Genomic DNA, 72,089 nt, shown 5'->3' on the forward strand with positions numbered 1-72,089 from the left:
GGTATTGTGCTTCACAAAACTCTCAAAATTCATAAGAAAAAGATCTAGGTTTTTCTTTAGGGGAGAGAGTGGCTGCTAGGGTTTATAGATATAATAAAAGAAAAGAATTTTTTTTGAAAAACACAGGTATCTATATAGGCGAACCTGAAACAAACCCGTTTGATCCGAACCAGGAAACCTTGTCTGACTAAGAAAACCACATTTGGTATTTTAGTAGTAACTTTCTCATCCGACCTCATAATGAGGTAATTTAAGATTTGTTGAAAAGATGTTGAAAAGACCTACAACGTTGATCTTTTGAGGTTATTCAAATTCCAACTGAATCATTATGTAAAATATATAAACTCTTAACTGGTTATTTTTTTAGATTTCAGGCTCATGTATATAGGGCATGATTTTACTCCTATATTCATATATATACATTGAATTGATCTTAAATAAATTTCTAGCATACTAAAATATCAATAAATGTTATTTATCATCATATAACATATTTATTATTATTTATCAATATATTTTCAAATTCACGGGGTTTTACATTCTTCCCCCCTTTAAAGATTTTTGTCCCCGAAATTTCACAATCGTATCTTAGAGATTAATAATACTAGAAAAGCATGTTGAAGTGATATTCCATATAAGAAAACCCTTACATACACATCTCTTACCATTAATCTCTAGATATGAAATATAGAAATATCTACACTTAACAATCTAGAATGAAAAATATTCCCACTTAATCCCAAACTAAGCTGAACTAGTATGTCGGGCGAAAAATTTAAAGAAGGAACCTCCTATACATATACCATGTGTTCCGAACAATTAGGAGCTAAGTGTTAATACCCCCGTTCTAGCGCTAAATATAAATATGACCATATAGATAATCATGAACATCAAATAAAATCAATCAATTTACCTATTCAAACAGGTGCGGGTAGTCACGACGCATATTCTCCTCACACTCCCAAGAAGCCTCCTCAGCTCCTTTCCGGCTCCATTGAACTTTATCCAAAGGTATCACTTGTCTCTAAGCTTTTTGTCCACTTTGGCAAAAATACAAATAGGAACCATAATTGTAGTCAAATAATCATGAAGATCAATCTCTGGTGCGTTTAACACTCGCTGGTGCTCCTCATCGTGTAAATGCTTCTCAAGCATTAAAATATAAAAAATATCGTGTATACTCAACATCGATGTTGGAAGATCTAGCCGATACAAAACGGTTAATGCGCTCAACAATTTTGAACGGACCAATATACCTTGGGGCATGCTTTTCCCCATCTACTAAAATGTTAAACTCCCTTCGTTGGTGATACTTTCAATAATACATAGTCTTCGACCTAGAACTCTAACGGTCGTCGCCTCTAATCGACGTAACTCTTCTGTCTACTCTACTTTGTAAGAATGCGCTCCCAAATTTCTACTACCTTCTTCGTAGTCTATCTCACAAGTTTTGATACAAACAATAGGATGTCCTCTTGTTCTGCCTAACAAATAGGCAATCTATAATGCCTCCCATATCATGCCTCATATAGTGCCATGCCAATAGTGCTTGACAATTGTTATTATAATCAAACTAAATCAAAAGAATGTGGTCCTTCTGACTACCCTAAAAGTCAATAACACATGCTCGCAACATGTCCTCTAATACTCAGTTTAATTTTTTTTGTTTGTTCATCTGTCTTCGGTTGGAGAACCCTAGAATACCACAACTGGCTATAGAATGAATCCTAGAAGCTTCTCCAAAAATGGCTCTTTAGATCCTTGTACATTTTCGTTGTGCCTGGATGCATTGTGTATCTGGTACAATGCGCCTTAACTTTCACGAAATATAAGCTAATACTCTCTGGGTCTGCATCAAAACACCTCCTAGACCCGCTAACTATGCATCCGTGTAGAAGATAAATATTTTATCACTGCTCGGAGTAACCAATACTGACGATGTATTTAACTTAGACTGTAGAGTTTCAAAGGCTTACTGGCATTCTGTGCCCTTAACAAACTGTACACCCTTATTTGTAAGGCTTGTAAGTGATATCGTAATCTTCGAGAAGTCTTGAATGAAGTTTCTGTAATAGCCAGTCAAATCTAAGAAACTACAAATCTCTGTAACTATCTTTGGTGGCTCCTAATCAAGTACTACTTTCACTTTAGCTGGATCCACTACAATGCCCTCCTTGCTGATAACATGGCCAAAAATCTGACCTCAGATAGTCAAAAAACTAGCATTTATGAAACTTGACGTATAACTGATACTCCTGCAAAGTTTGTAATGCCAAACGAAGATGCTACTCGTGCTCTACCTCTAATCTCAAACAGATAAGGATTTCATCGATAAAACAACCACAAACTGGTCCAAATATGGACAGAAAACCCGATTTACCAAACCCATGAATATCGCGGGTGCATTGGTCATCTCAAGTGCCATAGCCAAGCAAGATTGTTGATACAAGCTTTCAAACATTTCACATCTCCACCTTGAAGGTTTAGCATGAACATTCGATTCTTCGACATTTGTACTTTTACAATCAATCTATATTTTTGATCTCGATGAAAGAGACTGTGATATTTTGTATGAAAATCATAGTCCTTTTCTAAGAGCTTTGCCAAACTCAATATATTACTTTTCATATTGGGCACATAATAAACATCAGTGATAAATTTTTCTTCTCCATTTTTTAAGTGAATAAGAATTTTACCTCATTCTTTCACTGAAATCTTTGAGAAATCTCCAAAAGTAACCTTGCTATTCATAGACTCATCCATATCGACAAACATACTTCTCTTGCCACGTGTATGGTTGCTGGCTCCAGTATCAAGATACCAAACATCCTCCTTATCACCATCTCCTCCGAATGCTAATAGAAGAATATTATCATCATCTCCTTTTTCAACATAATTCACCTTCTCTTCAACTTGATAACAATAAGAAGAATAATGACCATATTTCTTGTATTTAAAACATTGAACTCGTGTTTTCTATCGGTCTCCATTAGATCTACTACGTCCACGGTCTCTAAAAGATATTTGATTTTGATCTCTTTCTTCACAGTTATTGTGACTTTCTCTGCCATAGAAATCACGTCCTCTGCCTCGAAATCTTCTATGGCCACGACTGTCGTTACTTCCTTCTTTTGAATTTTCTCGATCATCCTTCAAAGAAAGCTTAGTTTGAAGAGCCTTCTCCACTGGCTCATTTCTCCTGCTAAATCTTTTCTCATGGTCATTTAACGAACCCAAGAGTTCATCAATTGTCATCTTCTCCAAGTCTTTTGATTCCTCAATGGCACAAATAATATAGTCAAGTTTCCGAGAAAGTGATCAGAGAATTTTCTACACCACACAAACGCCTTCGATCTTCTCACTATTTTTTCGAAGTTGATTCACTACGGCCATGACTCTAGTGGAATAGTTAGAAACTAGTTCACTTTCCTCCATCTCTAAATCTTCGAACTCCTTTCGAAGTGTTTCGAGTCACACCTTCTTCACCTTTTCTACTCCCTTATAGAAGTTTTGAAGTATCTCCCAAGCTTATTTTGAGGTCGTCGTATCTGAGATCTTCTCAAATGCCGATTCATCAACTCCTTGGTAAATAAAGTAGAGGGCTCTACTATCTTTCTTAATGCACTCTCTAAGTGATTCACTCTGTCCTGCTGATAGCTCACGTTCATCTTCAGGTTTTTCAAAGTTTTTCACCACAATATCCTAACAGTCTATTGATCCTAATAGAGCATTCATTTGAATGCACCAGTTTTCATAATTTTTCTTGGTGAGTTTAGGAGCAACAAACGGGATTATTCCATTGGAACTAATCTTAGCTCCGATACCAATTTGATAACAATATTTTACCCAGGATAAACAATTTAGAGGAGGAAAAAATTATTCTATTTAATTTTTTTTCTTTTCTTAACTCATTTCAAATTACAAACCACATATATATACTACTACTACTATAACTCATAGATTTCCCAACAAAGACTCTTGAATTTCCAAACAACATTTATGCATTTATAATTTCATGCATCTACATATTCATTTATTTGACTCCTCAAACAACTAAATGTTCTTTTGAGTTTTCAAGATATATAGTTTAATCAAGTTTATTTTCAACAAAAAATGAGTCACTGGTTGATGGCCTGCCTGTGAGCATGATAGCAAAGGCGTCCAGGTCTGCAAAACCGGATGATCACAAAGACGCCTAAAAAGTAATAAATGATGAAGATGGTGGTGCACATGAATGAAACGTGAATCATTATTGCGTTAGGGGCCGTTTGGTTGGTTTCCTAAAAAGCAAGAAAAGGAAATCGGTACAAGGAAACCAATAAAATAATATTTTTATCCATTTCCATCCCTAAAACTCACCCACAACATCTAATAAAATAATATTTTTATCATCCAACTCATCTCATTTCATCTCCTTTCTTACCTTTAAAAATAAACCAAACACAAGAAATGTGTCACATCATCCAACTCATCACATCTCATCTTATCTCATTTTTAAAAATCACACACATCATCCAATAATATTGTGACAACTCATCTCATCTCATTAAACATTCCTTTCCATCCATTTCCTAAAAAAAAATAAGAAATTGATTTCCTTAAGTATGTGTCACATCATCCAATAATATACCTCCAACTCATCTCATCTTATCTATTTTCTTATTTTTAAAAACGAACCAAACACAAACAACCTCAAAACATCATCCAATAATATATCTCCAATTCATTTCCTTATTTTTTTAACCAACCAAACAACCTCAAAACAATTTTTTTAAAAAAATCACTCACATCATCCAATAATAAGGTGACAACTCATCTCATATCATTTTCTATTCTTTAGTTTCCTTCTTTTTTAAGCCAACCAAACAACCTCAAAACAATTATTTTAAGAAATAGGTTTCCTATTCTTTGATTTCCCATTCTTTTTTGCGAAACGAACAGCCCCTTAACTGATAATCTGCACTCACATCTCTCTCTCTCTCTCCTGCCTCTCCATTTTATCTTTTCTCTGTCTCCCGCTTTAGTGGCTGTCCCAATACAAAAGATTCTGCATGGCCTTTTGATGGTAATCTTTTCCGCCTGACACTTGTCCACAAAGGTGTCCCCACCTGCTGGAGTCTCATAAACCCACGTTAGGCAAAATAATTTCAGATTCATTGATACCGTCTAGGTGCAATTGCTTATACTTTCAATCAGATTTAGATGGCGATGTGATGACTCTAATGTCGGTCGCCTTCCCATTAATTATTCTCACTCTACAGTTAGTTAGTGAATCTTATTGGTTAATTAATTTATGGTATTGGGACAAAAGATTTGGTGGTGCTAGATCCAAGAGCAGTGAGGCCGCAAGCAGTACGACATGTCTCCCTGTACTTGCGTGCATGAGCCGCGTGCGTGCATGTGAGAGGAGCGTGAGAGCGCGAGGGAGGACTGGACGTAGGTGTAAAACGTGATTGCCATGAGCATGATGTTGAAATCTGTACCTTTCTCCGCTGTACTTTTCGTCAGCCCGTGACTTGACTGAAAAACTTTATAAAATGCTCGACTGGTTAATAGGGTTATATACATATGAGTGGAACTAAGGGCACCCACAACCATAACTCCAACCACCCCCTCTTTCTTTTTTGCTACCAGGCCTCATATGAGATTTTAAAATTTTAAAATCACATGTGGGGTCCGGTGCACTGTAACAAAAAAACGAAAGGGTGTGGTTGGAAAAAGAAACTTTAGGCGGGAGCAGTTAGGCGCAGGATAGAATGCGATTTCTCTTTCTAACTTGCGCCTACTGCTGAGATCTAAATGGCAAAGAAAAAGAAGATTAGCGGGAAAAAATTACTTTCAATCGGTCTTCGAGCTTCGAATCCAAGTTCGTCTGCTCCTCCTGATCATTTTGATGATGATTTTGTTGAGTTTGATGAAGTTTTGGTTCCAATTGAAATGGGATCTACTGGTCCTAAGGGCGAGAAGAAGAAGAAGTCTATGAGTGAAATTCTTGAAGCTTCTACTCCATTGAATGATCCTCCTAGATCTGGTTTCAAACCTCTGCTTCTTTCTCAAAGTGGTTCTGCTAATCTTTCCTGGGCGGAGGAAGTTGATCTGGAGAGCTCTCTAAGTTCTGTTCAGAGAAAATGTTTAGGTGATTTGAATTCTAATCTGATCTCTGATCAAATTAATGCTTCTTTGGTATCTGATGATAAGATTAGCAGCGACAAGAATCCTATTGTTTCTGATCCTGCTACTGAGACAAAGAAGAAGGCCTCTGATATATCTTCAAATAAACTCAATGATTCTTTGATTTCTGTTATTAAGGAGAATTCTGCTAAGACTAATGATGTTCCTGTCCCTAGTAATCTTGATTCTGCATCTGATGAAAAGATTCAGGACAAAAACAAGAAAAGCTGGGTGAATTTGTTTGCTGACAATAGGAAATCTGGAAGTGGATTAAGCTTAGAGTTCTTGCCACCTATCACTAAGGATGCTGTGTGTTTTAATGATGATGAATGGAAGGAAGAATGTTCTATTTGGGAATGTTCTCTTGTTGGCCAAGTTCTAGGGCTGAATGTTAGATTCAAGGCTATGGAGAATTTTATTCAAAAGGTTTGGATAAATAAAGCTATGCTTGAAATCTGTTTACTCAAGGCTGGGCTATTCCTATTCAAATTCAGGAATAAAGATGATATGAATGATATTCTTGCCAGTGGCCCTTGGTTTTTTGGATCTAGACCTTTTTTGCTTAGACCTTGGAACAATGGAGATGAAGTTGATAAGGTTAATTCATGCACCTATCCTATGTGGATACAACTTCCTGCACTTAGGCTTAATCTATGGAATGCTAAATGTATAAGTAAAATCTCCAGTCTTATTGGTAGGCCTATCACTACTGATAAACTTACTGCAAATAGACAAAGACTAGCCTACGCTAGAGTCTTAATTGAAGTTGATTTACCTGCCACTCTTCCTGATCAGATACAAATCCAAGGTCCAAATGGCAAGAATTACCAGCAAAGGGTTATTTACGAAATGAAACCAAGATGGTGTGACCAGTGTAAGCAAGTGGGGCATGATGTATTACATTGTTGGAGAAAACGAAATGAAACCAAGATGGTGTGACCAGTGTAAGCAAGTGGGGCATGATGTATTACATTGTTGGAGAAAAGCTAAAGCACAAAAATGGATCCCTAAGGTGTAAGCAAGTGGGGCATGATGTATTACATTGTTGGAGAAAAGCTAAAGCACAAAAATGGATCCCTAAGTTAAGAAATGATATATCTGGAAATAATACTAACTTGGTTCTGGAGGAAAAATCTGGGCAGGCTAATATTCAAGGAATTGGTGCTAACCTGGATAAAGGTAAATCTATTATGATTTCCCCTGGGGATGTAGTTCAGCAAACTGCACAAGCTGTACATGTTCCTGTTATTGGGGATGTTGATCCTTTATCTGGAAGTTCTGGTGAGACAACTGTTGAACCTGTGCATGTTGTGCACGTTTCAGATTCAGGTAATTCTCAACCATTCTGGGAGGTTAATGCATCACAAGCTGAAAACCCCTGGGTGAGCATATTTGGAAAAGAGCAAATAAATCAGGCTGGTAATTCCAATCATGCACATCTATCTAAGCCTGGTATATTACAAGCTAAAAGCCCCTGGATAGTTCAAAACAAAATTAACTTTGAAAATACTTTCTCCCCTCTGATAAATATCACAAGTGGAATTAATCCCTCTTCAGTGGACAGAGGGGGCTTGCACAAATGAACCTATCATTTTGGAATGTAAGGGGTTTGAATAAACCCCTTAAACAGAAGTTGGTTAAGCAGTTTATATCTCAATATCATCTTTCCTTCCTTGCTCTGCTTGAAACAAAATTAAAGGTGAGTAATTTACCTGATATTTCAAAGAAGCTTGTAAATCATTGGCAGTGGCATGCAAATGGGAGTAATACTGAAAAGACAAGAATCTTTCTCTTATGGGATCCCAATGTTCTTGACATTAATATTGTTCACTATTCCCCTCAACAAATAACTTGTTATGCTAAATTCATTGATGGGAGATTAGATTGTTTTATAACTTCAGTCTATGGTTATAATCAAGCTGAAGCTAGGAAAAGTCTGTGGTTGAGTTTAAGTCAGATATGTAATAATCTTGGCCAAGTTCCTTGGATGCTATGTGGGGACTTCAATGCTCTGATTAGTAATGAGGAAAAGTTGGGTGGAGCTGCTCTATCTGATACTGAATTTCTAGACTTTAAGTCTTTTATTGATAGCTGCCACCTCTCTCATATGAAAACCTTGGGTTCTTTCTATACCTGGAGTAATAAGCAAGACCAAAGCACTAGGATTTGGAGTAGATTGGACAGAGCACTTATCAATGAAGCTTGGTTACTCAGGTACAATTCTTGTCATGCTGAATTTTTAGTCCCTAGTTTCTCTGACCACTCTCCTGCTCTTATCTCATTATATGAGGATAAATCTCATGGAAGGAAGCCTTTTAAGTTTTTTAAGATGTGGACCAAACATCCCAGCTTTCTTCCTATTGTTTCTTCTATCTGGAAATCCTCTATTCAAGGACATGCTATGTACTCAGTCTGTTCTAAGCTCAAGCTGCTGAAGAAGGCATTGAAGGAACTCAACAAGAAACATTACTATAATATTAGTGAACAGGTTTCTAGGGCAAGGAATTCATTAGAGAACATCCAAAGGAATTTACAGAAGGATCCTTTAAATGCTGATCTCATTGATCAAGAAAAGAAATGTTTGATTTCTTTTAACTATCTCTCTGAATGTGAAATATCATACTACAAGCAAAAGGCTAGAATTGCATGGAATATTCAAGGGGATAGATGTACTAAGCTTTTTCACTCAATCATTAAGTCAAACAGGCATCACAACAGAATTTTAGTCTTACATGATGAATCTGATACTAGAATCACTGACACTGAGGCAATTGCAAAGGAACTGATTTCCTATTATAAAAACCTTCTGGGGACTGCAATCAGTACTGACACTCCTGACAGAGATATCATCAAGAATGGTCCCTGTTTAAATAGCCAGCATGCCAGTTCTCTTTCAGCTCTTGTTTCTAGGGATGAAATCAAAAGTGCTGTTTTCTCTATGGCAGATAACAAGGCCCCTGGCCCTGATGGTTTCAGTGCTTCTTTCTATAAATCTGCTTGGCCAATTATTGGAGATGAGGTATCTTTAGCCATTGAGGAATTTTTTAAAACAGGAAAACTTTTGGGTGAAATCAACACTACATCCATTACTCTTGTTCCTAAGGTCCAATGTCCAACTTACTCATCTGATTTCAGGCCTATATCCTGTTGCAACTGCATATACAAGGTTATCTCTAAAATTCTTGCAAACAGAATCTAATCTGTTATGGGTTATATAATAAATGATGCTCAGTGTGCATTTGTGAAAGGTAGACTGATATCAAATAACATCCTTCTGGCTCATGAACTTGTAAAGAACTATGGCAGGAAGCATATATCTCCAAGGATTATGATTAATATGGACATCAGAAAAGCCTTTGACACCATTAGTTGGAAGTTTATAGCTGAAATGCTCTCTGGTCTGGGGTTTCCAAATATGCTGACTAATTGGATTATGTCTTGTATTTCTACTCCCAAATACTCTCTCTCTCTCTAAATGGCTCTCTACATGGCTATTTTAAAGGGGAAAGAGGGCTGCGGCAAGGTGATCCACTATCCCCTTACTTGTTCATCTTGGGTATGGAATACCTATCTAGGAGCCTTGATCTTTTGAAACTTGACAGGAATTTTAAATTCCATCCTAAATGTGGCAAACTAAAAATTACCCATCTCATCTTTGCCGATGACTTACTGCTGTTTAGCAAAGGGGATCTGTACTCAGTGCAAAAGCTCAAGCAGTGTATCTCTCATTTCAGTACAGTAACTGGTCTGGATGTAAATCCCAGCAAAAGTGCTGTATTTTATGGTGGTGTTGATGATTCTATCAAGGATTCTATTCAAAATTGCTTAGGCTATTCTGAAGGCAACCTCCCTATCAGATATTTGGGAGTACCGCTTGTATGCAAGAGGTTATCATTTGATGACTGCAGACCTCTTTTTTACAAAATTTCCAGTCAGTTTCAAAATTGGCTATCTCATAGGCATTTATCCTATGCGGGGAGACTCCAGATTATTAAAAGTGTCATCCTTGGGGTTCAATTATTTTGGACTTCAAGTTATATCCTACCTAAGAAAGTTCTTTATGGAATTGACAAACTGTGTAGAGATTTTCTATGGGGAAAAGCTGATACAAATAAACCTTCTCTTGTCTCTTGGGATGCTATCTGTAGAAGTAAGGATCAAGGAGGGTTAGGAATCTTTTCAGCAGTCACATGGAACACTGCATCTGCCCTTAAGATCATATGGTTTATTCATTCAAACAAGGAGCTCCTTTGGATTAAGTGGATTCATGGCACTTATCTGAAACATAGGAATATTTGGCAGGTTGAGGCTAAAGTTGGTGACTCTTGGATGTGGAAACAAATCCTCAGAATTAGAGATAATGTGCTGAATATGTGTGGTGGAGTTTCAGGTCTTCTTCATCTCTTTAGCTCTTGTATAAAGAGTTATAAGTTGAAAATTTCTGCTCTATATCATGCCCTGCTTCCTATTACAGCTAAGGTAGTGTGGAAGGAAACTGTTTGGGAAGGAATTAGCTTTCCTAAGCACAGTTTTGTGTTGTGGCTAGCTGTCCTTGACAGATTACTTACACAGGATAAGCTTCTGGGCAGGGGGATTATCAACTGCAATTGTTGCATCCTATGTTCTGTAAATGCCACAGAAACTAGAAATCACCTTTTCTTTGCTTGTTGCTTCTCAAGTGAAGTTTGGAATGGTATTATGGACTGGCTAAGGTTTAATTGGAGGTCGTGTGACTGGAACTTACTCCTGGACTGGTATAATATCAGGTTGAGAGGGAGTGTTTTCAAAAATAAAATCAAGAGAATGGCTTTGGCGGCTACTGTTTACAGTATTTGGAGGGAAAGAAATGTTAGAATTTTCACTCAAGTTTGCAAGGGTGCTGATCGGTTGATTAGGGAAATCAAAATTGATATCCTGTCCAGCATCCTTAATAGTGAGCTCTTGAAAGAACACAAGGATCTGATGTTAGCACTATAATCCCCTGTGGAAATTAAGATCCTGTTTTATGTTGAGGCTTTGTTTTGATGCGGAGGCTTCAGTTGAAGTGAGGAGTACAAGTGTGTCTTGACTTCTATCAAATGCAGCTTTTGAGTTTTTTGGGACCTGGATGTGCACGTCTAAACCAGTGCATGTATAATCCCCTGTGGAATAGGATCCTGCCTTTTGCTGAGGTCTTGTTTTGATGTGGAGGCTCCAATTGAAGGTTGAAATGAGGAGTACAAGTGTTTCTTGGCTTCTCTCTACTGCTGCTCCTGAGTTTTTGAGGCCTGGATGTGCACGAAACCTGTGCACGTTTTATCTTCAGTTTTCCTTCTCTTCTTTTGAGGAGGCTTGTATATAGTTTTGCTATATTTTTGTTGTTAACTCACATATGTGAGGTTATTCTTGATGTACAAATTTTACATATTGGTGATGAATAAAAATTTTCATTTACCAAAAAAACAAAAAAACGAAAGGGTGTGGTTGGAGTTGTGCTTGAGGGTGTGCCCCTATCATTTTCCTATACATATATATAGTGTGCAAAACATGACTTTTATTTTTTTATTTCCGCTACAATAATTATGTATTTAAATACAACTTTTTTAAGTATTACAGTAATAATTTTTTAAATGTTGCATTATCACGCCTGAGCTACAGTAATAATGTTACAGTAAATTTTTTTGCGCTACAGTTCCCACCTGTGCTGTAGTAATAATACTACAGTATTTACTGTTGCATGAATAGGAAATCTTGGATCCTTCTGTCTTTACTACAGTAACAATACTATAGTGATTTACTGTAGCAGGAATAGTAAAGCTTGGATCCTCCTATTTTTATAGAGGAATAGATATATATATATAGAAAGAGAGAAAGAAAAAAATGGATATGTTTGATACCAAATACAAATTTTATGCTTGGTACTGAGATGTCCTATTCCTACACTAGTAAAAAGCTTAGCATCCTAGATAGAAATTTTTCCGTCTAGGATGATGACAATATCGACGGAAAACGTCTATCTACGATATTCCTCCTAAGATGATTCATCCTAGACGGAAATTTCAGTCTAGGAAGTCTCCATGACGGAAAAGTTTTAGCTATTTTTTTTTAAAAACATGGGTCCAATCTTTCTAGACGGAAAGTTCCGTTGAGGAAGTATCCTAGACAGAACTTTCCGTCTAGGAAGATTGGACCCACAAAAAGAAAAATAAAACACTCAAAATTTGCCCCAAATTCAAAACTTTCAGGAATCTTTATCCTCCTACTCTTCTCCCTCTCGATCTCAAAGCCTAACCCTGCCAATCCCTTCTCCACCCACTGCGCCTCTTCGCGCCGACCGAACGAACTCCACGACGCCTCCACCCTCTGCCGCTCGCAGAGCGCTCCGCCTTGCGCCGTCGACGCTCCGCCCTCCACCGTCGACGCCTCCGCCTCCACCGTCACCAATTCGTCTACTACATCACGATGCTTCAAAAGCAGTCCACGGCGAGTCCGTCTCTGTGGAGCCCACCTTCTTGTTCCCAAACCCTAACCTCCGTAGAGCCTACATTGCTCGCCAGGCTTGGAAATTAACAAGCTAGTGTCTCCGATACGTCGCCGTCAAACCCTAATGTCACCGCCATTGTCGGAATTGACCTCAACTACGCCGAGCTCTTCCTCCTCTCCTATCTCGCGCTATTCATATCAACTTGAATCGATTCTACGACAAGTCCCCCACAAGTTCGATCGATTGAAGCTCTTCTTCGAGCTCGACGTCAGCAACAATCGATTCGCCAGGAAACTTCTTGATGTAAATGCCTCTCTTGGTTTATTAGAGAAAAAGAAAGCTTTCACTTTTTATGAATTTACTGATGTATATGTAAATTATGTACTTGAAAAAAGTTGTTTTTTCTTTGTTTATTGGAAGTTAACGGATATGAATAATCATTGGTAAACTAGAACTGTACTGAAGGATTAAGAATGAAAAGAAGTGCATGTTCAAATTTTAGTTAAAGGAACTTGGCTATTTCAGGTTTACTGACTTTGTTTTTACCAAGTTTCTTGCAGTGTCTCTGAAACCCGAGTTTTTTGAAGGATTACGTTTTGACTTTACAAAAGGTTTGAACCAAAAGTTTTCACTGAGTCACAGGTAATTTAGTATTTAATTATTGAATGATTATGAATTTTTCAAGTGTTAGTGTATTGAATGATTATGATTTCTTGGAAGATTTGGCTTTAACATTGTAGTGTTTTGTAAGTTTTGACTTTAAAATTGTTTATATAATCATAATCAGTGTCTTTATGGGATGATGGAACTTCCGTCTCAATCTTCTGAAACTGTTAAGGTTCCTACTTCACATTATGAATTCGGAGCGAATTTTCTTGATCCAAAGGTTAGTGCCAATCTGTGTAAATTCTTTCCGGCTACATGATTCTCTGCTTGATTTATCTTGGTATATACGTTCTTCAAAATTCCCCTGTAGCAACTAGGTAAAAAAAACTCATTCATTGTATTTCTAGAGCTGATGCTTAAAAGGAGGATGATGACTGATTTAACTGATAAATTTACCATGAAAGTTAATGCACATGTAAATCTTAACTTTGTAAGCTAATAATGTCTCTATATCATAAGGTAATTGTTCATTCTATATTTCTATTTAGTTGATATTGACGTTTTCCAAGTGATGTTTGTTGCAAAATCCTGCTAGCTTACCAACGAACCCCATTACTCTCAAGGAATGTTCAACTTTGATTATAAGGTGAGTTTGTCTTCCACTATTTTCTTTTTAACTGGTTGTTTCTTATATTTTTATTGTTGGATATTTTGTTGGAGAAAAGGCAATTTTATTTTCATGAATAGTCCCACATAGAATAGTATTATAAATACAATTAAAATGTGCGTAACGACTATACATTATGGAGAACGTTATGAAAATTTATGACGAAGTTTACCGTATTAATTGTAGGAATTATAATGACTTTCTCAACCCTATATATACACCCCTTATTCACTTTCGGAAAAGATATAGAAACAATTCTCTTTTTTTCCTCTTCTCTCCTCTGCATATTATTTTCGTTCATATGTTGGTGTTTTTTTGGGCAACCGTTCTTCATCTGAGCTGAAACTCTGTTCTCTCGCCCTAGTAGATTGTCGGCCGCTTTCGGGGTTTTTCTCGCTAGAGGAGAAAGGATTATATGTGTCAGGGCGATAGGCGAGTTCTCAATCTTCTAGGGTAGTGTTTACACGACTGTTCCCGATCACGCCAGACATGCATTCTTTTTATTTTATTTTGGATTTATTTTATATGCTATAATTTTATTTGAATTTTTTCCAACAATCTAGAAGATTGAGGAGTTTATAGCTATTGTTTTAAATCCAAAATTATTATTAAAAAATTACTGTTCATAGTTTCTATTCACCCATTTTAATTTCTGTTAACAATGTTACTGTTTAAAAAACAGTTTTAGTTACTATTCAGTTTATATTAAAACCGTTACTGCTCATTTTAAAAAATAGTTTTGGTTACTGTTCATTTTATATTAAAACCGTTATTTTTTATTTTAAAAAATAGTTTTGTTTACTATTTATTTTAAAAAAAATTATGATTACTGTTTTATATAGAGCACTGTTTATCAGATAATTATTTTACTTATTCATAAAAATGCAATTACTGTTCATTCTAGGAAAATATGTCTTTTGTAACTGTTTTCTTGCTTTATTTTAATTGCCATAATTAATTATAATTAAATAATGTCACTGTAGCAATTAAGTTTTTATGATAGTTATTGTAGCAAATTATAGTGCCATATATAGATAGTAAAAGTGTAAGTACTGTTCAAAAATGCAAACCACTATTCAGCAGTATTATTCACGCATTTACTGTTCATAGTTACTAATACTGTTTTTATAGTTACTGTTTACGTATTTATTTTTTTCCAACAATCTAGAAGATTGAGGAGTTTATAGCTATTATTTTAAATCCAAAATTATTATTGAAAAAATTACTGTTCATAGTTTCTATTCACCCATTTTAATTTCTGTTAACAATGTTACTATTTAAAAAACAGTTTAGTTACTATTCATTTTATATTAAAACCGTTATCGCTCATTTTAAAAAATACTTTTGGTTACTGTTCATTTTATATTAAAACCGTTATTTTTTATTTTAAAAAATAGTTTTGGTTACTGTTTATTTTAAAAAAAATTATGATTACTATTTTATATAGAGCACTGTTTATCAGACAATTATTTTCCTTATTCATAAAAATGCAATTACTGTTCATTCTAGGAAAATATGGCTTTTGTAATTGTTTTCTTGCTTTATTTTAATTGCCATAATTAATTATAATTAAATAATGTCACTGTAGCAATTAAGTTTTTATGATAGTTATTGTAGCAAATTATAGTGCCATATATAGATAGTAAAAGTGTAAGTACTGTTCAAAACTGCAAACCACTATTCACCAGTATTATTCACGCATTTACTGTTCACAGTTACTAATACTGTTTTTATAGTTACTGTTTACGTATTTATTGTTAATAGTCACTATTCACACATATAGTTAAGGAACTAAAAATCATTATGTGAACTGGTTTAAGTTTTTTAGATTAGTTGGTGTCTAAGGTAAGATTTAGGAGTTGCATAACACGCTCCGTAAGTAACGAGGTACTTAATTGATCTTTGATCTTCTTCTAGTACTATCCTTACCTGGCTAAACTACTCGGGTAAAACTTTGATCCTTTCACTTTAGGAGTTTTTAGTTAGGAGCTGATCTAGTTAAGTTTCTGGTCTAGTGGTATTGACAAAAATATTTTTATTTCTAGCTTTTGTTTTACAATCATATGTAATATTATTAATTTATTACAAATCATTCGATATGAGGTTTTCCATATAAATAGGGCTTATACGTCATATGCATATGTGATTATATTTATTTTATAATTGTTATAATTCTATATGAAACATTTTATATTCAAGTATGAATAAGAGGACCATAATTATGAGAATAATTCATATGCATAAATTTAAATTTGGAAAGTCTCTTTTATAGGCAACCAATTTAAATTTGGAATATCTCTTTTATAGGCAACCAATTTAAATTTAGAATGTCTACTTTATAGGCAACAAATTTGTAACCTCTTATAATACAAGAATTTAAAATTTATGCATATGAAGTATGAAATATACTTTAAAATATAAAATTATATTATAAGGTTCTCTTGAATGTTTTGCATGTAACTATTAGTAATTTCATTCATGTATGTGCATATGCATGTATGTAAAGATATAAGTGCAGTATTTTAGTTTCACATTAGTTTGAAATGTTCAGATATTAAGGGCAAATTCTAACCCTATGCAGTTACATCTTCATACATAGACTACGAATGTTACCGTATTAATTATATGAATTATAATGGTTTTCTCAACCCTATATATATACCCCTAATTCACTTTCGGAAAAGATATAGAAACAATTATCTCTTTTTCCTCTTCTCTCCTTTGCATATTATTTTCGTTCATATGTTGGTGTTATTTTTAGGCAACCGTTCTTCGTCGGAGCTGAAGCTTTATTCTCTCGTCTAAGTACAAAGGCCGGCCGTTTCTGGGGTTTTCCCCGCTAGGGGAGAGAGGATCATATGCGTCAGGGCGATAGGCGGGTCCTTAATCTTCTCGGGTAGTGTTTACATGACTATTTTCGATCAGGCCAGACTTTCTTATTATTTTATTTCGGATTTATTTTACATGCTATAATTTTATTTGAATTTTTTCCTACATTTATTTATGAAAGTCTCTTGCATATTTATTGAACTGAGTCTTTACGCCCTTGCTCTCTATTCAGTTTCAAGTTTTAGTCCAGTTCATGATGCATGTACTTATTGTTTTACTTGCATATTTTATTGGAAGTTGAAAATGATCATTGTAACCCTTGCTATGTAGAACATCCTTATAAACATGCAGTAGAATGCGGGGGTTCAATCTGTTGGAGGAGGAGGATGAGTTCATGTTCTCTTGCACGCATTGTTTCCTTTGATGGCTTTGAATTGGGATCGGCCTAAGCACCTACCGAGATTTGTCACGAAATAAACGACAGAGATAGAGAGTTGGCCGAATTTTTTGAGTAGGGAGTTTTTCCTTCTTCTTCTTTTTTTTTACAAAGTTACATGATTGCTTACATATATATAAGATCATACCACTAACATTGTCCACTAACTTCTAACTTCTTCCACTAACATTATTCACTAACTTCTAACTTCTTCCACTATCCACTAACTTCTAACTTCTCCACTATCCACTAACTTCTAACTTCTTCCACTAACATTTTCCACTAACATGGACTCCTACAAAGTAGGAACACTCCCCTTAATGGGTAGGACAGATTAACTATCTCACATTCTCCCCCTTAATCTGGACGAGAGTCTAAGTTCCTTACTCCTAGCAGCTCACGCATTTTGATGAACTTCACCCTTGCTAGTGCCTTCGTGAGAATGTCCGCCCGCTGCTTGCTCGTGATCACGAACTCCACTTTAATCTGCCCTCGTTCAACACACTCACGAATGAAATGGAAACGTGTGTCAATGTGATTGCTTCTTCCATGGAATACTGGATTCTTCATCAAGGCAATCGCGGACTTGTTGTCAACGAAGAGAGTAACCGGCTTAGACTCACTGTCGGTCACCTCGCTGACTAATCTCCTCAGCCACAGACCTTAGCATGCTGCAGCTGTTGCCGCCATGAACTCAGCCTCACAAGAGGATAATGCCACCGTCTTCTGCTTCTGTGATGTCCAAGTGACCAGACTGTCACCTAGATAGAATGCCATGCCGCCTGTGCTGCGTCTGTCATCTACATCTCCCGTAAGATCACTGTCAGTGAATCCCACCATCTCTTCATTGCATTGACTCCATCTGTACACTAATTCGTAGGACATGGTTCCCTTTACGTACCTCAGAATGTGCTTGATCGCCTAACGATGCACAACTATAGGCTGCTCCATGTACCTACTCATAATTCCTACGTCATAAGAGATATCAGGTCGGGTGTGAGTTATATACCTCAAGCATCCAATGACGCACCTATACTTTGTCACGTCCACCAGTTTTCCTTCAGGATCCTTTCCAAACTTTAGCTTTGCCTCCATGGGATACTGGATCGGGTTGCAATCCATCTTTTCGAACTGAACCAAGACCTTCTTCACATAGGCTGCCTGCCTTAGCGAAATGCAATCACCTCTCTGGTCCACCTCAATACCAAGATAGTAGGAAAGTAGCCTAAGGTCGCTCATCTCGAACTCCTTCATCATCTACAGCTTAAAAAAACTGATCACATCCGCACTCGAGCCCGTGACGATCAAGTCGTCCACGTACACACCAACAATGAGTACATCCCTTCCGTTGCTCCTAGTGTATACCGCCTGCTCCTGAGAGCACCTAATAAACTCGATGCCCTTCAAGCATTTGTCAAGCCGCATGTTCTATGCCGTGGTGCTTGGCGTAGATCGTAGAGCGCCTTGGAAAGCTTGTAGACCTTGTGCTCTTCATTCTTCATAGCGAACCCTTCAGGCTGGTCCACGTACACTTCTTCCTGGAGATCACCATTTAGAAATGCCGACTTGACATCCAGATGGTGTACCTCCCATCCGCGCTATGCTGATATAGCAAGGATCATCCTGATGGTATCAAGTCTCGCCACAGGTGCAAACACCTCATCGAAGTCCACGCTATGCTGTTGAACGTAGCCCTTCGCTACAAGTCTCTCCTTATGCTTGAGGATGTTGCCCTCGCTGTCCTTCTTCAGCTTGTACACCCATTTGAGGCCAATGGGTTTGAAGCCCCACGGTAGCTCCGTGAGTACCCAAGTCTTATTCTTCTCGATTGCCTCCATCTCCTTTTCCATGGCTGTCCGCCATTCATGCTCTGTTGTAGCCTCACGATAGCTCGTGGGTTCTTCAGTGGCTAGAAACAGTTCCTCTGTGGGAAGGTTAACCACCTCTGTCTCTGCATAGATATCTGCTAGGAAACGGTAGCGCACAGGTTAATCTTGAGAGATAGAAGTGCCCGATGTTCCGAACGCCTCCGATGTAGCGGGACTCACTGCCTTAGCATCTGCACCTAGGCCGACGGTTGGTTTGGCCGGCTGGTTGTTCAGTTTGGTCGGCTGTTACTGATTCCTCTTCTGCCATGAACTCCACCCAGTTGGGTGGTCTTTCATCTTCGTCTGCGCTCCACTCCTATTCTTTTCCTTCCTCGAACGCAACATCCCTGCTGACATGAACTTTGCCGTGTTGAGGATCATAGAGGCGATGTGCTTTGCTCCCTTCTTCTATGCCAATATATACCATTGGCGTGCTCCGGTCGTCAAGTTTCTTGTGATGAACTCCTACAACCTTCACATGTGCCACACACCCAAATATTCTCAAGTGTTCTAGACGAGGTTTCTTACCAAACCAAGTTTCGTAAGGTGTGAGATCACACAACGCTTTGGTTGGTAGTCGGTTGAGCAAGTACACCGCATGCCTGACTGCTTCGCCCCACATCATTCCTTGCATATGCATACTCTTGAGTAAGCTCCTTGCCGTGGCCATCACCGTGCGGTTACGCCTCTCCACTACACCATTTTGCCATGGGGTGTACGGTGCAGTGAGATGACGCTTGATGCCGTAGTCTTCACATAGCTGGGTGAACTCCTTTGACAAGAACTCGCCACCTCGATCTATTCTCAGGGTCTTCACCTTGTGGCCACATGCATTCTCCACCTTAGTCATAAACTTCTTGAAGGCTTCACAGGCTTGACTCTTGGCCTTCAACATGGACACCCACATCCACCGGCTAAAATCATCAACATGGACAAAATATTTGTTAACAGCAAGTGTAGATGGGGTGATCGGGCCACATAGATCGGCATGTAATAACTCCAGTGGCTTCTGAGCTCTAAAATTTGCTTGCGAAGGGAACAGAAGTATTGTTTGCTTGGTGATGAGGCACCCCCCGCATATTTGGTTCGGGTGTGATATCTTTGGCAACCCGACAATCATCCTCTTATCGGTCATCATTTTGAGGGTGAAGAAATTGACATGCCCAAGACGACCATGCCACAACCAAGCTGGATCATCGATGTTTGCCGTAAAACACACCGGCCTGCATGTCTTCAACTCTATCATGTACAGTCGGTTAGCTGAACGTGTCACCCTCATCAAGAGTGTACCGTTCCTATCAAACACCCTCAAGAACTCATCAGCAAGAACAACTTTACTCCCATCTTCAGTCATCTGACCAAGGCTAATGATATTAGATTTCAAACTCAAAATATAATATACCTCAGGTAGTACCCTTTGATCGTCATTTTTGCACTGGAAGAGGATAGAGCCTTTCCCCTTGATCTTCACCGCGGATCCATCACCAAACTTAACTGTTTCGGTGATCTTCTCATCGAGTTCCTTGAACTTGCCTCGGTGACCGATCATGTGGTTGCTAGCTCCATTGTCAAGGTACCAAAGGTCGTTATCAACTTGTGCCTCCCCCACTATGAGTATGTCCGGCACTGTAGGCGTCAAAAAATGCTAATAGATATCCAAACATAGAGAAAATTACTCAAAACTGACAGATATAAACTGTCTCGCCAGTGAGACAGTGTTTACTGTCTCGCCAGCGAGACAGAGTTTACCGTCTGACAGATATGAACTGTCTCGCAGGTGAGACAGTCTTTACTGTCTCGCCAGCGAGACAGTCTTTACTGTCTCGCAGCGAGATAGTGTTTACTGTCTCGCAAGCGAGACAATGTTTACTATCTCGCCAGCGAGACAGTGTTGAAACGACCAAAACCACCTTAAATAACTCCCACCCACGTGTCCATTAACTGCCAAGGGACGTGAAAAACATCGTGGGCGAAAATCACGTGAATAACTGCCAAAATAATGGAGTTTGAAACGTGAGAAGGCAGTTAAAACAAAAACTGCCAGGAATATTTTTTTTCCGAGACAGCATTTACTGTCTCGCGGCCCGCCGAGACAGTAAACACTGTCTCGCGGCCTAACGTTGTTGTTTTGTTGAGTTTTTGCAGCTACAGACCCCAGAGGCTATAAATACCCCCCTAGGGTCATTTCTGACGAGGGGAGAGCACATTATTGAGCAATTTAGAGCAGAGAGAGCAGACACTATTGTTCTTGGATTCTCTTGAGATTCGAGCTTTGACTTGATTTCAAGAAGAACGACTATCTTACTTTGATAAGATATTGTTTCAAATTCTCACTTCGATAAACGAAGGAAGAGTTATAAAGCCCCCCTTCACGATCTGTGATTCGACGGTCCACGAACCAAAGCGTTCCCGGCACAGGCAAAGTCCCACAAAAACAAGAATCGATAGACGATTTTAACGAAGGAAGAATCATAAAGCCCCCTTCACGATCTGTGATTCGGCGGTCCACGAGTCAAAGCGCTCACGACACAGGCAAAGTCCCACAAAATAGGATTCGATAAACGACTTCTGTGTTATTTTCTCAAAAGTTGTAATTTTCTCATTTTTTCATTGTAATTCGTTGTAAACGACCGAAGTTTAATAGAATTATCAATGGAAGCAACTTTTGCTGAAAACAAACTGGCGACCACAGTGGGAGCCAGCGGCCTCGCTGCCGAGGTCGCGGTGTCGCAACCGATCAAGATCGTTGTCAATGAAGAGATCGCCTCATCCTCAAAATATTCCTCACCCCGCAAGTGCAGGAAGATTTCATCTTCCAAAAAAAATTTCAAGTCTGCAATGCCTATGAAGGCCGCAGGTGAAAGTTCCTACCCGACTGCTGCTAAGGAATCCGCCTGCGACATCCCTGCTCCAAACGACTCCACATTCATTAAGGAGTCACTGATAAATAGCTCACCGGTGCTGACGAAGAGGGCTCGTCAGAGACAGCGCCAGCGCCGTGCTCGTCAATTGGCTAAAGCCTTACAACAAACCGACAGGGTCCATTACTATGCGGACCTAGAGTCGAGGAAACAGAAAATGACTCAGTTGCCTCAACGGAAAAATAATCATATTTCTGCACAGCTTACGACGGAGGAGTGGACCCTCGTCAAAAGGGCTCGTTCAACCCTTAAGGAACGAATACAAAGGCGTCAGGTGAAGGCCGCCCGCGCCCGCGCTCTTCGTCAACAAAAACAAGGAATCAAGAAGGAACAAAGGCGTCAGGTGAAGGCCGCCCGCGCCCGCGCTCTTCGTCAACAAAAACAAGGAATCAAGAAGGACATGGTGTCTGAAAAGCCACCAAAGAACCGTAAAGTTTGGGTACCGAAGACGCCACAAACATCCGTTCCGGGCCCGTCTACTGCATCACCAGTGAAACCCTGGGTTAGCCCAGACTTATCCAAATTTAAGATCACAATGGCGGATCGCCTCGGTCCTTCGGTTGACGATCGAGGCAAAGCCCCAGTCAAGAAACAACCAGATCCAGCAAATAAACCCTTAGTGGTTTCATATACAGAGGGTCGTAAACATCCTTAGTGGTCCAGAACGAGAGAATACCAGTTCACTCTCGTTTAGGACCTATGAATACTCCACGCCCGCAAAGGGGTGGAATTAAAAATTTAACCTTGGATCGCCCAGAGGCGACGACTAGTTGTCCTGTGCATGTTAACAGGGTTCAAAAACAAAAGATAGGTTGCTCAAATCATAATAATGATGAGCTGTACTATCAAAACAATAACTCAAGAAAAAGAGTTGTCCGAGAAAATGAGTCTCACTGCTCCTGCGAGAGGCTCATTAAAGCAGTACTGACAGAATGCGGATGCTCTAAAAATAATTCAACTAGAGTTTCCGTATTTCAAAGACTTTCCACTGAAGCGTCAAGACCCAAAGTGAGACGCTTCAACAAGAAGAGACCTACAGTTCGACGAGATGAATTCCCTGAGGTCACTATTAATATGACCAACAAAGGGAAACAACGGTTAGTCAACCCTGACCCTGATTTCTCTCCGGGAGGGAGAGTTGAGCGGGGCCTCTCTTAAAGAATGTTACGGTTACAAAGAAGAGCTAACCGACGTCGAGACTATAAAAGAATGCACGAGGGGTTATCTTCAGAAGAGGAACTGTCAGATACTTGTTCCGCTGTTGCATCGGACGATACTACATCCAGTGTTGGGCGAGCCAGAGAATCGTTCGCAATCACGCCAGACCAATTGGCTCAAATACTACAGGAAGCGTTAGCCAAAAACCGCGGGGAAATTAGAGCTGAAATCAAAACAGAGATGGAGTTGACTATGCAGCAGGTTCGAGATTTGCAAGCTCAACAACATCAGCCGGAATCGAGCCAAAAGGCAGAATCCAGCAAGCGTAACGCCAGACCTGTACGTACAACTGAGGACGATGATGAAGAAGATGAGACTATCTTTGCTGATCCTCCTCCTGATAAAGACAATTCTGGAAGCGGCCCAGCCAAATCATCTACTCAACCTCCTCAAATTTACTTGAAGAAGAGTGAGGAAGAGGACAAAAAGATGCAGGACCTCGAGAGCAAGGTCAATGCTCTGATGACGGCCCAAGAAGTGAAGAAAACGGGCATTTCGTACCCGTACCCGAGGGAGTGGGATCTGATTCCTTATCCCCCAAAGTTTAATTTGATTATCTTTACTCCTTTTGATGGCAGGGGTTCACCCACTCAGCACATGATCTATTTCAAGTCATATCTTGGTGCAATATCCGGAAACGAAGCCTTGATGATCCGGTTATTCGTAGGGACCCTTCGCGGGCCTGCCTTCGATTGGTACCGACGTCTCAAACCCGGGAGCATCACTAGCTGGGAAGATATGGAAGGATTGTTCCTCACCAATTTCTTCGACGACGACACGGAGGTCTCAATTGGCACCTTGTTGGATGAGAAGCAGATAAATGGAGAGTCGGTTGATGTCTTCGTCAAACGATTCCGGAACAAAGCGTTAAACTGCCGAGATCCACTCACAGAAGAGTTTATCCTACAGACATGTCATAATAACTTGTCGCTGGATGTGTTAGAAGTCATGGGGGTTGTGCCTTCTAAAACTTGGAAAGAGTTGAAAGTGAGAGGTGAACAAGCCGAACGCTTTCTTAAGAGAAAGAAGTTGGAGAGGGGGTTGCCACAAGATGATCCTTAAAAACAGAACTTTAATTCTCAAGGCAGAGGAAGAGGGTCTGGGGCTGCTGATGATGCGCATCAAACATCACAACAGCCACAACAACAACCACAGTAGTCATCCTTCCAATTGGCGCCGAATAAGAATCAACAGCCTCCGAAGCAGTTTAAGGCCTCAGAGCCTAAATTCCCGAAGGAGTATTCTTTTAAGGATGATGAAGTTCCAGTTATCTTCAAATACCTGCTGGATAACAACAAGATCAAGCTTCCACCGGTCACAAACCAAGAAGAAGCAACGAAGACTAATGACCCAAAGTATTGTGCATATCACAGAAGGGTCCACCATCCCACTAAGGCGTGTTATGTCTTAAAAGACAAAATACAAACCTTAATCGATGTTGGTATCATGACACCAAAGCCGAAAGAGAAGAAAGTAGTTGCAAATGCGGTGTCTATCAGCTTCGGATCGGTTCCTTTATCCTGGTTTCAAGCCGAACCAGTATCAAAGGTCAAGATGCAAACCATCAACGATGACCCTCATGGACAGCGCCAAAAAGGGCTTGTATCTCACACAACCCCCAACGGCGAAATCCTTTGGGTCCATCCGGATTTGCTTGAAGATGAACAGTGGACGACATCGAAAGAGAAGTCTTGTTATGGAGCCTTGGCAATTCCTGAGAAGAATGATGAACAGATTCCAGCTTTACCGCTTTCTGAAGAAGAGCAGGAATCTTTCGCTACAAGAGGTGGAAATGAATACCATTATAAATATCCTGAAACCTCTAACCCAAATGCTACAACTCTTACGGAGCTGGGGGTAGTCACTACTCCTCCTGTAGCTGCTGGGAAGCCGCAACAACCGGCTAAGCAAAAAGAAAAGGAACCCCAACATAAAGAGGTTCAAGTTCCGAAGCAGTCTCGTTTCAACCGACCGATTGGATGAGACAAACCGAAAAGTTCGAACGCACCCTATCGTTTTGACGTTATGGCTCAGCTAGCTAATATCCCAGTAAGGATTACGCTATACGAGTTACTACGCCTCTCGAAAGATACCAGAGAAGCATTACAAGAAGCCTTGGCTGATTCTGAAGTATTCCTTACTCAGATTAAGCCAAATCCCGAAGAGCCAGAGTCGTCGATTCAGCATTACAATCTGGCAGCCACGAAATTTCCTTGCATCGCTTTCACAAAAGAAGATATGCAAGTCAAGAACTCAAAGCATGACAGACCCTTATATTTTACTGGATATATCGGTTCGAGCATTGTCAACCGGATTCAAGTTGATCTGGGTTCCGCTGTTAGCATCATGCCACTTCGGTTGATGTATCACCTTGGAATTCCCGCCAGCAAGCTAGCCTCCACGGGAACTATCATCTACGGATTTAACACTAGTGGATCAAGACCGTTGGGGAAAATTCGGGTGAAGTGTCAGCTCAGAGACTTGAAGTCTGAAGTCACCTGCTATGTATTCGATGTAGAGACTTCCTATAATTTACTGTTGGGTCGCCCATGAATCCACAGTAATCTTATAGTTCCCTCTACCCTCCATCAGTGTCTGAAATATGTCGACACTAATGATGAGGTCAAGACGGTGGTCGCGGATAAGCAACCATTCAAGGGGTTAGAAAATTACTTTACTGACTCCCTTCTTTATGGTGCTGAATCCGATACTGAACCATCGGCCCATGGTACGGACAGCGGAGAAGAAGCTAATACCAAAGCTGGGCTCGATTATAGTGAAGGTCTTGTGCTAAATGACATTGAACCTCTTGTAATCGATCTTGACGGTGGTAATTCGTCGGACGAAAGTTGTAACTGGCAGCTTGTCGATGAAATAATAAACAATGATTTAGAGTACTCGCGTTGTCTCGATGATGTAATGCAGGAATTGTATGACGACCCTAAAATACATATGCCGCTTCGTTCATCTTGTACGACGACGAAACATATCCGAAGTTCAGTCGGAACAACTATACTTTTACCCGCAAAGACAGGGGGTGAAAAAGAAATAGTTTTCGGGAAAGGGGAACCATCCCCTACCCCGGATCTTTTCTTAGACACTTATTCGGATGATGAAGAACCCGGGCGACATTTCTCTCGGTACAGTTCACAAGCGAATGATTATATGACGAACCAAGGCTATGACCTCTCGCTCGGTGAAGGTCTTCATTTTGGTCAAGGCGTCAGGGTTCCACCCCATCCCGCCTATGTACCAAAAGGAAGACCAGATAATTATTACAGTCATAAAAGGGGTCTAGGTTATGCTTCATCATCTGATGACGAATATGGCCAACAGATTATTAGCCAACTAATAAATAAGAGTGGGCATTCATCCGATGCTTCAACTTGGGATTCCGACGTGAGCATTGGAGAAAGATTCAAAACCTTAATGTCGAACATGGAGATAGTTGATCCTTCCACAACAGAAGGAGATGATCAGTTACCCACTTGGGAAGATCCTTGGATGCATTACATGAATATCCAATATGGTGATCGATTCGAACAAAGAGAACCTCCTACTGAGGATAAAGTAGATCAAGTTAATATGGGTGACGAAAGTAATCCGAAACCTATCTTTATTAGTGGAGATCTTCCACCGGACGAGAAAGAGGAACTAATCGCCCTCATTCGAGAATACATCGACGTGTTCGCTTGGAATTACGAAGATATGCCGGGACTCGATCCATATGTAGCAATGCACAGCCTTAACATTAAACCAGATGTCAAACCTGTCAAACAACAATAAAGACGGTTTCGTCCACAGATTATGGAGGCAATAGAAGCTGAAGTCAAGAAACTAATTGATTCGGGTTTTGTCAGAGAAGAACAACATCCTGAATGGTTGGCCAATATCGTTCCGGTCCTTAAAAAGAACGGAAAGATCAGAATCTGCATTGACTTTAGGGATCTAAATACAACATGTCCTAAAGATGACTTTCCTCTACCAATTACAGATGTCATTATTGATAATACATGCGTGTTCGAGAGAATGTCGTTTATGGATGGATTTTCGGGGTACAATCAGATCAAAATGCACCCGGACGATGAAAAGCATACAACATTCAGAACATCTCTTGGCGTCTTTTGTTATACTGTTATGCCTTTCGGTTTGAAGAACGCCGGTGCTACATATCAGCGAGCAATGACGAAGATCTTTCAAGAGCACCTTCGGAAGACCGTTGAATGCTATGTTGATGACCTGGTCGTTAAGAGCCGTGATAAAAACGATCACATTAACGATCTGAAGACGATGTTCGAACTTATGAGGACTCATCAGTTAAAGATGAATCTGACTAAATCATTCCTTGGAATGTCCAGCGGTAAATTTCTTGGATTCGTCGTCACCACAAAAGGTATTCATATCGATCCTGACAAGGTTAAGGCGATACATGAATTACAACCCCCGAGGAATCTTAAAGAACTCAGAGGGTTACAAGGTCGATTGGCATATATCCGTGGATTTATATCAAATCTGTCTGGAAAATATCAACCGTTCTCTAAACTCGCAAAGAAAGGCGTATCGTTCGTTTGGGATGAAGCATGCCAGAAGGCATTCGAAGATATTAAGAAATATCTGGCGAATCCACCTATTCTCGTTGCACCGAAATCGGGCAGACCGTTTTTTATTTATGTCAAAGCGACGAGCCATTCGTTAAGTGCATTACTTGCACAAGACGACGATAACGGTCACGAACAAGCTGTGTATTATCTGAGTCGCACAATGGTAGGAGCTGAGTCTCGTTATCCGATGATTGAGAAGGAATGCCTCACCTTGGTATTCGCGATTCAGAAAATGCGACATTATTTAGTTGGACAGACAATCTATGTCATTTCCAACATAAATCCCATCCGAGTGTTCATGACCCAACCGGCTTCTATGAATTGGTGTTTAGCCAGATGGGCTTTGCTCTTATCGCAATATGATTTGTATTTCAAACAACAAAAATCAGTCAAGGGACGAGCTATTTGCGACCTTTTGGCGGAAAATCCGACAAAAGATGTAGTCGAATTATACGACGACCTGCCGAACGAAACTCATGAGGTTAATACTACCTCACATCAGCAAGTGTGGTAATTATACTTCGATGGGGCTTCCCGAGCAACCAACGTGGCGAGTGCACCCGGATGTTCTGAAATCTCCTTAGGAGTGGGGGTCGTTTTAGTTTCCCTGGGAAAGCATGTTTTACCTAGAGCATACTCGTTGACTGAACCATGCTCTAATAACGTAGCCGAGTACAACACATTGATAATTGGACTCAATTTTGCCAAAGAGTTAGGGGTCGAATACCTAGAAGCTTTTGGAGATTATCAATTGGTAGTTAATCAAATTCAAGGAGAGTATGAAGTCAGAAATCAAGACCTGATTCCATACCATCAGGTGGCCATCGAGATTGCAAGCTCATTTGAAGAATTTTTCACCGAGTACGTTCTGCGGCTCCAAAATGCATACGCAGACGCATTGGCGGCATTGTCGGTATCTCTGGCTCAGCCTCCCGAGACAGAACAGTTAATTACAGTGAGAACTCACCAACTTATTGTTCCGATCTACGACTCGGTTGCCAAAGAAGCATATTATTGATTATGTCCTACACGGTATCTTACCTGAAGTTCGAGATTGGCGTTTCCCTATTATTGATTATGTCCTACACGGTATCTTACCTGAAGACGTGAAAGAAAGGGATTCGATTCGGCGGAGGGCACCGAGATTTTACTACAACGCTGAATCACAAATGTTGTACCGACGATCGTACGACGGTCTACTACTCCGTTGTCTATCCAATAAGGAAGCAGAACAAGCACTCAAAGAGGCGCATGAGGGGATATGTGGTGCACATCAGCCCGGTCCTAAGCTCCGCGACCGACTTAGAAGAATTGGATATTATTAGCCAACTATGATAAAGGACGCAGCTGATTATGCCCTACTATGTCAAGCATGTCAATTACATGCAAATTATATGCACCAGCCTCCAGAGCATCTACACCCGTCAGCAACGTCATGGCCGTTTGAGACTTGGGGAATGGATATTGTTGGTCCTATAAATCCCCCATCAGTCAAAGGTGATCGGTTCATCCTAACAATTACTGACTACTTCTCCAAATGGGCTGAAGCGATTCCACTCAGAGAAGTTAAAACGAGTAACGTCATTGCATTCATCAAACACCATATCATCTACCGGCATGGTGTCCCAAGACGAATCATACACGACAACGGTCCTCAATTCATCAGCAACGCCTTCATCAGGTTTTGTGAGAAGTTCAAGATTCAGGACATTTCGTCGACAGCTTACAATCCCACAGCTAATGGATTGGCTGAAGCCTTCAATAAAACAATCATCAAACTCTTGTCAAAACTCGTGAAAACTAACAAACGAGATTGGGATGACAAGCTTGGCGCAGCTCTATGGGCCTATCGTACCACGGTGCGTACACCAACGGGAGCGACCCCGTATTCGTTGGTATACGGATGTGAAGTCGTTCTTCCATTGGAAATACAAATTCCATCTCTTCGGATTGCTCTCGCAACACAGATGACAACCGAAGAACAAGACCAGAAACGTCTTGAAGAACTCGAGATGCTCGACGAAAAGCGATTAGAAGCTCAACAGCATATTGAGTTCTACCAAGCTAGAATTTCCCGAGCTTTCGACAAAAAGGTTCGACAACGGAGTTTTAAAGAAGGAGATTTGGTCCTAGCTGAAAGACGGCCTATGATCCTTAACTCCAAGAAGAAAGGAAAATTCGAACCCAAATGGGAAGGACCATTTGTGATAGAAACAGTCTATTCAAACGGTGCTTACCGTTTGATTACTCAGGATGACAGCAAATTAATGATGCCAATAAATGGGAAGTTCCTAAAAAAATATTATCCGTAATATGTTCAGGATAACCTTTGTAGAATGGGAAGTTCCTAGAGGATCCTGTATAGGATACTCCGGGATAACCCGAGATCAGTTAATTGTTTTAAATATGAAACTGATCTTTCAAATAATATGCTTTTGATTATCATAAAGTTCTTTTACAGCTTTTGTTGAGATGAGATTCAAATCTGTAAACAGTTAATCTTTCCTCACAAAACCCCTCACCGATCAAATCGATCGACGAAGGGTACACCAAAATCCGTCATGGATTAAAATCATTCCAACCCCCACCTTTCACTTGGTCAAACCTTTAAACAGTTAGGACCAAAGACAAAATCCCCTCTCGATTCCTTCAATGAACGAGAGGTCCACAAATCGAACGATCAAACCTTTAAACAGTTAGGATCGTCCCAAACCCTTACTTGGTCAAACCTTTAAACAGTTAGGACCAAAGCCAAAATCCCCTCTCGATTCCTTCTATGAACGAGAGGCCCACAAATCGAGCGATCAAACCTTCCTACAGTTAGGATCGTCTCAAAACTCTCACTTGGTCAAACCTTACTACAGTTAGGACCACAACCAAAATCTTCTTTCGATTCATTTTGTGAACGAAAGATCCACTTTTGAATTGAATAATCAAACCTTATGACAGTTAGGATTATTCAAACCAGTCCAGATTCTTTAAGTGGAGATCCTACTTTGAGTTTCTTTTGCAATAGGAGATAGAATATAAAATTCTTCCTCTCCAATTTTGGGTTTATCTCTACCAACAAACAAGAGACTAAGAGATTGAATATAAAATTCTTCCTCTCCGATTTTGGGTTTATCTCTACCAACAAACAAGAGACCAGGAGATGGAATATAAAATTGTTCCTGTCCGATTCCAGGGTTTATCTCTACCAACAAACAAGAGATTGAAAGATAGAATACCCAATTCTTTCTTTATAATATCGGATTTGTTATCCTACATAGGAAACGCAACCTATTTACATTTTTAAAATCCGTGTCATTCACACATGGGGGATGTTATCTCTATCCCTTATTAGAGATAAGCCTACATCTAACACATGTAGCCTACATATTCAACATTGTAGTTTAAAGTCTAAAAGAGTCTAATTCTTTTAGCATAACGTTATATGTGGAATGGACTTAGATAATCCACATACTAGCCCGATTCAAACGGTGGTCGGTAAAGGTATACCAAATCCGTTGATGGCTGAGGATTTGCCAAAAATCCTATAAGTATTATGGTTATTTATTCTAAACAAGAATGAGTAATCATAATAAAATCTTAATGAGCAAAAGGGTTCACTATATTGACCAAAAGCGTTCAAATAAAGCTACAAAAAATATATGTTCTTCAATTACAAAAGTTTATGTTGACGAATATGATCTTCAAGTTTCGAAAGCTCTAACGCATAAGCCTGTTCAAGCTCAGCCATCAATTTAACCTTGAAAGCTTCTTCGTCAACACTTTGAAGCTCGACAATCTCTTGTTCCTTTTCAGCAAGTATTTTATCCTGAAGATTCAGTTGCTGAAACAGGTCTTCTTCAGCTTGAGTTACCTTCATCAACTCAGACTCTAGAATTTCACGAGCATCCTTGGCATTTACAAGTTGCTCTTCTAAGTGAGCTATCTCCGCTTGATTCAACTCTATGTCCCGACGCAGGTTAACCTTGGCGTGTGTTTTCCTGCCAACACTCACCCTAAGTTGATTACTGCGGGCTCTTAGCTTTTTGAGTTCGGAGTTAGCAGATTTCTGAGAATCATGCCACGCTTGCAATCTGGAGTCCATGTGAGAAGCGATATAGGAGGGTACGCCTTTGGTGCGGAGATCCTTCAGAAGTTCAACATGTCGCCTCAAGTCGACCAAATAAGCACTGAGCGAATCGGCTAACTCACCATATCCTTCCTCTCTAATTTCCGATATGTAGTGATCAAGAGGTCTCTTAAAATTCTCAAAAGGTGACCCTTTGAAGAGAATGTGATCGATCATGGTGTTCAAAAAGGAGACAAAGCCTTGGAGATCAGAACAAATGACCGCCTTGTCCGGATCCTCGTCTGTCAACAGAGTTTGGATATGATTTGATAATGATGAAGGAACTGCGATGAAGGCAAATAAGTCAGTACAGAACATATATATGTATACAAGACAATGAGCTGAAGCATACCAAGTTCGACGGAAGAGCCTTCAGCATGACTTTGTTCACCCAAGGACGGTAGTTCGGCTTCCTGAACAACCAAAGTTGGTTTAGGAATAGCAGCTTTGGACACACCAGCTACGTCAGAAGATTTTTCAATCTCAACCTCAGAAAACTTTGGGTCCAAGCTAAGAGGCTCCTTAGGAGGGGATTCTACAAACAGAAGGATTACAATGAGCATAATGGGATGTTAATCCGAAATTTGGAACAAATAATGGGTAAAACTCACCAACTCTAGGCACAACATTGGCTGACGTACCAACTTCTTCAGTTGGTCTCACTTTTGTTGCGACCAGACTAATTTGGGGAGTGACGGTGACTTCTATCATCATGGGGTCCATAGGAGTAGTGGGTTGAAATTCAAGAATTGATGATTGCAAATCAACCTCAGTTCTTGCCCATGGCACGAGGTCACGACTATCCGGTTATAGCCGTTTTCTCGGGCATTTTTGGGATTCTTTGTGGAGTTTGATGGACACCAAATTGAAGAAGAGCACATCATTTCACCCACAAACAAACGGACAAACGGAGGTAGTCAACCGGACTATGGTGCACATGTTGCGGGGGTATAATTCTAGACATCCTAAATTTGAATACTTATATGATTAATCAAGTTAAAATATATATGTATGTATATATGGAGTTTACAGAACCAAAGCTTTACTCTCAAAAGGACCTGCTTCTGTTGAACTAATTCCAACATCTGATCCTGTAGCTGCATCAGGAGCTTTCCCCGATAAGAAAGCGGAGATTTGCTGATGTTCATCCTCCGAGATATCAAGATTAAAGTTGAAATCATTAAAATCGTCGACTTTAGTGGCATGAGTAGCCTCTCTCTCAGTTGATTCATGCATCGTGGCATCTACAGAACGTGTTGAGCCATAAATAACATATAAATTTAGACAAATTTGCTCAAGACAAAGATTAATTTTACCTTCGTTGACGGGGACAGAGTCGAGAGCTCCACTACTTGCACCCGCTTCTTTTAGTTTAACTAAAAGGAGACCAAGCGCATAAGTCATTAGAGGAGGCACACGGTCCGACTCATTCATTTCTCGGATTTCTCTTCCGAATGGAGAAAGATCAGTACCTGTGTTTGAAGCTGATGGATCAATGTCAGAGGTTGGTGGAACGCCAGCTGGTCCTTCCTTCAGAGCGTCCTGCATTTGTTGGACGAAGCTGGTTTCCTCGGTCTCCATACCGCCGGGAGAAGCAGCTTCAACTCGATATTCTCCCTCTTCTTGACTCCCTACAGAAGTTGAGAATAGAATGAGTTCGAGCGTTAAAAAGTATGAGAACAATAAAAATGAATTGTTACCTTGTTCTTCGGAAGAAGCGCTACGGGCAGACGTTTCCTCTAAAGCGGGAAGACGAACGCGTGGCTTAGAAGCGGCTTTCTTTCGTCTTTTTAGGGGACGTGACTCGTCTTGAACCCCGGGTCCTTCATGACGATGTTTAGTGCGCAGTTCAATTCCGGGAGAAGCTTGAGTTTGAGCCTGAGTGGAAGATTGAGATCTTTGCCTACGAGCAAGAGGCACTGTATCCTCTTCATCCTCTTCGTCTCCGCTGAGGACCTCTACCGTCATCCGGTTGGGATAAGTCATAACGACTCTCTCCCTCCTTCTTTTCGGAGCATTCTGTGGTTGGGTAGGAGCGACGGAAGGTCTTACAAGTCTGAAGATTCAGCAGCCTCTTTTCCTCGGGGCGACATCACAGCTTCACGGGTCACTTCTGTTGCTTGCCGTGGAGCTACCTCTTCCTCTGAGTCTGATATTCTCCTACGTCAAGTGACGATATTGGCGGCTATCAACCACTTACAATACAGGAAAGTCATCCGTAAAGGCGCCACTTCTAAAGGGAGATCAAATTCAGCATTTGTGCAGCCGGCAATGCTCCAGAACCAAGATCTCGCCCCGTCAATAAGTCCACCTTGAACGCTAAGGTAACGGTTCGGGTTGCCGACATATATTTGATCATAGCCGAATTGACGGGCAAATCGACATGGAAGATAGGGTTCAATGTAACAAACGTCTCTTACCCGGAACAATAAATAACCAGGTCAAATGTTCATCAGCCATCTGAAGCATCCGACATCCAGAATGGTACGGTTCTGCCTTGGCTCTTCAGCATCCAACAAGGTCGTATTATACGTACCAGAGAATCGAGGGAAGCAGGGGAAGAATTCCCAACACTTGTGAATTTTGAACTGCCTCGTTATGTCCGGCCATCGATGTTTGATCCATTTGCAACCCTCAAGGGTCTGTAAAAGAGGAAGACTAGGATCCACCGTCTCAGGAGCTTCCACTAAATCTGGCCGGTGCAGAACCAACCATGTCATCAAATAAGTGTAGGGTAATTCTAGCTTCGGAGCAGATATACTGGCGGAAGGTTTCTTTTTCTCTTGTGTGAATACGGAAACTAATTGTCGTAATCCACTGTGAATAGCCACCACCATAGCAGGAAGCAAGGATAATCTGCGACCTGTGGCTAACTGGACGGCTGGATACAATACTTCCAATGGCATAGCATCAGAGGACTGGTGGGGAACTACACACATCTTTAACCATAAGGCCAGAAAGCCAGCCAACAGGGTGGTAGAATGAATCGGGACACCAACTTTCCATAGATAAGAGCGGAATTTAGTACCATGTGGAAACCCGTCTTCTGAATGAGAGGTGTAAGATTGTGTGTTTGTTTTCTCCATCAGCCGATTGATTTCACCCGGACTCAAAGGAGATAATCCACGTACCTCTTCCGAACTCAAAGGAGACAATCCGCGTACCTCTTCCGAACGATCATCCAGGTTCTTGAACAGATAATCGGCGAATTGTTTTAAGCTGATCTGGGGAGATTTCTTCCTAGCTTTAGTATCCATCTCAGCCATGGCTATGTGATAATGACAAGTCAGTTCCCATAGAGTGTCATGAGTCACAGTTGACCGATCTTTCATCTTGTTCAGCTGACTGGTGGTTGGGAAGAATTCTTGATATGGAACATCACCTATGGGTAAACCGGAAACCTTCATCATTTCGTGTAATGGTAATCCGAGCTCTCCATTCTTGGTGAAGAATGTGTTGGTGTCAGGGTTATAAATATTGAATAAACAGAGGAAGTGACCCACACTGATCTGCAGACCATACATTGTAGCCCGGATCGGGACCTCCAACCCTAGTTCTGCTAATTCTCGTCCCCAACGGTTCAACACATATCGAGTCATTCTGGTCCACCACCACTTGTCTCCAAAATAATGAACCCATCCGTAGCATCTGAAGTTCTGATTGGATAGTTTCTTCTTCACTGCAGTTAAACGGTTCCTCACGATATTTGCATGTGCTGTCTTTTCATTCTGTGGAATATTATCTTGACCTAAGATGCCCGGATGAAATCCCCGCACAGAAGCTCTTTCACTGGAACCCGGGGTGGTCTCTTTCCCAATGAAGCCACAGTGAATACGTTCATGGTTCTCGGTCAACCTCCAGAACATTTCACGTCCAACTGACAAATTCCTGAACTTTAACAGTGAGTGCTCTCGAGGAATAAAGGGCAAGTACAGGAATAACGAACCATCCTCATGCAACCACTGTGCAGGTCTACAAGAAACGATCGCCGGATCTTTCACGGAGTCACCAAATAAGAAGTCTGGCTTCCTTATGCATTGGTTTGATTCCTGCTTCGAAATTAAGGTTGCGTCTGTGATTAACCGTCATAAGATACGACAACTCCCTCGCTGAATCAGTTCTCTGGCTCCCTCTCTATAATCTGACTTGAATTGAGGAGCGGATTCGATTAGCGGTAACCCCTCATAATAAGAGTGGGTAACGCTACTTTGGCCCGTAACTTCATCAACGGTGAAGATCGTGGAAGGAAAATGGACTGATAAAAGAGATACACATAAATTGCGTGATGATGGTCCTAAAATTTTAGAGAAAACGGTATATCTTACTCCATAAGATATAGTCACTATCTCATAACAGGTGTGACGATTTCCCATCTACCACATGTATGAAGGGGATATGTGTTACTATGCACGGGCATTATAACAGCATACCAAAACCTTTCAATACATGTGGGATGATATGAAATCGCCCCTGTGTATTTTGAAGTGTGTTTTGTCCAAGCAAAACAAACACTTTTAAGCGTCGATCCCCTCAAAGGAGGATACCGGCTCTTCTCGAAGGTATCTCAAAGGATACAAACGAGGATCTGCATGCAAACACAGATATATACACATAAAGTTGACAAAATACAGTATATAAATTTGTGAGAGGGCAAAAGAAATATACCCCCATGTGAAACGGCAGCAGGAGCAGCCCCTTCGGGGGACTGGACAGTCGAACGGCCTCGGGGAGCTCGAGATCGGCCCGGCGACATGATGGGTACACAAGCTACAGTAAAACCCAAGGGGAAAGTTAAAGTTTTGAATGTGAAATTGAACAAAATATCATGAAATGTCGCCGAAACAGTGCATGCAAGGTCACAGTTAAAGGAACTTGAAATTTTAAAGAGAAGAGGGAAAACAAATATACCAAATCCGAAGGAAATCTCCCCAAACGAAAGATCCACACGAATCAGAAACGAAGAGAAGGAGAAAAGACAGAGAACTGGTCGAAACTTGTAGAAAATCGCCCAGGAAATCAACAGAAATCGCCCAAAACCCGACGTGAAAAGATCAAAAAAACCCTAAGTCCGACTTATATACTCGCTGTCTTGCAGCGCGAGACAGAAAACTCTGTCTCGCTCAGCGAGACAGCAAACCCTGTCTCGCTGAGCGAGACAGCAAACACTGTCTCGGACTGCTAGACGGCAAACACTGTTTCAGCAAACCCTGTCTCGCTGAGCGAGACAGCAAACACTGTCTCGGACTGCTAGACGGCAAACACTGTTTCGCACCACATGAGACAGCGGACGTACTCTTAATCCAAAACCAAATGCGATACAAATGGATACTCCAATGGGTACACGAGTCAAAACTGTTTTCCTACATTCGACGAGAAGTTTCTGGAGAATATTACTCTTGATATTCTTAAGGATAACCTGACGAACTCTTGAACGATAAACGCAGTGCCGGAGAAGTATTAGCTATTCTACAAAGAACTGAATAGACTAATGGATGAAGAGATCAAGAGCCGAAGCCATTTTACAGATTCTTCTACACGATCTACTCAACCAAGCATTGAAGGGATCGTAAGTAAAATCTATCTTATCCAAAGTATCCCAGACTCTTCTATAAAAGAATAGGCGTCTGGAATACTTTTGGAGGGTATGTGTAGGCGTCAAAAAATGCAAGATATCAATACATAGAGAAAATACTCAAAATGATAAGATATGAACTGTCTCGCCGCGAGATAGTGTTTACTGTCTCGCCAGTGAGACAGAGTTTACGTCTCGGTGAGCGAGACAGTCTTTACTGTCTCCTACAGGCGAGACGTCTTTATGTATCCGCAGGAGACAGTGTTTACTGTTCGGCAACGAGACAGTGTTTACTGGTTCGCCAGTGAGACAGTTTGAAACGAGCAAGAACGAGCCGTTAAATACTCCTACCGCCACGTGTCCATTAACTGTCAAGGGATGTGGAAAACATCATGGGCGAAAATCACGTGAATAACTGTCAAAATAACGGAGTTTGAAACGTGTGAAGGCAGTTAAAACTAAAACTGCCAAAAAGATGCTTTTTCCGAGATAGCATTTACTGTCTCACGGGCCGAGACAGCAAACACTGTCTCGCCCGCCGAGACAGTAAACACTGTCTCGCGGCCTAATTTCGCCGTTTTGTTGAGTTTTTGCAGTTACAGACTCCAGAGGCTATAAATACCCCCCTAGGGTCATTTCTGACGAGGGGAGAGCACATTATTGAGCAATTTAGAGCAGAGAGAGAGCAGACACTATTGTTCTTGGATTCCCTTGAGATTCGAGCTTTGACTTGATTTCAAGAAGAACGACTATCTTACTTTGATAAGATATCGTTTCAAATTCTTACATCGATAAACGAAGGAAGAGTCATAAAGCCCCCCTTCATGATCTGTGATTCGGCGGTCCACGAACCAAAGCGTTCCCGGCACAGGCAAAGTCCCACAAAAACAAGAATCGATAGACGATTTTTGTATTAGTTTCTCAAGAGTTGTAATTTTCTCATTTTTTCATTGTAATTCGTTGTAAACGACCGAAGTTTAATAGAATTATCAATGGAAGCAACTTTTGCTGAAAATAGGCACCACCTTCTCTTCATTAAGCAAGATGACAGTGGGTGATTCCTCTAACACAGTCATCATCAAGGCTGGCTCCTCGTCATAGTCGGGTGAGGGATGAGCCTCCTGATCGTGATTGCGGCGTTGCTTGTGACACTCCGACTGAAAGTGTCCGTAAACTCCGCAATTGAAGCACTTGATGTTGGATTTGTCTTGGCCACCGCTCGTGCTACTCTCGCCCTCCTAGCAAGCTGCGCCGTCGTAATGGCCGCGCTGTCCAGCGACCATGTGCCCAGCAAACGGTAGTCAGGCGGTCGCGGTGGCCAGGTGGGCCGTGAAGACCAGGGCGCTAGGTTTGCCGAGGCGGATTCGGCTGGCCGAGGGTGGCCATCTCAACTGGGTTTCAGCCATGGGCGCAGCTCCCAGGAGGAGAATAGCCACGAGTGTGCCAAGACAAATCCAACATCAAGTGCTTCATAGTTGCCGGAGTTTACGTACCTTTCGTCCGAGTCCTAGCAACGCCGCAATCACGATCAGAGAGCTCACCGTCACCCGAGCTCCTATGACGAGGAGCCAGCCTTGATATGGACTGTGTTAGAGGAATTCACCCACTGTCATCTTGCTTAATGTAAGAGAAGTGTGACCTATTTTCAGCACAAAGTTCGTTCCATGTGATAATTCTATTAAAATTTCGGTCGCTTTACAACGTACATACAATAAAAACATGAGAAAATTACATACATCTTGAGAAACTAATACCTAAAAATCGATTCTATCGATCTTTTTTGTGGGACTTTGCCTGGTGCGGGAACTCCTTTTGGCTATACGTGGACCGCCCGAATCACAGATCTAGAAGGGGGCTTTATGATCTTCCTTGTTTATCGATGTAAGAATTTGAAACGATATTTATCAAAGTAAGTAGTCGTTCTTCTTGAAATCAAGGCAAAGCTCTAATTCGAAGCGGAATCCTAAGAAACAATCTAAGTCTGTCTGCCTCTCTCTGCTCCTAATTGCTCAATGAATGTGCTCTCCCTCTCAGAATACTGACCCTAGTTGGGGGATTATAGCCTCTGGGGTCTGTAACTCTGTAAAAATTCAAACAAAACAACAACGATTAGGCCGCGAGACAGTGTTTACTGTTCTCGACGGGCGAGCAGTGCTTTCTAGTCTACGGCCCGCCGAGACAGTAAAGCCTGTCTCGCGAAAAAGAATATATCGCAGTTTTTGTTTTAACTGCCTTCCCCACGTTTCAAAACTCTGTTATACTTTGGCATTACTCACGTGATTTCGCCCACGATGTTTTTCCACATCCGCTTGACAGTTAATGGACACGTGGCGGTAGGAGTTATTTAAGGTCGTTTTGGCTCTTTCAAACTGTCTCACTGGCGAACCGTAAACACTGTCTCGCTTGCGAACAGTAAACACTGCTCGATCAAGCCTCGCCTGCAGACAGTAAAGACTGTCTCCTCACGAGACAGTAAACTGTCTGGTCGACTAAACATGCTGGCGAGACGAGTAAACACTATCTCGCGGCGAGCAGTTCAGTATCTTATCATTTGAGTATTTTCTCTATGTATTGGATATCATTGCATTTTTTGACGCTACACATACCCTCAAAAGTATTGCCAGACGCCTATTCTTTATAGAAGGGTCTGGGATACTTTAGAGTAAAGATAGATTTTACTTACGACTCCTTCAATGCTTGGTTGAGTTAGATCGTGTTAGAGAATCTTGTAAAATGCTTCGCTCTTGATCCTTCATCCATAGTCTATTCAGTTCTTGTAGAATAGCTAATACTTCTCGCACGCGTTATCGTTCAGAGATGTCTTGTCAGTTCCTTAAGAATATCAGAGTAAGTATTCTCCAGAAACTTCTCGTCGAATGTAGGAAACAGTTTTGACTCGTGTACCATTGGAGTATCATTTGTATCGCATTTGTTTTGGTCATAAGAGAGTACGTCCCGTGTCTCAGTGTGGAAACAGTGTTTGCCGTTCTAGCCAGTCTCGAGACAGTGTTTTGCTTCTCTGCTCAGCGAGACAACGTTTGCAGTCCGCTGAGCGTAGACAGAGTTTTCTGTTCTCGGCCGTGCAAGACAAGCGACGTATATAAGTCGGACTTAGTGTTTTTGATCTTTTGTCACGTCGGTTTTACGGGCCGATTTTCTGTTGATTTCCTGGCGATTTTCTACAAGTTATCGACCATGTTCTTGTCTTTCTCCTTCTCTTCCGTTCTGATTCGTGTGGATCTTTCGTTGGAAGGAGATTTCCTTCGGATTTGGTATATAGTGTTTTCCTCTTCTCTTTAAAATTTTCAAGTTCCCTTAACTCGACTTGCATGCAGCTGTTCGCGAATTCATGATATTTTGTTCATATTTCACATTCAAAACTGTAACTTTCCTGGGTTTTTTACTGTAGCTTGTGCTACCATCATGCTCGCCGCGGCCGATCTCGAGTCCCGAGGCCGTTCGATGTCCAGTCCCGAAGGCTGCTCCTGCTGCCCACGTTCACCATGTGGGGATATTCTTTCCCCTCACAAATTTATAACTGTATGGCAACTTTATGTGTATATATCTGTGTTTCATGCAGCATCCTCTTGTATCCTTTGAATACCTTCGAGAAAGACCTGGTCCTCCTTGAGGGATCGACGCTTAAAAGTGTTTGTTTTGCTGGACAAACACACTTCAAATACACAGGGCAATATCATTATATCCCCACTGTATTGAAATCTTTTGGTATGCTGTATAATGCCCTGCAATAGTTAACACATATCCCCTTCATACAATGTGGTATAGATGCGGAAATCGTCACACCTATTTATGAGTATAGTGACTATATCTGTATGCGATAAGATATACCGTTTTCTCTAAAAATTTTAGGACCATCATCACGCCAATTTGATGTTGTATCTCTTTTATCAGTCCATTTCTTCCACGATCTTCACGTTGATGAACGTTACGGCCAAAAGTAGCGTTTACCCAACTCTTATTATGAGGGGTACCGCGAATCGAATCGCTCCTCAATTTCAAGTTCAGATTATAAGAGGAGCCAGAGAACTGATTTCACGAGGATGCGGTATCTTATGACGTAGATCACAGACGCACCTTCCTAATTCGAAGCCCCAGAAATCAAACCAATGCATAAGAAGCCAGACTTCTTATTTGCGACTCCCGTGAAAGAATCGGCGATCTCTTTAACCTGACAGTGGTTGCCAGAGGGGCATGCGTTCTATTCCTTACTTCCCTTATTCCTCCTGAGAGCAACTCACGTTAAAGTTCAGAATTTGTCAGTTGACGTGAAAATGTTCTGGAGGTTACGAACCATGAACTATTCACTGTGCCTTCATTCGGAAAAAACCCCCCGGGTCCAGGAAAGAGCTCTTGCGGGATTTCATCCGCGGCATCTTAGTCAGAAATAATATTCCACAGAATGAAAAAGACAGCCACATGCAAGTATCGTAGAAACCGTTTAACTGCCAAGAAGAAGAAACTATCCAATCAGAACTTCAATGCTACGGATGGGTTCATTGATTTTGGAGACAAGTCGGGTGTTGGACCAGAATGACTCCATAGTGTTGAAACGTTCGCGACGAGAATTAGAGAACTAGGTTAAGTCCCGATCCGGCCTACAATGTATGGTCTGCGATCATGTGGGTCACTTCCTCTTATTCAAATATTTATAAACCCTACACCAACACATTCTTCACCAAGAATGCGAAGCCGGATACATACACTAAATGAGAAGGTTTCCGGTCTTACCCATAGGTAGCCTTCTATCAGAATTTTCACCAACCACCAATCATGAACAAATGAAAATCAGGTCAACTGTGATCATGACACTTATCGAACTGACTTGCATATCACATAGCCATGCGAGATGGATACTAAGCCTAGCGAAGAAATCTCCCCCAGATAGCTTAAAAAACAATTCGCCGATTATCTTTCAAGAAACTGGATGATCTCGACTCGGAAAGAGGTACGTGGATTATCTCCTTATGAGTCCGGGTTGAAAATCAATCGTGGATGGAGAAAAAACAAACACACAATCATTACACTCTCATTCAAAGACGGGTTTCCACATGGCCTACTAAATCCGCCTTCTTTATCTATGCGAAAGTTGTGTCCGATTCATTCTACCACCGTTGGCTGAGTTTCTGCCTAGTTTAAAGATGTGTTAGTTCCACCATCCTCTGCGATTGCCTATGCCATTGGAAGTATTGTAATCCAGCCGTCCATTAGCCACAGGTCGCAGATTATCCTTGCTTCCTCTATTATGCTGGCCTATTCACAGTGGATTACGACAATGTTCCTTATTCAACACAAGAGAAAAAGAAACTGTCCGCCAGATAATCTGCTCCGAAGCTAGAATTAACCCTACACTTATTTGATACATTGGTTGGTTCCTGCACCGGCCAGATTAGCTGGAAGCTCCTGAGACGCCGTGGATCCTAGTCTTCCTTCTTTTATCAGGCCCTTGAGCGGTTGCAATGGATCAAACATCGATGGCCGACATCAACGACGCGCAGTCAAAATTCACAAGTTTGGGATTCTTCCCCTGCCATTCCTCGATTCTCTGTACATATAATACGACCTTGTTGGATGCTGAGACCAAGCAACCTACCATCTGGATGTCGGATGCTTCAGATGGCTATGAACATTTGACCGGTTATTTATTGTCCGGTAAGAGACTTTCTTACATGAACCCTATCTTCCATGTCCATTTGCCGTTCAATTCGGCATATGATCAAATATATCGGCAACCCAACCCTGACCGTAGCTCAAGGTGATTGGTTTATTACGGGCGAGATCTTGGTTTGGAGCATTGCCGTGCACAAATGCTAATTTGATCCCTTTAGAAGTGGCGCCTTTATCGGATGACTTTCCTGGTTATTGTAAGTCGTGATAGCCGCCAATATCGTCACTCGACGTAGTGGAGAATACAACTCAGATTACGAAGAATACTTCCACCAAGCAACAATATGACCCGTGAAAGCATGTGATGTCGCCCGAGGAAAGAGGCTGCTGAATTTCAAGAAAAGAAAGAACCGCGCCCTCCAACAACAAATGTAGCCGAAAAGAGTTTGATTCTGAGGAAACAGAAACCTCTGAGGGGAAGGTGAAACTTTCAAGTTCGAGGAAAGCAGCAGGCTTCCCCGACTCTTTCTTCAAGAGAGGATTGTAAACCTTCCGTCGCCTCCTGCCCAACCGCAAGATGCTCCGAAAAGAAAGAGCGAAAGGATCGTTATGACTTATCCCAACCGGAGACGTAGAGCGTCCCACGGAGACGAAGAGGATGAAAGAATACAGTGCCTCTTTGCTCTAGGCAAAGATCTACAATCTTCCACTCAGGCTGCAAACTCAAGCTTCTCCCGCGAATTAAACTGCCGCACTAAACATCTCAGGAACGACCCGGGTCAAGACGAGTCACGTCCCCTTAAAAGACGAAAAGAAAGCGCTTCTAAGCCACGCGTCTTCTTCCCGCTTTAAGGAAACGTCTGCCCGTAGCCGTTCTCCCGAAGAACAATGGTAACAATTCATATTTTATTGTTCTCATACTTTTTTAACGCTCAACTCATTCTATTCTCAACTTCTTAGGAGTCAAGAGAGGAAGATATCGAGTCGAAGCTGCTTCTCCGGCGGTATTATGGAGACGAGGAAACCAGCTTCGTCCAACAAATGCAGGACGCCTCTGAAGAAGGACCAGCTAGCTTCACCAACCTCTGACATTCATCCATCAGCTTCAAACACAGCCGTACTGATCTTTCTCCATTCGAAGAAAAATCGAGAAATGAATCAGTCGGACCGTGTCCTCCTCTACATGATTATCCTTGGTCTCCTTTTTAGTTAAACAAAGAACGGGCAAGTAGTGGACTCCACTCTGTCCCACGTGCAACGAATCGTAAAAATTTAATCTTTTTGAGCAAATTTGTCTTAAATTTATATGTTATTTATGGCCCTTCAACACGTTCCTGTAGATCCCACGAGCAGTGAATCAACTGAAGGGGGAGAGGCTACTCATGCACTATAAGTCGACGATTTTAATTGATTTCAACTTGAATCTTGAATCTCGGAGGAGAACATCAGCAAATCTCCGCTTTCTTACTCGGGAAAGCTCCTGATGCATCACAGGATCAATGTTGCGAATTATGTTCAACAGAAGAGTCCCTTCTTGAGAGTAAAGCTTGTGTTCTGTAACTCCATATATACATACATTATATATTGTAACTTATTAATCATATCAAGTATTCAACATTATAGACCAGTTGCTGGAACTCAGGATTACTAACTATAATCATGACACATCTGATCAACCGGATTTAAGTCGGACCTCGTTCCATGAGCAAGAACTGAGGTGGATTTGCAATCAATCAATCTGAATTTCAAACCCACTACTCCTATGACCCCATGATTGATAGAAGTCACCTCACTCCCCAAATTAGTCTGTCGCAACAAAAGTGAGACAACTAAAAGTTGGTACGTCAGCAATGTTGTGCCTAGATTGTGAGTTACCATTATTTGTTCCAAATTTCGATTAATCATCCCAATTATGCCTCATTGTAATCCTTCTGTTGCTTAGAATCCCCTCCTAAGCAGCCTCTTAGCTTGACCCAAGTTTTCTGAGGGTGAGATTGAAAAATCTCTTGACGTAGCTGGTGTCCAAAGCTGCTATTCCTAAACCAACTTTGAGTGTTCAGGACGAACTACCGTCCTTGGCGTGAACAAAAGTCATGCTTCAAGGCCTTCCGTCGAAACTTGTATGCTTCAGCCATTGTCTTGATACAATATATGTTTCTGTACTGACTTATTTGCTTCATCGCATTCCTTCATCATTAATCAAATCATATCCAAACTCTTGTGACAGACGAGATCCGGACAAGGCCGTCATTTGTTCTATCTCCAACGCTTTGTCTCCTTTTTGAAACACCATGCACGATCACATTCTCTTCAAAAGGTCACCTTTTGAGAATTTAACAGACCCTTGATCACTACATATCGGAAATTAGAAGCGAAGGATATTGCGCTGAGTTAGCCGATTCCCTCAGTGCTTATTGCGTCGACTTGAGCCAATGTTCATACTTTGAAGCATCTCCGCAACCAAAGGCGCTACCCTCCTTATATCGCCTTCTCACATGGACTCCAGATGCAAGGTGGCATGATGCTCAGAACTGCTAACTCCAACTCAAAAAGCTAAGACCGCCCAAGTAATCAAACTATAGGGTGGAGTGTTTGCAGAAAAACACACGCCAAGGTTAACTCGTCGCGACATAGAGTGAATTCAAGCGGAGATAGCTCATTAGAAGCAACTTGCTAAACGCCAAGGATCCATGAAATTCTAGATCGAGTTGATGAAGGTAACTCAAGCTGAAGAAGCACCTGTTTCACAACTGAATCTTCACGATAAAATAACTTGCTGAAAAGGAACAAGAGATTTCGAGCCCTCAAAGTGTTACGAAAGCTTTCAACGTGAAATTATGCTTAGCGTTGAACAGGCTTATCGCGTTAGAGCTTTCGAAACCTTGAAGATCATATTCAGTCAACATACAATTTGTTAATTGAACAACATATATTTGTAGCTTTATTGAAACGCTTTTGCCGTCAATATAGTAACCCTTTGCTCATTAAATTTTATTATGATTACTCATTCTTGTTTAGAATAAATAACCATATACTTATAGGATTTGCGCAAAAACCTCGCCATCAACGATTTTATACTTTACCGACACCGCTTTGAAATCGACGCTAGTAATGTGATTATCTAAGCCATTCCACATTATAACGTCTATGCTAAAAAGAATTAGACTCTTTAGACTTTAAAACTAACAATGTGATATGTTAGGCTACATGTTTAGATGTAGCTTACTCTCTAATAAGATAGAGATAACATCCCCCATTGCTGAATGACACGGATCTTTAAAAATAAATAGCTTTGCTTTCTATGTAATAACAAATCCGATATTATAAAGAAAGAATTGTATTCTATCTGTCAATCTCTTCTTTGTTGGTGAGATAAACCTGGAATCGGACAGAACAATTTATATTCCATCTCCTGTCTCTTGTTTGTGGTAAGATAAACCCAAAATCGAGAGAGAAAATTTTATATTCAATCTCTTAGCTTCTTGTTTGTTGCGTTAGAGATAAACCCAAATTGGAGAGGAAGAATTTTATATTCTATCTCCTATTGCAATAAAACACTCAAAGATAGGATCTCACTTAAAGAATCTGGAGCTGCGTTATGTATAATCCTAACTGCTCATAAAGCGTTTGATTATTCAATTCAAAAAGTGATTTTCGTTCACAAACATGAATCGAAAGAGATTTTGTGTTGCTGGTCCTAACTGTAGTAAGTTTTGACCAAGTGAGAGTTTTGAGAGATCCTAACTGTAGAAGTTTGATCGCTCGATTTGTTCGCGCCTCTCGTTCCATAGAAGAATCGAAGGGGATTTTGGCTTTGTCCTAACTGTTTAAAGTTTACAAGTAAGGTTTAGGCGACGATCCTAACTTTAAAGGTGTTAGTCGTTTCGATTTGTGGACCTCTCGTTCATCTGAAGGAACAGGAGAGGGGATTTGTGTCTTTGGTCCTAACGTTAAAGCTTACCAAGTGAAGGTGGTTGCGAATGATTTTAATCCATGCTACGATATTTGGCTTAACCCCTTCGTCACCGATTATATCGTGAGTTTTGTGAGGAAAGATTAACTGTTACAGATTTGAACTCATCTCAACAAAACTCTAGCTAAAGAAACTTATATGTAATCAAAAGCATATTATTTGAAAGAGCAGTTTCATATATTAAAAACAATTAACTAATTCTCGGTTATCCCGCGAGCTATCCTATACAGATCCTCTAGAAACTCATTCTCAAAGGTATCCTAACATTTACGGATAATATTTTTGTTAGAACTTCCCATTTATGCATCAGTAATTTGCTCCATCTTGGCGTACATCAGGCGGTAAGCCACTCATTTGAATAGACGTTTCTATTCACAAACGGGCCTTCCCCATGTGGTTCAAATTTTCCTTTCTTCTTGGAGTTAACGATCATCACTCGCCTTCCTTTCACTAGACAAATCTCTTCTTTAAAACTCCCGTCCTGTCGAACCTTTTGTCGAAAGCTCGAAAATTCGGGGCTTCGTAGAACTCAATATCGCTGTTGCAGCTTCTATCGCTTTCGTCGAGGCATCTCGATTCTTCAAACGTTTCTGGTCTTTTTCTTCTTGCACTAGTGTTGCGAGAAGCAATCCGAAGAATGAATTTGTATTTCCAATGTAAAGAAACGAACATTCACATCCGTATACCAACGGATACGCGGGTCGCTCCCGTGGAGTGACGCACCGTGTACGATACACCCATAGACCCTGCCCCCAAGCTTTGTCATCCCAATCTCAGTTTGTTATTTCACGAGTTTTGACAAGAGTTGAATGATTCTTTTTATTTGAACGCTTCAGCATCATAGCCGTGATGCTAAAGCTGTCGACGAAAATGTCCTGAATTCTTGTGAACTTACTCACAAAACCGGATGAAGCTTGCGTGTAAAATTCAGGACCTGTTCGCGTGTATGATTACTCTATCTGGACACCATGCCGGTAGATTATTATTGTTTGATGAAGCAATGACGTACTCGCCTTTTAACTTCTCTGAGTGAATCGCCACGACTTCATCCCAGGAAAGCTAGTCCAGTAAATTGTTAGGAAGAACCCAGCATCACCTTTGACTGATGGGGACTTTATAGGACAAAACCAATTATACATCCCCAAGTCTCAACGCCATTGACGTTGCTGACGCGGTGTAATGACTCTGGAGACTGAGTGCATATAATTTGCATGTAACTGACATCTGACATAGTACGGGCATAATCAGCCTGCCGTCCTATATCATTAGTGGCTAATAATATCCAATTCTTCTAGTCGTCGGGACTAGGAACCGGCTGAATGTGCACACATATCCCTCATGCGCCTCTTTGATGCTTGTTCTGCTCCTTATTGGATAGAACAACGACTAGTAGAACCGTCGTACGATCGCGGTACAACATATTGTATTCAGCTGTATAAAATCTCGTGCCCTCCGCGAATCGAAATCCCTTTCTTTCACGTCTTCAGTAACATACCGCTGTAGGACATAATCAATAATAGCGGAAACGCCATATCTCGAAACTTCAGCGTAAATACCGTTAGGATCATAATCAATAATATGCTTCTTTGGCACACCGAGTCGTTTACATCGCGAACAATAAGTTGCGCTGAGTTCTCACTCTAATTAACTTTCTGTCTCGGGGAGGCTGAGCCAGAGATACCGACAATGCGCCAATGCCGTCTGCGGTATGCATTTTGGATCCGCAGAACACTCGTTTGAAAATTCTTCAAATGAGCTTGCAAATCTCGAGCCACCTGATGGATGGAATCAGTCTTGATTTCTGACTTCATACTCTCCTTGAATTTTGATTAACTACAAATTGAGATCTCCAAAAGCTTCTAGTATCGACCCCTAACTCTTTGGCAAAATGGTCCAATTACAATGTGCTGTACTCGCTACGTTATTAAGCATGGTTCAGTCAACGCAGTATGCTCTTAGCGTAAACATGCTTCCCAGGCGAAACTAAACGACCCCCACTCCTAAGGAGGAATTTTCAGAAACATCGCGTTGCCATCGCCACTTGCGCTTGCTCGGAAGCCCCATCGAAATATAATTACCACACTTGTCTGATTGGAGTATAATTAACCTATGAAGTTTCAGTTCCGGCAGTCGTCGTATAATATCACTAATTTTTGCGATTTTCGCCAATCAAGGCGCAAATAGCTTCCCTGACTGATTTTGTTGTTTTGAAATACAAATCATTTATTGCCGATAGAGCAAACCCATCTGGCTAAACACAATTCAGAGAAGCCGGTTTGATCATGAACACGCTCGGTGGATTTATGTTGGAAATGAACATTAGATTGCTGTCCAACTAAAATGCTCGCATTTCTGAATCCCCGAATACCAAGTAGGCATTCCTTTCTCAATCATCGCATACGAGATCAGCTCCTACCATTTGTGCGACTCACGATAATACACAGCTTGTTCCGTGTCACGTTATCGTCGTTGTGCAAGTAATGCCACTTAACAAATGCTCGTCGCTTTGACATAAATAAAAACGCGTCACTGCCCCGATTTCCGGTTGAACGAGAATACGTGGATTCGCCAATATTTCTTAAATCTTCGAAGCCTCGGCATCTCAATCCCAAACGCACGATACGGCCTTTCTTTCAGTTTAGAAGAACGGTTTGATATTTTCAGACATAGATTTAATATAAACCACGGATATTAGTGCAATCGACCTTGTAACCCTCTGAGTTCTTAAATGCCTCAGGGTGTAATGCATGATATCGCCTTAACCTTGTCAACGATATGAATACCTTTGTGGTGACGTACAATCCAAAAATTTACCGCTGCACATTCCAAGGAATGATTTATTCAGATTCATCTTTAACTGAGATCACCATAATTCGAAAATCTCCTTCAGATCGTAACTTGTATTTTTTATCACGGCTCTTTATACAGAACCCAAGCATCAACATATCATCAACGGTTCTTCCGAATGCTCTTGAAAGATCTTCGTCATGCTCGCTGATATGTACACCGGCATTCTTCAAACAAAGCATAACAGTATTAACAACAAGACGCAAGAATTTTCTGAATGTTGTATGCTTCATCAGTCGGGTGGCATTCTTGATCTATTGTTTACCCCGACAAATCCATCCATAAACGACATTCTCTCGGAACAAGCATGTAATAATTATCAATAATGACATCTGTAATTGTTAGGGAAAAGTCGATTTAGGACATGTGTATTTAGATCCTAAAGTCAATCAATTCTGATCTTTCCAGATTCTTTCTTAAGGACCAACAATTTCAAACCAGCAGATTGTTGTTCTTCTCTACAAAACCCGAATCAAATTAGTTCATGACTTCAGCTTCTATTGCCTCCATAATCTGTCGAAGACAACCGTTCTTTATTGTGTTATGACAGTTTGACATCTCGTGTAATGTAAGGCTGGCATTGCCTACATCATGACTCGATCCCGCATATCTCGTAATTCCAGCCGAACACCGTCGATTAATCTCGAATGATGCGTAATTAGTCCTCTATTCTCGTCCGTGGCTGAAGATCTCCACTAATTAAAACGATAGTGTCGAATTACTTTCGTCACCCATATTAACAGTGATCTACTTATCCTCAGTAGGAGCGTTCTCTTGTGTCGAATCGATCACCATATTGATATATCATGTAATGCATCCGAAGGATCTCCAAGTGGTAACTGAATCGATCTCCTTCATCGTTTCATAGGATCATACATCTCCCATTTCGACATTAAGTTTGAATCTTTCTCCAATGCTCACGTCGAATCCAAGTTGAAGCATTCGATGAAATGCACTCTTATCTTATAGTTGGCTAATAATTCTTGCCATATTCGTCATCAGATGAGAAGCATAACTAGACCCCTTTTATCGACTGCTAATAATATCTGCCGCTCTTCCTTTTAGCTTACAATAGCGCGGGATGTGGGTGCTGAACACCTGACCCTTTGACCAAAATGAAGCACCTTCACCGCACGCGAAGTTCATATACATCCTTGTCGTGCAATATAAACCATTCTCGCTTCAATGAACTTTACAGAACAAATGTCGCCCCGTTTGCAGGTTCATTCATCCACCAATAGACTGTCTAAAGACAAAAGATCCGGGTGATCTAACTGTATAGGCATTTCCCCTCGATTCCCCTTCTTCCACTACGCGGAAAACATCTAATATTCGTCTTCTTGCCACCCCTTCTATCGCCTCGGGCGTAGTCAGGCCTCGATATAATAGTTATAGTTCTTCTCTCTCGCACTCACTCCTGAACCTTCCCGCTGATAATCGTTTCGTTCGTCCTTACAAGTCGTACCAGCTACGACCCTACCCTCACGACAGCCATTCCATATACATTCCGCAAATATGTCAATCTTCATAGTCTCAGTCGTCAACCAATTCCTGCATACTACATCACATCACAGACAACGCGAGTACTCAAATCATCGTTTATTATCTTTCATACCGACACACTCCAGTACAACTTCGTCCAACGAAATTACCACCGTCAAGATCATAATCTCTCTCTTTGCGATGTTTCTGAAAATTCCTCCTTAGGAGTGGGGGTCGTTTAGTTTCGCCTGGGAAGCATGTTTACGCTAAGAGCATACTGCGTTGACTGAACCATGCTTAATAACGTAGCGAGTACAGCACATTGTAATTGGACCATTTTGCCAAAGAGTTAGGGGTCGATACTAGAAGCTTTTGGAGATCTCAATTTGTAGTTAATCAAAATTCAAGGAGAGTATGAAGTCAGAAATCAAGACTGATTCCATCCATCAGGTGGCTCGAGATTTGCAAGCTCATTTGAAGAATTTTCAAACGAGTGTTCTGCGGATCCAAAATGCATACCGCAGACGGCATTGGCGCATTGTCGGTATCTCTGGCTCAGCCTCCCCGAGACAGAAAGTTAATTAGAGTGAGAACTCAGCGCAACTTATTGTTCGCGATGTAAACGACTCGGTGTGCCAAAGAAGCATATTATTGATTATGATCCTAACGGTATTTACGCTGAAGTTTCGAGATATGGCGTTTCCGCTATTATTGATTATGTCCTACAGCGGTATGTTACTGAAGACGTGAAAGAAAGGGATTTCGATTCGCGGAGGGCACGAGATTTTATACAGCTGAATACAATATGTTGTACCGCGATCGTACGACGGTTCTACTAGTCGTTGTTCTATCCAATAAGGAGCAGAACAAGCATCAAAGAGGCGCATGAGGGATATGTGTGCACATTCAGCCGGTTCCTAGTCCCGACGACTAGAAGAATTGGATATTATTAGCCACTAATGATATAGGACGGCAGGCTGATTATGCCCGTACTATGTCAGATGTCAGTTACATGCAAATTATATGCACTCAGTCTCCAGAGTCATTACACCGCGTCAGCAACGTCAATGGCGTTGAGACTTGGGGATGTATAATTGGTTTTGTCCTATAAAGTCCCCATCAGTCAAAGGTGATGCTGGGTTCTTCCTAACAATTTACTGGACTAGCTTTCCTGGGATGAAGTCGTGGCGATTCACTCAGAGAAGTTAAAAGGCGAGTACGTCATTGCTTCATCAAACAATAATAATCTACCGGCATGGTGTCCAGATAGAGTAATCATACACGCGAACAGGTCCTGAATTTTACACGCAAGCTTCATCCGGTTTTGTGAGTAAGTTCACAAGAATTCAGGACATTTTCGTCGACAGCTTTAGCATCACGGCTATGATGCTGAAGCGTTCAAATAAAAAGAATCATTCAACTCTTGTCAAAACTCGTGAAATAACAAACTGAGATTGGGATGACAAAGCTTGGGGGCAGGGTCTATGGGTGTATCGTACACGGTGCGTCACTCCACGGGAGCGACCCGCGTATCCGTTGGTATACGGATGTGAATGTTCGTTTCTTTACATTGGAAATACAAATTCATTCTTCGGATTGCTTCTCGCAACACTAGTGCAAGAAGAAAAAGACCAGAAACGTTTGAAGAATCGAGATGCCTCGACGAAAGCGATAGAAGCTGCAACAGCGATATTGAGTTCTACGAAGCCCCGAATTTTCGAGCTTTCGACAAAAGGTTCGACAGGACGGGAGTTTTAAAGAAGAGATTTGTCTAGTGAAAGGAAGGCGAGTGATGATCGTTAACTCCAAGAAGAAAGGAAAATTTGAACCACATGGGGAAGGCCCGTTTGTGAATAGAAACGTCTATTCAAATGAGTGGCTTACCGCCTGATGTACGCCAAGATGGAGCAAATTACTGATGCATAAATGGGAAGTTCTAACAAAAATATTATCCGTAAATGTTAGGATACCTTTGAGAATGAGTTTCTAGAGGATCTGTATAGGATAGCTCGCGGGATAACCGAGAATTAGTTAATTGTTTTTAATATATGAAACTGCTCTTTCAAATAATATGCTTTTGATTACATATAAGTTTCTTTAGCTAGAGTTTTGTTGAGATGAGTTCAAATCTGTAACAGTTAATCTTTCCTCACAAAACTCACGATATAATCGGTGACGAAGGGGTTAAGCCAAATATCGTAGCATGGATTAAAATCATTCGCAACCACCTTCACTTGGTAAGCTTTAACGTTAGGACCAAAGACACAAATCCCCTCTCCTGTTCCTTCAGATGAACGAGAGGTCCACAAATCGAAACGACTAACACCTTTAAAGTTAGGATCGTCGCCTAAACCTTACTTGTAAACTTTAAACAGTTAGGACAAAGCCAAAATCCCCTTCGATTCTTCTATGGAACGAGAGGCGCGAACAAATCGAGCGATCAAACTTCTACAGTTAGGATCTCTCAAAACTCTCACTTGGTCAAAACTTACTACAGTTAGGACCAGCAACACAAAATCTCTTTCGATTCATGTTTGTGAACGAAAATCACTTTTTGAATTGAATAATCAAACGCTTTATGAGCAGTTAGGATTATACATAACGCAGCTCCAGATTCTTTAAGTGAGATCCTATCTTTGAGTGTTTTATTGCAATAGGAGATAGAATATAAAATTCTTCCTCTCCAATTTGGGTTTATCTCTAACGCAACAAACAAGAAGCTAAGAGATTGAATATAAAATTTTCTCTCTCGATTTTGGGTTTATCTTACCACAAACAAGAGACAGGAGATGGAATATAAATTGTTCTGTCCGATTCCAGGTTTATCTCACCAACAAAGAAGAGATTGACAGATAGAATACAATTCTTTCTTTATAATATCGGATTTGTTATTACATAGAAAGCAAAGCTATTTATTTTTAAAGATCCGTGTCATTCAGCAATGGGGGATGTTATCTCTATCTTATTAGAGAGTAAGCTACATCTAAACATGTAGCCTAACATATCACATTGTTAGTTTTAAAGTCTAAAGAGTCTAATTCTTTTTAGCATAGACGTTATAATGTGGAATGGCTTAGATAATCACATTACTAGCGTCGATTTCAAAGCGGTGTCGGTAAAGTATAAAATCGTTGATGGCGAGGTTTTTGCGCAAATCCTATAAGTATATGGTTATTTATTCTAAACAAGAATGAGTAATCATAATAAAATTTAATGAGCAAAGGGTTACTATATTGACGGCAAAAGCGTTTCAATAAAGCTACAAATATATGTTGTTCAATTAACAAATTGTATGTTGACTGAATATGATCTTCAAGGTTTCGAAAGCTCTAACGCGATAAGCCTGTTCAACGCTAAGCATAATTTCACGTTGAAAGCTTTCGTAACACTTTGAGGGCTCGAAATCTCTTGTTCCTTTTCAGCAAGTTATTTTATCGTGAAGATTCAGTTGTGAAACAGGTGCTTCTTCAGCTTGAGTTACCTTCATCAACTCGATCTAGAATTTCATGGATCCTTGGCGTTTAGCAAGTTGCTTCTAATGAGCTATCTCCGCTTGAATTCACTCTATGTCGCGACGAGTTAACCTTGGCGTGTGTTTTTCTGCAAACACTCCACCCTATAGTTTGATTACTTGGGCGGTCTTAGCTTTTTGAGTTGGAGTTAGCAGTTCTGAGCATCATGCCACCTTGCATCTGGAGTCCATGTGAGAAGGCGATATAAGGAGGGTAGCGCCTTTGGTTGCGGAGATGCTTCAAAGTATGAACATTGGCTCAAGTCGACGCAATAAGCACTGAGGGAATCGGCTAACTCAGCGCAATATCCTTCGCTTCTAATTTCCGATATGTAGTGATCAAGGGTCTGTTAAATTCTCAAAAGGTGACCTTTTGAAGAGAATGTGATCGTGCATGGTGTTTCAAAAAGGAGACAAAGCGTTGGAGATAGAACAAATGACGGCCTTGTCCGGATCTCGTCTGTCACAAGAGTTTGGATATGATTTGATTAATGATGAAGGAATGCGATGAAGCAAATAAGTCAGTACAGAAACATATATTGTATCAAGACAATGGCTGAAGCATACAAGTTTCGACGGAAGGCCTTGAAGCATGACTTTTGTTCACGCCAAGGACGGTAGTTCGTCCTGAACACTCAAAGTTGGTTTAGGAATAGCAGCTTTGGACACCAGCTACGTCAAGAGATTTTTCAATCTCACCCTCAGAAAACTTGGGTCAAGCTAAGAGGCTGCTTAGGAGGGGATTCTAAGCAACAGAAGGATTACAATGAGGCATAATTGGGATGATTAATCGAAATTTGGAACAAATAATGGTAACTCACAATCTAGGCACAACATTGCTGACGTACCAACTTTTAGTTGTCTCACTTTTGTTGCGACAGACTAATTTGGGGAGTGAGGTGACTTCTATCAATCATGGGGTCATAGGAGTAGTGGGTTTGAAATTCAGATTGATTGATTGCAAATCCACCTCAGTTCTTGCTCATGGAACGAGGTCCGACTTAAATCCGGTTGATCAGATGTGTCATGATTATAGTTAGTAATCCTGAGTTCCAGCAACTGGTCTATAATGTTGAATACTTGATATGATTAATAAGTTACAATATATAATGTATGTATATATGGAGTTACAGAACACAAGCTTTACTCTCAAGAAGGGACTCTTCTGTTGAACATAATTCGCAACATTGATCCTGTGATGCATCAGGAGCTTTCCCGAGTAAGAAAGCGGAGATTTGCTGATGTTCTCCTCCGAGATTCAAGATTCAAGTTGAAATCAATTAAAATCGTCGACTTATAGTGCATGAGTAGCCTCTCCCCCTTCAGTTGATTCACTGCTCGTGGGATCTACAGGAACGTGTTGAAGGGCCATAAATAACATATAAATTTAAGACAAATTTGCTCAAAAAGATTAAATTTTTACGATTCGTTGCACGTGGGACAGAGTGGAGTCCACTACTTGCCCGTTCTTTGTTTAACTAAAAAGGAGACCAAGGATAATCATGTAGAGGAGGACACGGTCCGACTGATTCATTTCTCGATTTTTCTTCGAATGGAGAAAGATCAGTACGGCTGTGTTTGAAGCTGATGGATGAATGTCAGAGGTTGGTGAAGCTAGCTGGTCCTTCTTCAGAGGCGTCCTGCATTTGTTGGACGAAGCTGGTTTCCTCGTCTCCATAATACCGCCGGAGAAGCAGCTTCGACTCGATATCTTCCTCTCTTGACTCCTAAGAAGTTGAGAATAGAATGAGTTGAGCGTTAAAAAAGTATGAGAACAATAAAATATGAATTGTTACCATTGTTCTTCGGGAGAACGGCTACGGGCAGACGTTTCCTTAAAGCGGGAAGAAGACGCGTGGCTTAGAAGCGCTTTCTTTTCGTCTTTTAAGGGGACGTGACTCGTCTTGACCCGGGTCGTTCCTGAGATGTTTAGTGCGGCAGTTTAATTCGCGGGAGAAGCTTGAGTTTGCAGCCTGAGTGGAAGATTGTAGATCTTTGCCTAGAGCAAAGAGGCACTGTATTCTTTCATCCTCTTCGTCTCCGTGGGACGCTCTACGTCTCCGGTTGGGATAAGTCATAACGATCCTTTCGCTCTTTCTTTTCGGAGCATCTTGCGGTTGGGCAGGAGGCGACGGAAGGTTTACAATCCTCTCTTGAAGAAAGAGTCGGGGAAGCCTGCTGCTTTCCTCGAACTTGAAAGTTTCACCTTCCCCTCAGAGGTTTCTGTTTCCTCAGAATCAAACTCTTTTCGGCTACATTTGTTGTTGGAGGGCGCGGTTCTTTCTTTTCTTGAAATTCAGCAGCCTCTTTCCTCGGGCGACATCACATGCTTTCACGGGTCATATTGTTGCTTGGTGGAAGTATTCTTCGTAATCTGAGTTGTATTCTCCACTACGTCGAGTGACGATATTGGCGGCTATCACGACTTACAATAACCAGGAAAGTCATCCGATAAAGGCGCCACTTCTAAAGGGATCAAATTAGCATTTGTGCACGGCAATGCTCCAAACCAAGATCTCGCCCGTAATAAACCAATCACCTTGAGCTACGGTCAGGGTTGGGTTGCCGATATATTTGATCATATGCCGAATTGAACGGCAAATGGACATGGAAGATAGGGTTCATGTAAGAAAGTCTCTTACCGGACAATAAATAACCGGTCAAATGTTCATAGCCATCTGAAGCATCCGACATCCAGATGGTAGGTTGCTTGGTCTCAGCATCCAACAAGGTCGTATTATATGTACAGAGAATCGAGGAATGGCAGGGGAAGAATCCCAAACTTGTGAATTTTGACTGCGCGTCGTTGATGTCGGCCATCGATGTTTGATCCATTGCAACCGCTCAAGGGCCTGATAAAAGAAGGAAGACTAGGATCCACGGCGTCTCAGGAGCTTCCAGCTAATCTGGCCGGTGCAGGAACCAACCAATGTATCAAATAAGTGTAGGGTTAATTCTAGCTTCGGAGCAGATTATCTGGCGGACAGTTTCTTTTTCTCTTGTGTTGAATAAGGAACATTGTCGTAATCCACTGTGAATAGGCCAGCATAATAGAGGAAGCAAGGATAATCTGCGACCTGTGGCTAATGGACGGCTGGATTACAATACTTCCAATGGCATAGGCAATCGCAGAGGATGGTGGAACTAACACATCTTTAAACTAGGCAGAAACTCAGCCAACGGTGGTAGAATGAATCGGACACAACTTTCGCATAGATAAAGAAGGCGGATTTAGTAGGCCATGTGGAAACCCGTCTTTGAATGAGAGTGTAATGATTGTGTGTTTGTTTTTTCTCCATCCACGATTGATTTTCAACCCGGACTCATAAGGAGATAATCCACGTACCTCTTTCCGAGTCGAGATCATCCAGTTTCTTGAAAGATAATCGGCGAATTGTTTTTTAAGCTATCTGGGGGAGATTTCTTCGCTAGGCTTAGTATCCATCTCGCATGGCTATGTGATATGCAAGTCAGTTCGATAAGTGTCATGATCACAGTTGACCTGATTTTCATTTGTTCATGATTGGTGGTTGGTGAAAATTCTGATAGAAGGCTACCTATGGGTAAGACCGGAAACCTTCTCATTTAGTGTATGTATCCGGCTTCGCATTCTTGGTGAAGAATGTGTTGGTGTAGGGTTTATAAATATTTGAATAAGAGGAAGTGACCCACATGATCGCAGACCATACATTGTAGGCCGGATCGGGACTTAACCTAGTTCTCTAATTCTCGTCGCGAACGTTTCAACACTATGGAGTCATTCTGGTCCAACACCCGACTTGTCTCCAAAATCAATGAACCCATCCGTAGCATTGAAGTTCTGATTGGATAGTTTCTTCTTCTTGGCAGTTAAACGGTTTCTACGATACTTGCATGTGGCTGTCTTTTTCATTCTGTGGAATATTATTTCTGACTAAGATGCCGCGGATGAAATCCCGCAAGAGCTCTTTCCTGGACCCGGGGGGTTTTTTCCGAATGAAGGCACAGTGAATAGTTCATGGTTCGTAACCTCCAGAACATTTTCACGTCAACTGACAAATTCTGAACTTTAACGTGAGTTGCTCTCAGGAGGAATAAGGGAAGTAAGGAATAGAACGCATGCCCCTCTGGCAACCACTGTCAGGTTAAAGAGATCGCCGATTCTTTCACGGGAGTCGCAAATAAGAAGTCTGGCTTCTTATGCATTGGTTTGATTTCTGGGGCTTCGAATTAGGAAGGTGCGTCTGTGATCTACGTCATAAGATACCGCATCCTCGTGAAATCAGTTCTCTGGCTCCTCTTATAATCTGAACTTGAAATTGAGGAGCGATTCGATTCGCGGTACCCCTCATAATAAGAGTTGGGTAAACGCTACTTTTGGCCGTAACGTTCATCAACGTGAAGATCGTGGAAGAAATGGACTGATAAAAGAGATACAACATCAAATTGGCGTGATGATGGTCCTAAAATTTTTAGAGAAAACGGTATATCTTATCGCATACAGATATAGTCACTATACTCATAAATAGGTGTGACGATTTCCGCATCTATACCACATTGTATGAAGGGGATATGTGTTAACTATTGCAGGGCATTATACAGCATACCAAAAGATTTCAATACAGTGGGGATATAATGATATTGCCCTGTGTATTTGAAGTGTGTTTGTCCAGCAAAACAAACACTTTTAAGCGTCGATCCCTCAAGGAGGACCAGGTCTTTCTCGAAGGTATTCAAAGGATACAAGAGGATGCTGCATGAAACACAGATATATACACATAAAGTTGCCATACAGTTATAAATTTGTGAGGGGAAAGAATATCCCCACATGGTGAACGTGGGCAGCAGGAGCAGCCTTCGGGACTGGACATCGAACGGCCTCGGGAGCTCGAGAATCGGCCGGCGAGCATGATGGTAGCACAAGCTACAGTAAAAAACCCACGGGGAAAGTTAAGTTTTGATGTGAAATTGAACAAAATATCATTGAAATGTCGCCGAAACAGTTCATGCAAGTCGACGTTAAAGGAACTTGAAAATTTTAAAGAGAAGAGGAAAACACTAATAACAAATCCGAAGGAAATCTCCATTTCCAAACGAAAGATCCACAGAATCAGAACGGAAGAGAAGGAGAAAAGACAAGAAACTGGTCGAAACTTGTAGAAAATCGCCAGGAAATCAACGAAAATCGCGCCGTAAAACCCGACGTGAGCAAAAGATCAAAAACCTAAGTCCGACTTATATACTCGCTGTCTTAGCAGCGCCGAGACAGAAAACTCTGTCTCGCTCAGCGACGACTGCAAACCTTGTTCGCTGAGCGAGAAGCAGAAACATGGTCGTCGGCATGCTAGAACGGCAAACACTGTTGCCACACTGAGAACAGCGGGACGTACTCTCTTATACCAAAACAAATGCGATACAAATGATACTCCAATGGTAACGAGTCAAAACTGTTTCCTACATTCGACGAGAAGTTTCTGGAGAATATTACTCTGCAATTCTTAAGGAACCTGACAGATACTCTGAACGATAACGCAGTGCGGAGAGTATTAGCTATTTACAAAGAACTGAATAGACTATGGAGTGAAGGATCAAGAGCGAAGCATTTTAACAAGTTCTCTAACCGATCTAACTCAACGAAGCATTGAAAGGAGTAGTAAGTAAATATCTATCTTATCTAAAGTAGTCCCAGACTCCTTCTATAAAAGAATAGCGTCGTGGAATACTTTGGAGGGGTATGCTGTAGGCGTCAAAAAATGCAAGATATCCAAACATAGAGAAAAATACTCAAACTGATAAGATATGAACTGCTCGGCCAGCGAGATAGTGTTTACTGTCTCGCTACGAGCTGTTTAGCACGAGAGTCTTACGTCTCGTAGCGAGACAGTCTTTACTGTCTGCCTCGGCAGACGCTAGACGCAGCAGTGTTTACTGTCTCGCAAGCGAGACAGTGTTTACGGTTCGCCAGTGAGACAGTTGAAAGAGCCAAGAACGCACCGTTAAATAACTCCTACCGCACGTGTCCATTAACTGTCAAGGATGTGGAAAAACATCGTGGGCGAAATCACGTGAGTAACTGCCAAAAGTATAACAGAGTTTTGAAACGTGGGGAAGGCAGTTAAAACAAAAAACTCAGGAATATTCTTTTCGCGAGACAGCTTTACTGTCTGCGGGCCGTAGACGTTAGATAAGCAACTGTCTCGCCCGTCGAGACAGTAAACACTGTCTCGCGCCTAACGTTGTTGTTTTGTTAATTTTTACAGGTTACACGACCCAGAGGCATAATACCCCCAACTAGGGTCATATTCTGACGAGGGAGAGCACATTTCATTGGCAATTAAGGGCAGAGAGAGGCAGCAGGATAGTTGTTTCATTGGATTCCCTGAGATTCGAGTTTGACCTTGATTTCAAGAAGAAGACTACTACTTTGATAAATACGTTTCAAATTCTTACATCGATAAAAGCAAGGAAGATCATAAAGCCCCCTTCATGATCTTGATTCGGCGGTTCGCACAGGAACCAAAAGGTTCCGCGCACCAGGCAAGTCCCACAAAAAAGAACGATAGATCGATTTTTGGTATTAGTTTCTCAAGAGTATGTAATTTTCTCATTTTTTATTGTAATTCGTTGTAAACGACCGAAGTTTTAATAGAATTTCACTGGAACCAACTTTTGCTGAAAATAGGCACACCTTCTCTTACATTGAATGCAAGATGACAGTGGGTGAATTCCTCTAACACAGTCCATCATCAAGGCTGGCTCCTCGTCATAGGACCGGTGAGGTGAGCTCCTGATCGTCGATTGCGGCGTTGCTGTGACTCGAACTGATAAGGTACGTAAACTCCGGCACTTGAAGCACTTGATGTTTGGATTTGTCTTGGCCACGCACTCGTGCTACTATCATCCTCCTGGGCGACTGCGCACCATGGCTGAAACCTCAGTTGAGAATGGCCACCTCTGGCCAGCCGAATCCGCCTCGCAGAACCTAGCGCACCTGGTCTTTCCACGCCCACCTGGCCACGCGCGACCGCCTGATCTACCGTTTGCTGGGCACCATGGTCGCTGGACAGCGCGGCCATTACGACGGATGCCCATGACCGGCTCTGCGTGCGCGACCTTGTCCACTACCATCACTTATCGTCTGTGTTAAGAAGGAGTTTCTGCCGTTCTTCTTGGCCCTTGCTTGCCACTCCGCATGCGTCAACAATAGGTGGTTATCGACGTTGTCTTGAAAAATACGTGCCCGCTCCTCGTGGGCCTTGAGACGCCCGATCGCCTCCTCGAGTGTCATGCTGTCGATGTCCCCAAACTACTCAATCGTGGAGACGATAGTAAGAAATCTCTCCGGTACCGCCCAGAGTAGCTTCCTGACGACGTAGCTATCCGGCATCTCGCCACCTAACGCCCGGATCTTGCTGACAACTCTTGTCAATTTCGTCGAAAAATTGTCGATGTTGTCACTCTCCTTCATCCGGAGAAGCTCGAACTCAGACTTCAATGTCTGCACCTTCGTGTTCCTCACACGGTCTGCTCCTAGATGCATCGTTTTCAACGTCTCCCACGCCTCCTTTGCCGACTGCTTCTCTGCAATCACCATTAAAGTTTCTTTAGGAATCCCCTGATTGATGGCTGCCAACGCCATCTTATCCTTCCTGTCTTCCACGGTCACGTCTTCCACGGGCTCAACGGCGTCCCACATGTCTTGATCCTTCATGAAGACTTTCATCTTGATTGCCCAAGAAGAGTAGTTATCTCTCGATAGCGTCGGGTATTGAATAGTAAGCGAACCCACCTTGGTCGTCATCTTCTTCGCTCTTATCATATCTTCAGATCTCGATTGAAACTTAGGCATAAACCTAGCTCTGATACCACTTGATGGCTTTGAATTGGGATCGGCCTAAGCACCTACCGAGATTTGTCACAAAATAAAACGTGAGAGATAGAGAGTTGGCCGAATTTTTTGAGCAGGGAGTTTTTTCTTCTTCTTTTTTTTTCACAAAGTTACATGATTGCTTACATATATATAAGGTCATACCACTAACATTGTCTACTAACTTCTAACTTCTTCCACTAACATTATTCACTAACTTCTAACTTCTTCCACTATCCACTAAGTTCTAACTTCTCCACTATCCACTAACTTCTAACTTCTTCCACTAGCATTTTCCACTAATATGGACTCCTACAAACTAGGGACACTCCCTTTAATGGGTAAGACAGATTAACTATCTCACAGCCTTCGGGTTATGGAGTTCGTTTTCCATTACGGCAACAGCTGGGCGTTCGTCCATGTTCGTAACCTTGTACCTCATCAACATCAGCATCCGATTTCTCAATTTATTGTAATTGTTCGATGGATTTGATTTGTAGATAGTAGCGTGTGGGAGGGGATTTGTGGCTGCGTCAAAGAGTACATGAGGATTAATGCAGAGGCAGAAGATGGAGGAGATAGTGGACTCAGACATGACAAGCTCTGTATATTTATATTTTTAATGTATTGTGAGAATTAGGTTTTATTTATAATCTATTTTTTCCTTGGAAAAATTTTGTTACAGGTGGAGAAATTACCCCCCATTTATGTTGTGCGCGGCGCGGAAGCGGTCGAAGCACACAATCTAAACAAGAGAGATCACAACCAAATAAACAAGCACAATCAACAAATAGCACAAGAGATTTACGTGGTTCGGCAAGTTGCCTACGTCCACGGGGTAAGAAGGGGGGAGTTCTTACTATAAGAAATCAAGAGAATACAAATAGAGTTACAAATCTCACCGATCAAAACCTAAAACAAAGCTCTAGATCTCTCACAACTCTTCCACAATTGGATGCAACAATTCTCTCTTCAAGACTGCTCAAAATCATCCTTGAGTTACCCTAAACAATCAGGTTTTGAGTTATATATAACTCAGAAATGAAACGGGTCAAAATCCAAAAGGCCAAGCCCAAACAGACTGCGGTCGACCGCGGCGATCGACCGCGCAGGTTTCGCGGTCGCCGAACACAAACCGAGAGTAAAATCGATTACAGTCATCCGCGTTCGACCGCGGCAGTCGACCGCCATCATCTCCGAATCCCACTAGGCTTTGTGCACGTTGGCGTCGACCGTGCGGTCGACCGCATCCTTTGCTGTTTACTGCATTTCTTCAATTCTCCACCTCGGTGAATGTTTCCACCAAAACTGAGCTGACACCAAATCATCCAATAGTCCCTCAACAAGTCAGGGAACCAAACTAGGGCTGAAACGTGATCTCCTCCTATCTGAATCAACTGATCAAACCGGCTGCATCTAAAAGACTGTCTACGTATCCTCTTGCCCAAGGAATCAAGCCGAACGTAGTTCACCCAAATGGCCTCCAAAGGCCTCAATCCACTAGAAGAGTTCGTAACTCTTCTCCAACATCACGATCAAATCTACGGCTGATAGCACCTCCAATTGCCCCAAACTGAACTAATCCAAACATCTCCACCTGAAATGAACCAATGGCCATATCCAGACTACATCTATCAGCTGTACTCAAATCAATCAACCTATCATCTGCATCCAAATTAACATGATTCCCAATCTGTGTCACATCAGCTAGAATCCTAAATAATGCAGTATGATCTGGAGTTTTCACCCAACGTGGAGTAGCATCACTCTCCACCCGCTGCGATATCCCAAAGATCTGATCACCACTCTCCACCTGCCGAGAGTCAAACGTGACATACCTACTCAGAACAAAGTCAGAAGCTAATACCTAATAATCAAACACTTCTCCGAATCCCAAATGTGCTATCGGATCAAATCTCACATCCACGATGTGACCAAGTGCTGGGTAGCCAAACATCCGACGCAACCTAAAATCTGAAGCAGCTCCACCAGATCCCATATCTCCACATGTAGCAGTCGGCAACCTATACATGAGACGGCCCAAACCTATCATAGCCTGCACACTTATGTCAATGCTTGACATCAAACGCCGATCCTCCTCTAGAATGGAACCGCTGCCCAAATCTGCCATCTCGCCTTATCGCCTCAAAGTTTCCACACCAATGAAGTGTCTCCTATTGCCGTGAGCTCGGCACAAATGCAAGAAAGAACCCCTACCATAATCAGAACGTCAGGTTACCTTTCTACGAACACATTTCCTCCATCTGTTGCGGGCTTCTAGGACTTCACACCAATGGGACTTGGTTTCAACCCACTAATGCCTAGAGCAATCACCAACTGCGAAAACCACATACCTATTACCTCCTAATAATGCTCCCTTGGGAGGCTCCCGAATGCCTGAATGAACACCCCTCAGAAAACCCCTCGAATGATGGATAGAAGTACCAAACTCTACCTCGATCTTCTCGCTCATACCAATGGGTTCACAGGACTTCAAACTGTAGGTCAAAGCACTCCTCAATAATCTATGCACGGCATTACCAATCAAATAACTCAGCATCAAACAACGCCACAGTCTAGCCGAATCTGATGAAGTCGTCATCTCCCTATCAATCGTCGTGCTTCCAAGCAAATAATACAAATTGCTTCTTCTGACATCCTTCATAACAATCATGGACCCCAATGTGACCTTCAAACGTGCATCCACCAAGGTCACTTTATAGCCAGATGCCACCAAAGCTCCTAGTGAAATGATGTTCTTCGATAACTGCGGAACGAACCTCACTCCTTCCAACTCCTGAATCACTCCGTCATACATCCGAATACGAACGATACCAATACCACCAATAAAGCATGCATGTCCATTACCCATGAGCACAACATCCTCTCTTTCCAACTTCTGAAAGCTGGAGAACCAATCCCTCCTAGGGCATACGTGGTATGAAGCACCCGAATCCAACATCCACTCTGTAGAGTTGGCAACACAAACTGACGGTAGTGCAGACAATGAATAGCCTGAAGAATCTGAATCTGAATTGTTATCACTAGTCTTGACAACATTCACCTCTGAAGCTTGTATAGCTTTCCCCTTATTCTTCTCGGCTCGATCTAACTTTGGACATTCAGCTTTCCAATGTCCATCCTCTTTACAAAAGGCACACTGATTCCTACGAATCCCATGATGTGTACCTCTAGACTGCGACCTTCTTCTTCGGTTTGAACCACGGCCTTGAACTACTAATGCATCTCCCGATGCCTTCTCGGAGGACTCATTCACACTCTTCCTCAACTCATAACTGAGATCACCTCCTTGTAACTAATAGTAGTTCTTCTATTAATCATAGTTAGGACAAAAGTACCATAATCATCATCGGGCAACGAACACAAAAGTAGCATCGGCTTGTCTTCATCCTCAACCATGATATCCATATTAGCCATGTCTGAAAGTAGCTTTGTGAAGTTGTTAACATGCTCCCTAATGGAAACTCCCCTCTTCATCTTGAACTGACAAAACCTCTTCTTCAAGTGAAGCCGATTCTCAATGCTCTTAGTAAGATACTTTTCATTGAGTGTTTCCTACATCTTCTTCGCCGAAGTCTCGTTCATCACATCATAAATAAGATCCGGCGTCAAGCATGACCGAATAACTCCACACGCCCTACTATTCATCTTCATCCAAACCTTAGCTTCCATCTCGGCAGGTTTCTCTTGTAACTCAAGAGTCTCCTCCAAATTCTGAGCGTCTAACGCATCCATCACCTGACACCTCCACAAACCAAAATTGATCTTACCATCAAACTTCGGAACATCAATCTTCATGTTATTGATGCTCAAACTATGTATCGTCTTCGTAAGAGATGATCCCGATATGCTTGCTTCACCCATGTTGTCGATCTAACTCTTCAAATAGGAATCCTTCAGCGAATCCTTCAAACAAGCCTCATGTCGAACCCGAAGCTCTGATACCAATTGTTGTGCGCAGCGCGGAAGCGGTCGAAGCACACAATCCAAACAAGAGAGGTCACAACCAAATAAACAAGCACAATCACCAAATAGCACAAGAGATTTACGTGGTTCTGCAAGTTGCCTACGTCCACGGGGCAAGGAGGGGGGAGTTCTTACTATAAGAAATCAAGAAAATACAAATAGAGTTACAAATCTCACCGATTAAACCCTAAAACAAAGTTCTAGATCTCTCACAACTCTCCCATAATTAGATGCAACAATTCTCTCTTCAAGGCTGCACAAAACCGTCCTTGAGTTACCCTAAACAATCAGGTTTTGAGTTATATATAACTCAGAAACGAAACGGGTCAAAATCCAAAAGGCCCAGCCCAAACAGACTGCGGTCGACCGCGCAGGTTTCGCGGTTGACCGAACCACAAACCCGAGAGTAAAAATCGATTATAGTCATCCGCGGTCGACCGCCGCGGGGGGCCGCCCCTATTGTGCACGTTGGCAGTTGACCGCGGCGGTCGACTGCTAGACTTTCTGGCTGATCATTTGTTGTTTACTGCATTTCTTCAATTTATATTGTTTGGCTGTCATTCCCATTTCAATTGCTTGATGTACGCTGCTATGGATTTACTTCATGCACATTGCATTAATAAATCCTATAACAGCGGTGAGGTTCTAATTTATACATCTTGGGTAGGAGCGTATATGGTTATTGAAATGTTCCGCTGAGCTTTTGTATCTACATCCTACCAAGAAAATATGGATAATAATAATGATATGCAGTATTTATATATCTGTTCCTTTTACATACATGCTTATGAACTGCGCGGTTGCAGATATAATGTCTGCTATATATAATTGATATATAATGTTTATTAAAGATATGCAACAAGAATAGTATACAACTAATGTTTGACTGTTTTTAATCAGGTGCAATTACAACGAGCTTATATAAAACTCCTTGTGATTCTTAAAACTTCTTCCTATTTTATGTGAATGTTCTGATAAATTCAGACATTGCCCGAATTTGGATGATGGGGTTTAAGATAAAGAATGATTTTACTTTCTATTGACTTTTAAATATACTAGTATATCGTGTACGTGCGTTGCACGTAGGAACACTTGTTGATCAATTTTTTGGAATTCTTTTGGTTCTATTAGGTTAGAAAGTTAATAGTTAATTATTAAGATATTATAGTAATTAATAAAGAATTAATATTTATTCAATGAAATGAGACTTAAAGCATAAAGATTAAATGGGTATATTTGTAGGAGGTCATGAATAAGTTATCGAAAACAATAACTCTCTGCATAGAAAATTAGCTTACACATGTTTCTATTATAAAATATAAACTATTTGTAAAGAAAGAAGCTCAAGTACATTTACATGAGAGAGAGGAATTTCATTTTAAAATTATCTTTCTAGAAATTATTAAACCTCCTCTAGTTTATTATTAGCTCTTAGAGTCCCCCAATTTATATTTGATACTTGCAATTTATATCTCTAAAATTGCATTTCAAGGGTATTAAGTGCTAGTATATTGAGGAGGATTTAGTGCAACTCAAGATATAGAAGAAGGAATTATGTATAATTTCCCCTATTTGTTCTAATAATGCATGAGTCTATTAAATATATATGGAATATATCTCTAAATTGTTACACCGATGCTTCCATTACCATCTCCTCATTCAATTCGATTGTACTTCACCAGTGACGTTACCATTGACACACTCAACTTCTTGTTGTTTGTAAGTACTTTAGTTATGTCTCCTTACTTTTTAATATGAATAAATTTTGATTAAAAGTTAGAATTTTGGTTAGACAAATTTGAAAAGATTATATAGTAACTTATAGTGAGTTATGGAAGATGAATAGTTGTAACATTTTGTATTATTAGTGTGTAATGTCAAGACTTAGTGGGAGAGTGTTATAATAGTAATTTATAGTGATTTATGGAAGATGAATAGTTATAACATTTTTCATTATTACTGTGTAATGTCAAGATTTAGTGGGGGAATGTTATTAGTGGGTGGTTAAATGAAAATTTGATGCTAATAAATAGGGAGGTTATGAAAAATTAAGTATGTATTTATATTAATGTATGCATGTATGGATGTGCTAGAGATGTATACATGTATGTGTTTTGGAGGGTATTTTTGGAAGAAATGTTTTAACATGGTAACACACTTTTATAATAATATTAGATGAATGAGATATGAATGTCACCTGCAACTTATATCAGTCACTTGACTGTAGGAAGTAATAACTTGAGTTATTCTAAATCTTTAGCAAGTAGTAACTCCTCCAACTAATTTAAAATGTAGCAAATCGTAACTTCTTTCTTTCACTTTGAACTATCAGTAAGTCTTGACTATTGTCCTTTATTACATGAAACTGCATTATTGAGCTTTAGGTGTTTGATTTATCTAACTTTCTTCTCCCATATATGTAGGTGTAGGACGAAACCATACTCTGATGCAGAGATTAAGGTAACAGTTCTTTGTTCTCTTTCTCCAGGTTGTAATACTTTCACATATATCATTTATTTCTTTGTTCATGGTCCTATGTTTTGATTGTTGGTAATGTCTTGGGAAAACAATGTCTGTGAACGTGGAGGCCCCCATGAGCGCGGAGCAGCATGCTCGCCCATGTGGGGGTGCGGCCCACGAGCGAAACTATCCTGGAGCCCAGGTGCGGGTCCATGCTCTATAAATACCTAAGCCTAGGGTTTTTTGACTATGTGAGGTAAAAATAAAACAGAGGGTTTTATTTTTTCCGGCTGCAGTGGGAGAAAATAGGGTTAGTCGGGCTGTTTTTGAGGAGTTTTCAGGAGTCTTAGATCTGAGATCTTGAGGAGAGAAAAAAGGAGAGAGCTTTGGAGAGATTTTACAAGAGGGAAGTCAATTTCTTTTGGGTAAAAATCAAATCTTCTTCTTTTGAGACGAGCTTGTGGATTGTACAAGTCGTCTCGTCGGTGTTCTTCTCATAGTGAGAATCTCGCTCACCACTCTCCGTGAACGTTAGCAGTTTGCCGAAACCACGTAAATCTCGTGTCTTACTATTTTTTGGCTCTTGGCTATTGCTGGTAGCGTTCCCTTCTACGGGTTTAGCCTAAAACTGATGAGAGAAAAGTGTATATTTTGACTTTGTTGAGATATTTCACTTTCTATTCTTTTTTTCTTGCTAAAATGAGAATATTAGAGGTGCTTGAATCTTTTATGAAAGCTAAAATCCAGGTTTCTCTAGCGGTAATATCGCTTGTCGTTAGCATGAGGGCGTGACTCTGCGCCCAACAAATTCGTATCAGAGCCCTTTATTTTAGATAGTGGTGGAGAAACTTCTAATCAAAGGTGGTGCGTGATTATATCGTTAGTGAACACAATGTGTTGTCTGGAATTTTTGAGAGAAACAGATTTATTAAATACAAGCGGAGAATGACGTCTACAAGCTAAAACAAGTAAAGTTGGAAAGTAACTGGGAGATCGCAGAAGTTCAATTAGAAGAAGATGGGTCTTATGTGGATGATGGGTAGATTGAAAAACTCGTTCCATAGATGATTATGCAGGATTATGTGTATGGAAAGGCCACATAGTCTAGTTTCTGAGAACAAGTCTAAGAGCAGGGGTGATACTTAGAATATGTGCACACCGAATGTTGGGTCCGCGCATCAAACAACTTTCAAAGGGCCAATATTATCTCGTTCATAAATGATTATTCAAGGTTATTGTGTGGATTTATTTTCTAAAAGATAAGAATAATGTTCGAGACATTTAAGAATGGAACAAAAGTATATATTATAGGACAGGTATAGATGATAATGAGGAGAGGGGAGCTGTGAGAGTTCTGAGCAATGGTACAGAATTCATAAGATGGGTACCTTCAAAGATTCTGTGCATCATAAGGTGTGCATTGCATAGATTGATAGTCAATCTACACCATAACAGAATAGGGTTGCGAGAGGCATGAAACCAAAACATTGCGGAGAGAAAGCCAATAGTTGCCGAGTTTTATGCTTATTGGGCCAAAGAATGTTGTTATTTCTATTAAGCGTGGCTACAACTTGTTTATATGAATCTTCTCCACTTCTATCATTAGCATGATGATACACCCGTATAGAGTGTGGTCAGGCGAGCATGCCAGATTATGAGTAGCCTTCGGTTTTGGTTGTACAACCTATTATCAAGTCAATATAGGGAAGCTTGACGCTGAGCACCAAGAAGGCTATATTCTTGCGGATATGCAAAGGGTTTGTAAAAGGACTACCGTTTTGCGTGCTACAGAAGAGTCGATATTCGTGATCAGTAGGAAGTTACCTTTGATGGAAATCTTATATTGCTAATTCGTCAAGGATGATGGTGTCTAGGACTGTTGGGATTTTAATTTAGTTCCAGTAATAGGATTAGAACCAAAAGACCAAACCATTCTAGTCATGTTCAAGTGGGAAATCATGTAGTTAGATGAGCTTGGGTAGGAGGCAGGCTTCAGCAGGAGAATGAAACAAGCACTATAATCAACAGCAGCCTCGAGGATAGTTTTCTTTCCACTAGGCAAGGCGAGCGCATACAAGTAGCGTACTGAAGCTGGAGGTTGATTAACCCCTGAAGCACTATGGACAGCTCTGAATTGGTGTGATGAATACGCACTCTGGTAGAAGATGATGAGCCGTCTCCTTCAAGGAGCTATTCGGACATAGGATAGTGAGAGTCGTTGCGTTTACGATGGAGGAGGAAATGGAATGCTTGTCGGAAAAACAAAACATGGAGGTAGGTCCCATTGCCCGTATGTATAGTAGTATATGAGCTATGATTGTAGTGGGTGCTATAAGAGAAATAAATCCTCAGACGTTGGGGTGGTATAAGGTACAAGGTGAGACTAGTGGGGAGTGCTAAAGGGTTGCACAAAGAGAGGGTGGGATTACAATGAGATATTTTCTCCGCGTGATTATAAGACACATACTCATCTGTTGCTATTGAGTATTGTTCTCTATTTGGTGATCTTAAGCGGAATAACTTGATGGTAAGACAGCTTTTTGCACGGAACTTAGTTATAATTTGATCTACATATATCAAGCCTTGAGGGCTACAACTGTTGGAGGACAAGGAAGAATCACGTATATCGCTTGAGGAGCAAACGTCTATGGACTTAAGCAATCCCTCGACAATGCGTACATAGCAATTTGATTCCTTCATGCTGAAGCATGGTTTCCAAGCGATTATGCATTGTTGTGTTGATATTCGAAGCTTCATGGAGGAGGTGATTAATCTATCTCCTTTGTATGTTGGATGACATGCTTATTGCTTCGAAGAACAGGGTAGAGATAGATAGGCCTGAAATTCTCAACTTGATCAAGATTTAAGATGAAGGACATCGGAGCGCTG

The 72,089-nt window shown here is 41.1% G+C and overlaps 2 protein-coding genes across 2 annotated transcripts; one reads left to right on the forward strand and one right to left on the reverse strand.

Moving 5' to 3' along the window:
* Positions 7,134-11,148, forward strand: LOC109835253. The gene is made up of 4 exons (XM_020403237.1): positions 7,134-7,553; positions 7,871-9,337; positions 9,404-9,576; positions 9,774-11,148. The coding sequence occupies exons 1-4, from the start codon at positions 7,134-7,136 to the stop codon at positions 11,146-11,148; spliced, it is 3,435 nt and encodes a 1,144-aa protein (XP_020258826.1).
* Positions 18,094-18,429, reverse strand: LOC109835254 (uncharacterized mitochondrial protein AtMg00810-like). Its single transcript, XM_020403238.1, has one exon. It carries the CDS (start codon positions 18,427-18,429, stop codon positions 18,094-18,096), a length of 336 nt encoding a protein of 111 aa, XP_020258827.1.

The sequence above is a fragment of the Asparagus officinalis genome, chromosome 3 (assembly GCF_001876935.1).
Source record: "Asparagus officinalis chromosome 3, Aspof.V1, whole genome shotgun sequence".
Lineage (NCBI taxonomy): Eukaryota > Viridiplantae > Streptophyta > Magnoliopsida > Asparagales > Asparagaceae > Asparagus > Asparagus officinalis.

What these genes read in the sequence shown, in the direction of transcription:
- LOC109835254 (XM_020403238.1), bottom strand. Translation starts at nt 18,429, where the DNA reads ATGATGAAGGAGTTCGAGATGAGCGACCTTAGGCTACTTTCCTACTAT.
- LOC109835253 (XM_020403237.1), top strand. Translation starts at nt 7,134, where the DNA reads ATGTATTACATTGTTGGAGAAAAGCTAAAGCACAAAAATGGATCCCTA. An exon ending in GTTGCAACTGCATATACAAG is followed by an intron (nt 9,338 to 9,403) that starts GTTATCTCTAAA and finishes AATGATGCTCAG; the next exon opens with TGTGCATTTGTGAAAGGTAG. An exon ending in GAAATGCTCTCTGGTCTGGG is followed by an intron (nt 9,577 to 9,773) that starts GTTTCCAAATAT and finishes GAAACTTGACAG; the next exon opens with GAATTTTAAATTCCATCCTA.